Genomic DNA, 72,089 nt, shown 5'->3' on the forward strand with positions numbered 1-72,089 from the left:
ATTTTATATCTGTTCTAAATGTACAATAATTTTCTTCTAGGTTTTCATACTCTTGTTAACAAAAGTGAAGAAAAAAAAAAAGTTAAACTAATAGAAATAGTTCCAATGAATTTTTGACGTCTATAGCCGTCAATCAATGGCAGCGAATGAGTTAGAATAATATCATGGAAAACTCATTTCAGTAATTCCAGTAAAAAATGAAACTCATAAATGAACCACAGAGTGAAATGTAATCATTTCTACCACCAATATCGCTTACTGCCAAAGAAAACTCACTCATTTTACCTTCAAGAATTCTTTACAGTAGCTACATAAGGTACAATCAAAATGTGGCAGCATGGTTGTTAGCGCCCTAGTCGAGAGACCCCGGGATCTTCTCCAACACACTTGAGGCTCATTAGCAAGCCCTGCATAAGCCTGATAACGATCCTGTTCATTGAAACAGGTGCGTTGGAGCAGGGATCCATCCAAAACTTGCAAGACTCCAGACCTCGAGGACCGAGTTTGGACACCACTGGTCTACATGATCACTGTGTCCAAATGTAGTCATTTTCATTTTCTCTCTCTCACAAATGAATACTGGTAAGTCCTTGCCTTGTCTGTTATTTTAACAAACTATTAACCAATCTAAAGTGTTGCAAATATGTTTTATTATCGGACACTTAAACTGTCATTTAACTTTACTTTAGACATTGAGTCGCCTGAAGATTAAAAGTTTCTATATTTTTTTTAGACAATAATGAGTGAGTGACCATACATTTATTTGACTGAGCCAATTTATTAGAAATTGCTAGAAGGAATACTTTGTTGCAGGAGGAAGCCTGTCAACCATGGACAGAGATACATTTGTGTTCTGATTCATTTCTGCCCATTTCATTGCCATGACAAAGGGGTGGGCAGGATGACGATATTAAATCATGTGACGAAATGCATGGCTCGTGATCTGCCATTTCTGTGGAATCGTCTGATCGCGACGAAGGACAGCGATGTACCTGCTGCCCCCCTCAGTCACTGTCTCTGGAGTGCATGACCTATGACAGCCAATCAGTAGTCAACTGTAGCGCGCGCACACTACGCCCCCACCCTGCGTGAAGCATGGTGGAGGAGGCTAAAAGCGTTTTTGTTCCAAAGAGAAATTCATCGTCCATAATATGGAACTGTTTTGGCTTCACGCCGGATGACAAAGAACCAGGCGTAAATCATATGCAAAGTGTGCAAGTAGCGCTTGAAGACAAGTCACGGCAACTCTACGAACTTGTTCAGCCACCTGAAACGGCTGCATGACACACTACAATGAGAGCCAAATGGTGAAGACAAAAACTCCAAAGCAGAGACAACAGCTCATGCATGCATGCGCCTCCAAAACAGCAGCCTGTCACAGAAGCGTTCACCAAAATTACGCTGTATGACATTGCAGCCGCGTTAGGGGCGGTCAAGTCGTAAATTGTCCACCCCCCCCAACAAAGCCATTCCTTGCATGTACGCAGATTGCAGAAAAAATAGTGGTGTCGTGATTGGTTTGGCATGGCAGGTCTTTGTTTTTCTCCTGGAGGGTGTGGCTAGCAGCTGATGGGACACACCTGGGCTCAATTAGTTCATCAACCTTCTCAATAAGAAGCCTGGTCTGTACTCAGGATGGTGCCAGAGAATTCCATCTCATCTCATAAATATTCCACTGTTACTAGTGTTGCATTATGCCTGATGTACCCACAAAGTTTTTGTAACCTGTTATTCGCTACAGTTTTTGTCGTGAAGCCAGCCAGCCCTCTCACTGCCTGATTGCCTGCCTCCTGGGTCTTTTTTTTTTCTTTCTTACCAGACCTCAGCAAATAAACTGTTACTCATTTTTTACCACTTGTTGCTATCTATGCATTCTGGGGTCCAATCCAGGCAACCCGTAACAAGCGACCTTGGGTCCAGCCATAAGTCATATTGTAGCGTTTGTGAAATGATCAGGCTAAACACGCCAACGTGCAAAACTTAGCACAAAAATTGTGTTGCATTCATGGCCCATCCAGACCATGGGAAACTACAGAACTCGCCACCCACCCACAATAGTTGCTACAAAATTGTGATCTTTACTTATACTTGCAGTTGCAGCAGTTGTTTCAGCTTTGTTTACGTGCTGCTTTTTTTTTTATTAACCACAACTCACAGCCAAATTGTGTGCAACTTTGATGAGACTACTTGAAAACAGAAATGTGACTTTTGTTATTGTTTTACTCCGGTGTTTTGCGGTTTTATAATTAATATTTTTCTTTACAAAAGGTGATCATTTTCACAAATAAGTGCATTTATTCAATACATCTCTTATTTCATGTTTAATTAAATTTCTTATTGATGAAATATTGTGATAAAATCGAAATTGTGACTTTTGTAATTAAAAAAACGTGATAATCTATTATTGCAAGATCGCCCAACCCTATCATGACTCCTTTTTTTTTTTTTTTATTGCATCACTCACAGCCTTTAGAGACCTTGCGAAACCGATTTTGCGGAAGGTGATGTAACCACAGTCGGTAACCTTTGAGTACTAAAGCCTTTTCTTTTGTGCTTGGTGGACTGCAGACTGAGGGCCGCTGCCAATGGTGATGAGAATGTCCATATGATTCTAATCAATGACAGCGTAATAAATTAAAAAAATTTTAGCAATTGAATATGATTTTGGGGAGGTGTTGTGTTGATGTTGGTGTGTAAAAGTACATAACATACAATACCAACTTGACCACGGTAATTTGGGAATGGTGTTTTTTTTTTTTTTTCTGTTTAGGTTTAGTTTTTAGCCGTTTATCTTTTAGTCATTGCTCACCTGTACTTGTACTTCCGTGGATTGCGTCTGCGGTCTCGACTGTTGTGGTAGTGGGGACAAGCGTATCCCTGTCTGCATAATCTGGGTGGCTTGGTGCACTGCTCCGTTTTGTAGTTTGCTAAGACAAAGTTGGTGTCTGAGAAAAAAGAAAAGAAGTGAAAAAGCATGACAATCTCATCTTCTCACGTTCTCATCAAAGAGCATTTCCAAGATAACAGTGCTTGAAATGAACTGGCGTCTTTCACCTTGCCACCTAGGGTCCTCCGCCAGGGTCTTCTCGATCATGGCTTGGCTGGCTAACACGCCGGGCTGCAGGTCGGGAATACCTTCGCCGGAGCCCAGCTGCCCGTTTTGGAGCGCCTCTTGTGCTTGGATTTCTCTGTTGTCACATTTCATTATTATTTTTACATGATTACGCCTGATTTAAGACACTATGAACACCCATCTGCTTAAAAATAATGAGCTGAGAATTTGTTTTTATTTTGACCCTCTCCTGTTTAAGAAATGCGATTGCCCAAATGTGAAATACACCTCTTTGTGCACATAAGTGCCACAACCTACAAGTGTACATTTTGTTTAGAGAATCTCCTAAATATATCAAGCCAGACATTTTTGTTATGCGTTCTAATATACAAGTAATACAAATCACAACGTAATCTGAATTATGCATGAATGACATTGACTCAACTTAATATTCATTGTTTACATGTCAGCTTCCACACAATAGGAGGATCCTGTGTGACGTATTGTTTATGTTTGGCGCGTTGCATCACGGGAAACCGTGTGGCAAGAAACAACGTGTTTTACATGGAGTTCGATGGTTTTGCACATTTGGAGGAGGATAAAGAGAAGCAGATGGTTCATTCTTGTTGTGCCATCAATTGTACGGCCCGTCGGGGGCCTGATAAATTTTTTATTTTTTTTTAATTGCTTTCCCGAAAGGGGCCGCGAAAAATTAAAGAAATGGCTGCGAGCCGGGAGGGTAGAACTTGACGCTCAAAGCCTGGATTCCGACTGATGTGGACGGGTTTGTGAGGCTCACTTTATTGCCAGTAAGTACTTGTGACTATATATTTGTTATTTAAAGAAATAATAAATCGAGTTTGTGCATCATAAAATCCGCTGAGTCATATTGTTTTGGGGTCTTATTCAGGTGTTCCAAAGCGTGATTGACAACCACCCTGACTTGTTCCTTGTCTTTAATGGGCTATACTGCTGGATTTCACTTTCCTTTCTTTTCTTTGATCCTTCCTCGGGTCTCCTGACAACCTCACAACTCTAGCTGGATTCTGAAGTATTCGGTTTAGGTGAACGGTATGGGATTTTTAATAGGTTTTAGGTGAACTAATGAGTACACACTCACACGCACGCACACATGTACACGCACACACACACAAAATAAAAATTAATTAAAATTTTTTTTTTAAAAAAGAGAGCAATGATGATGACATGTCAAATCGGTAAAATTACCAAATGAACGATACTGAGCTCTACCGGAAAAAAAAGAAAAAAAGGGAAAAAAAAGAAAAAGAAATGGGCTATCCTGGATCGGTAAATGAGAAGGCTAACGAAAAAGCCATCCAGCGTTACGAACGGAGGATCAAAAGGCAACGAGTATCAGAATTGTGTTTGTGTGCCTAGTTTTTCACTTGAGTGTCCACATATTGTTTATCTTATCCGAATAAATATTGCATTCTGCATCTGTGTTTTGATACCTGCCGACCTCACTTGTGTACGCAGTAGCTATAGTTGTTAAGTCCTATCCTGACAACACATTAAAGGTGCTACAATGCTAGTATGTATATAGTATATAGTAATGCTACGTAACATGAACGCCTGTTTGTCCAAGACTGGATTTGAAAAGAAGAATTGTGTAAGCTGTGATATTTAGTTGTTAACTAGAGACCAGATGCCATTGGAATTCTCACTTTACAAGACAAATGTCACAGTACTAAAGAACACTGCAATGAAAAATAATTACCCAGCTTTGCACAGGACTTTGTATTAAAGAAAAGTAAATGTCCCCAAAGCAGATGTGTGGCCAGGAAACAGGTGAGTTGGACCAAATGTTGTCATTATCCCACGTCTCATATGGGCCTTCAATAGTTTCAGTTTTGTTGCCAATACATACATTAAGCTTCTCCGTAAACCTCCTCCGCACTTCGGCCAATAAAGTGCTTAACTAGCGGCGATTTCACTCGCTAACTTTTTTCGTATGGCCGTGTTTTCTGCCACTCAACCATCGCGCATGCGCTAAAAAAATGTCAACAAAGGATCATTTTTATGGTGTTGATTCCGCAAACAGTAAGAGCTATCTTGATTTTTATGACATGATTTTTTCCTTGCAATTATGTGTTTGTAAACAAAGTGAATCTTTAAAGCTAAACCAGTGGATTAAACCTAGTAAAGCAAAACAATTCTTATGTCATTGCAAAATTGTATAGAATAATTTTAGATACCGATATTTATAAATAAAATAAAGAATAATAGTTGCAAAGTAAACAATTCAAAACAATTATATAAAACGTCAATAGGATTAATTAAAAAAGTATTTTTAAAAAAAAAAGTTTAAAAACAACTTTTTTTTCAATTCAAAAGGCAACACAATTATTCAATAGTCAAAAAATAAATAGATAAAAAGCACAAAGAAAAAAAATCAAGTCTAAAAAGGTCAAATTACTGTAAGTATAAGAGAATACTCTACTATACTAAAACTAAACTAAATGATTTGAAAGTCTACATAAAAATAATTTTGAAAAGTAAAACCAATTATTTAAAAGACACAAAGAATAATATATAATATTAAAAATTAAAGTTTAAAAAAAAAAAAAACACAAAAATATGCTGAAAAAAATATAAACTTACACATTATGCTTAAGTCTAAAATGTTAACTCTAAAAAGTATTAAAAAGTTGTAAAGAACTAAAAAGTTATTTTCTGGGTTTGACATCACCTGATATCATAGACGGGGGGTCTGAGATCGTGTGGGCCGTGGGCAAATGCACAGTGGAGGCCGTTCTTCACGCAGTGCCCCCGGGCGTCCGTCTCGTGGATGCACGTGCCTGTCTTGTAATAACGGAGGTGGTATTTGCGCTCTGTGTCGCCCGTGGTCCGGTGCAAATAAGGACAACTGACAGAGGTGGGGACAAAACATGTTTTTTTCTCAGACAAAATGATGAAAAGGAAAAAAAAAAGAAGAGCAAAATGCAACAAAAAAAATGTAGTTCACTGTCAGGCCAAATTACAAATATATTGCATTATTAACTTCTTGCGAGCACCGACTTCACCATCTAACTCGAGTAGCAACAGTTGCTATGGCAACAGGTAAGGTCATATAAAAATAGCTCCCAGTGATGGCATGAGCTTGCTTTCCCCCCAATTGGGTTTTCCAAACAAATAGACTGTACACATTAAGTTTCACCTGCGATTGGCTGGCAACCGGTTCAGGGTGTACCCCGCCTACTGCCCGAAGCCAGCTGGGATAGGCTCCAGCACCCCCCGCGACCCTTGTGAGGACAAGCGGTTAAGAAAATGGATGGATGGACATTAAGTTTCACTCCTGCATTAAATCACTGGTGAACAAATTACTTAATGGATGGCTGCGTGAATGAATGATTGCGGACAAAGGTGTGAGCAAAAGGTTAAGAAATTATACCATTGTCAAATAATGGGGGGAAATTACAAACTCTTGTTCCACTGATAACCAAAAAGGAAAGTTTGTGGCAGAATGCTGGATGGGTGGTTTACAAGACATATTTACAATAGCTACCAACTACTTAATTGTGGCATTTAAGAAAAAACTATGAATGTTAAGTTTATGTTAAAATTTATTTAGAATCAGTATACGTTATTGTTGACTGAACATTTTGCACAGGAATTATTTTTTAATAAATGAAACCTTTAAATAAATGTTTGTTTGTTTGTTTTAAGATTAAAACAGATTAAAATTGTGATTAAAAAATGTCTGTAAAAATCCGAGATTTTATTTTTGGTCATATCGCCCAGCCCTAGTTTGCACCATAGAATGCCTTGCTGACCCAGAGTACCCACCACCACGCACCATTAAAGCAAATCCTGAAATTCTGACCAGGCGTATCCACGTAAACAAAGCTTCTCAGCAGCAACAGCATGTTTAAAGCATCGCCGGCATTCAAACGAGTGTCTCAAGTAACCCTCGACTTACTCGTCTCCATCAGGGCAGATGCCTGTGGTCTCGTCGTATTTGGTGCAATAGACGTCTGGGCTATAGTTGAAGGTGCCGTCCCTCCGACGGATGGGTCTCCGCCGCCTCTGGTTGAGAAAGTGCCAGTGGAAGCACGTAAACGGTCTGTGCTGCGTACACTTGTGCTGCAGGAACAGCGGGCACTGCTCGGTCCTGAACTCCTTCAAGTAGCTGGAAGGGTAGAAACCACAAGCCAGGTAACGCAAGATTAACAAATTGACATGGAAAAAACAACAATGATCTCTAACCAGGGGTGGCTTGAGTTTTGTTCATCTATCTATGCCAGCGACATACAGTGACAGGAAGGTACGGCCCAGAAGGTACAAAAAAAATAAATAAATAAAATAAAAATAAAAAATAAAAAAATAAAAATAAAAATAAAAATAAAAAAACGTGTATCCACCGGTTGTTAATGCTAATTATACAACAAATGTTTCATGGCTTCCTACAACTGTATTCGCTTTTGTGTTCATTTATACAGGGCCACATTTTACGATGTGTAACTACATTTGTGAGTAAATTGTAGAGATGTCACAATCCGATCACGTGATTGGAAATCGGATCCTATCAAGTGATTTTCAGCTGATCTGGTACCGGGCGAAAAAGACATTTACATATATAACAGTAATCGCTTTATTATTATTATTATTAATGTTGCTGATTGTCTACGATATTTACATTTAAAAATAAATGTGGGCTCTGCTGCATATCTAATCAAGCACTTTCTCATTAGGTCATCCACCAGGAGGCGAACGCATGATTGACGTGACGCGTCATTACGCTGCCCAAGTAACAAGTGAGCCCCCTGCAGTGGGAACCAGAAGTCTCTCGATGGATATTATATTATTTGTCAAGTACATTTATCAACAGAGTAGCCCTGGAACATTCTTGCACAGCTTATCTGTGAAATTCCAAAAATAAACCAGTAAATGGCAGTGTTGGGTAAAATGCCAGCACGTTGAGAGTCAGTTAAGTTAAGGCATCACATGTCACGATCGGGAGAAAAGATGGCACAATCCATGTAATACATAGTGAACATGTAAAAAAAGCCACTTTAAGTAAAAGTCAAGCCAAGGGGTGAGAGTAAGCGACACTCATGGCATGCTTCTTAGTTGTGTATCTGTAAATATATTATGGCCAGCAAAAAGACTCATTCTTTTTTTTTTCATCTGCCGGTGTCACAAGTGTCAAAGTTACTGTTCTGTTTGAAATGTTTGTCACAAAAAAACTTGATTTCTTCACTTTGTGGTCAGTAACTGGCATTTTTTGTGTGAAACCAACCCATATTCTACCTAAAGAACAGGAAAGGCTATAAACAAAGTTTTTGAAAGAGTCTAAATTATTTTTGGTAGGTTGTCATGCAACACAATATTCCCGTGTGTCTCAAAAGAGCATTCAAATAACATAAAAAGGAACTGTGCTTTGAAAACGGCTTTTAAAAAAAGAGAGATAGAGTTCAAGGCCATAAAGGCTTTAATGTCTTGAAGACATAATGAAAGAGTTTCTTGGACAAGGTATATTCAGTCATAGTCATATTTATTCGACACTTTTGTTTAGTGGTGTGCCGTGACCGTTTTCTAATGTAAAAGGCGTGTCTTGGCTCAGTTAATGTTTTGAAAGTCTGCTTTTTTAAAGTCAAGCCCTCGCTGTATTTTGGGTCACTGGCGCCAGCCCGCTATTCACGTAGAAGAGTGCGCGCGCATTCCAACGCAACCCTTGTGGGAATTCCTTGAGCGTACGTCAATTAAAGTACGTAGCGAGAAGAGGCAGAGCGAGGGGAACACAAAAATAAAGGCCAAGCTGTTGACAAGCAGACGTGCTAGCGGGTCCTGGCTAAACCACGATAAGCTGGCAAAGTTGACGGTGCGAGAAAGCACCTGGACGGGGCCTTTTTAAACTATCCCGCCATGGGCCGCCATGTCAATAAACATTAAAGAGCTGTCGTCTCAAGCCTGTTTTTTCGGGGGCAGTCACAAAGCCCTGAGAAAAACACTCGTAAACGCACGCACACAAGCAAAGAGTTGGAACAAAGCGACAACGACGCACACGTCCTGCGAGTCGCACAGCACACACGCGCGCCGTGCAGTAATGTACTCACGTATAGTGGGTAGGTTTCTCGGTTTGAGCAGACGCATTGGCTGCCGTTTTCGAAACCGACGGCATTTTCAGTCAAAACATTCAAGTGCGCATGCGCGTTGATCTGTTGCTCCACCATGGCGCATGCACTTCCCCAACGTAGCGCGCTACCCAGTGGTGAGCGGAAGCTAGACATCCGCTGCAAACGCTGCCAAAGAAAATCTACACATTTTCATCCCTCCATTTTCTTAACATCTTATTCCTCACAAGGATCGTATGAAGCCACAACACTGACAATAAGATTTAGTATTGGAAAAAAAATCATTGTGGAAAAAGCTGCATTGACATTGAAACAAGTATTGGAATTGTAAAAAGTTGTATTGAAAAATAAAATACAGACATTAAAAAAACAACACTATTTTCTTTAGGCATATTTTTTGTATTATGATGTCTTTTGTTTTTCGAGGGTCACAAGTTTTCAGTTTCAACTCTGGTTTTCAGTTTCAATTTATTGGCAGTGTTTTAACGCGGGGGCGGGGTTAAGGGCGGGGCTTTGAACGCGAGAACGCCTTCCAGCTTTTCAGGAAAGGAGAGCGGCGAGCGCGTCGTCTGTTGGCTAAAGGCAATACTCATGGATACAAGTTCACCAGGAACTCCTAAACCGCCTGTAAATCTATGTTGTTGTTTTTTACATATAACCTCGTGGCGTCAGTGTTAATGTTTCTGTAGTAAACCAGTTAGCACGTTAGCTAAATTAGCATGACATGATGCATAAAGTAATTTCAAACATGGTGGTTTTAACACCACAAGTAATATATAACCACATATAACCTTGTGGCTTACAGGCGGTTTAGGAGTGCCTGGTGAACTTGTAACCATGAGTATTGCCTTTAGCCAACAGAGGGCGCGCTCTCCTCTCTCCTCTCCTGAAAAGCTGGAAGGCGTTCTCGCGCTCAAAGCCCCCCCCCCCCCGCCCCACGTTAAAACACTGCCAATAAATTGAAACTGAAAACCTGAGACACTCGAGAGAGAAAAAAATGTTAAAAATCTGTTAAAAAATAAATAAATAAAAGACTACAAGAATACAAAACAATTGGGCGATCCACTTAAAATTCCATACTTTGTCTTCTCTGCTCTAAAATACACCAACATGTAACAACTTTTTGCATGTAAAATTACAATGTTTCTTCTCACTATATTACAAGATCAAAAACTTATATATAAGCTATATATAAGACTTCCTGTAATAGCCAAACTTCATTCTCATAAATGTAAAACTTTACCCTTGTATGTGAGTGTGTGTATATATAAGATCATAAAATTAAGATTTTTTCCTCATTAAATGTAAACTTGTCATAAAAATTATAAATAATCAACATTTTTTTCTTGTAATGTTACAGCTCTCATTATATTACAAGTTTAGCAACGTCATTATTTTGATGTTCTTCTGTTCTTCTCACCATAATACAATGGTATTATGGCTTATTATGGCATGACTTAAAACTACAATTTCTTTCAAATTATCCATTTTTTTCTCAATATGACAACTTGGTGTAAACTGATATGACAATTTCATCCTCATACCATAACGACTGAAACTAGGATTTTTTTTGTCCTGTATGACTTCCTTAACTTAATATTACTCTTTTTCTTGTAGTATTCGAATTGTATTTTTCCTAATATTCTGTTTGTTTGTTTTATTACTTTATTCCTGCAATGATGACTTTATTCTTGTGCTTGATTTCTTGTAATATTGCAAATCTATAATATTGCAACCTTGTACTTTCAACTTTTTTTCATAATAATTTTTAAAAAACAAAAATAATTGTGACTTTTTAATTTACACAACTGACACCTTTGTACTACATCTGTATTCTTCTAAAATTAGGAGTTGTTTGTCATAGAATTAAAAGACCAAAACATGCTTTATTCAGTCATCAACTGAACATCAGCGTGTAGATTTTACTTTCTCCCCCCAACTCGTAATAAAATTACCTTGACATCATTACACGGTTTCATGGTCTTATTTTTCTTTTTCCCTCCCCTCATAAGGGATTTCAATTTACAAATGCAATTATACTTTGAATCCATTATTCAGCCGCTGAGGTGCACCAAGTGCCCTGCCTTGTAATTATGCATCAGGCCGCCACTAGGCTCGTGTAATTGCTTTGGCATGCCCTCGACCCCTTACACAAACACACACATGACAAATTGTCCGGTAATGTTCTTACGTAAGCGGAAAAAGTCTTCCTTTTGTAATTTGCTCATTCTTTCTGCATGTAAATTATTAAACAGTAATGTCAAGTAGCCACACGATGCTCACGTTTCATGTTGCTTTATTTTTGGGTCCTGTTTAGCTGCATTTTCATGAACAATGGTTGAATGCCTTTTTATTCTCTGTGTGTTCTTTTAATTATTCTGCTTTTTGGATGGGCAATGGGGGAGTTTGAAATACTCCCTCCTCGTTGTTTAGATTAGGATATTTATTGAAAATTCAGCCGAACAGAACACGATTTGTGAGGGGAAAGACAGAGAGAAAAGAGAACAGTACAGAAAGAAACGCCCAAAAAACAAAACGGGCAGAATTACAGTCAATTTCTAACATTACATGGAGTCATGTTTCTATATGTGGAAGCTACCTAGGCCTACACACTGTGAGGACGAGATGCAACCAGTACAAAGTGGACCATTGGTGCTCTCTGGCCACCACCATGTCATGGAGAAGATTTGATAAACGTGATTCTGTGGTATTTTCACCAGATTGCCATTTCCACAGTCAAAAATTATTTCACAACAGTGGAATAATTCACTCTTGTAGAGATCATTACTTTCACACAAACACGCAACTACGCAGAAAAGTCGTTATCATTGGAAGTCAGAGTTTCCTGAAATAAAATGCACATTCATACCAATCTTGCCCGACACACTCATAATAAAATCAGGAACAAATCGAAGCACAAAGCAATTTTTCGGAATTGTGAAGAAATAAGTAATTGTTGAGGCATTGTGCTTGTTAGATGTGATTTGAATAAATGAGCCCTAAGTCGGCAGTATATATAAAATGGCGTGGCCGGTCAATGATAATTGATCACTCAGCTTGGCTGTTAGCTTGCAAATCAGTGCATGAGCTATAAGTAGAAGATGAGAAAATACACAAAAGCAACAAAATGGTGAATTGAAAGGTAAAATATAGTAAGTTAAGATCAGAAAAATGTTTTTTTACTTAGATGTGATCCTGCTTGGATTATGAGTTGGGCAAGATTCTGTGTATGTGTGCATTTTATTTCATGAAACGCTGACTGTGGATGGTGTGAAAAACAATGCCTTCTCGGCCATGCAGACTGTGTTGGCAAGGCAGGATACACAAGCAAACGTGTCACTTTATGGTCACCCCACTGTAAAAGTTCTGCTTCCGTGTGTATCTTTGCTGTGCTGAAGGATTTAGGATATCACGAGAGAGGCCAGTGCCCCCCCCCCCCCAGCAACTATAACTCGTTTGCATGTCATCGGACAATGAGGATGGGTGCATTGGCCTAACATTCAAATAGGGGAAACGTAGGTAACAATGCACATCTTTTTAGTCCGATTTGAGCCTTTTTTCACCATGTGCTCCAATGTCAACTATTATGTAACTCAGTGATGTGCGGTCAAGTTAGGCAAGGTAGAAACTGCCTACCCCAGGCTGGAATGAAAGTAGAAACCGTTTGCCTTTTTCTATTTATTTAAATAATTTATTTCATTTCAGAAAGCCTACACTACCCATAAATTCAAAAGTGACAACATTTGGTGATTTTCATACCTCAATTAAAAATGACTCGTTACTTCATCTGGCTTGCAGGCAAAAATGCTGTAAATAGTATCCTGCTGAAGGCACACCGACCGCTACTGTGCTTTTCCCAGCCCTGTCTGCGTAGCGATGTGTGTTTGCGCATGCGTACTCAGTTTCCCAGTAGAAAAGTCCTTTACGCAAATAGGCAGATCGCTACGCAGGTTTTTTACGTCGCTGTATTATTCCTATACAAACGTACTTTCGCACAGTGCATTCGTGAATTCAAAACACAGCGGTAAGATGATGTAACTCTGAAAAATATAAAACTATTTTCACGCCTTTCTTTTGATAGAAAACACCACCTTTTGTGGATTTGCTTCGATTAACTGGCTGTTTCATTTTACATGGTGTTTAGCATTGCTACGGCTAGCTTGATTTTGTGAGCATTTAGGCTGTTTTACAGGGAGATATTCACTTTATTACATTTTTTCCGGGCGTCCGAGCGGGTTTGAAATTGTCCGTTTTTCGTTGTGCGGCAAATGGGAGGCAGAGTGCACTGCAACGTTTAATGTGGCTGGCAGATCGTGCGCTGGCTGTGACGGTGGCCCAGAACTTTAGCTTTGTGGCAAATGTTGAGCTGCCGCAACGCTCGAAGTAAAAAATAAAATAAAATAAAAAGTGAGTAATGTTTTTTTCGTTTAATTTTCTACCCATACAGAGGAGGCATATGTTAAAATAATTTGACTGTATGACATCTTGTATCTGAGTATCAAGTATCTCGAGGTCAGGCTGAGCGTCCTCTTTTTTTGGAAATGAAAATATGGTCACCCGTTGTACACTCGCCTACCGACACACAAATTTGTAATTGGTGTGTGTTCTTAATTGCCTTGCATAAATACATTATTAATGACTGTTTAATTGAATTAAAAAGGCTGGGGGCTCGCCCAAGTGTCCTCCCAGGCCTGTCATGTGGTCTTTACGCATCGTTTTGGTCCTCTGTCATTTCGAGTTGCTATAATGCCATGTCACTGTGACATCACTGACCACTGACTCAATGTTGAACCTTCCCCCAAAAGTCTCAGCTGGACACAGCGTCTTGAAGCATCATTAGTGCGTGTGTATTCCCATGTTGAACATACATTGCTGTGCTTACTGGCTGTCAACTCGTAGCTACTAGTGAAGATGTTACAGCCACTTAAAAATCACCATTATGTGTTCAATATGCAGTACTGAGAGCTGAATGTCTTTCATGCACTGTAAAGACGCAAACATTACGTAGCAGGAGAATCAACGTCATCTTTTTTGTTTGTTTGTTTTGTTTTTGGTAGCCCTCTTAATGAAAACGGGTAAAAACAGTATCCCTCTATGTTACTTTCCCAGGGCTTCTAGACCGCTTACAGCTGCAACAACAGTTTTGTGGTTTGTACACAAACATTCATCTCAGGATGCTCCTCATACAAATGTGTGCACTGACTGCAGTCCGGCATTGCTATCATTTAATGCCATACAGGATAAACAGTATTCATTTTTTTTAAAGATTTCATAATGCTTCAAAATGGCGAAAAAGTGCAAAAGTTGTCTTTATTTCTAAAACTAAAACAAAAGACAAAACCATTCCCTCTTCTCAAAGTAATTATTCTAAGCATTCTAAACATGACATGCATTATTTCTATATACAGGGATGTGATTTGACCAAAGTGAAATTATCTGAAAATTTAGCCGGGGGTCTGGGGGCCGCTGGCACCCAGCTAGGTCCAGGGCAGTGCCCTGGTGGGGGGACAAGGGCCCGGAGCTCATGGGTTTTCCGTGTTTTTAAGTACTTTCAATGCACTCACATGACAAAGAAATAGACAAAACAACAGCATCAATTTTCAATGTATATTGAACTATCCCATATAAAATGGCAGTTTTAGTCAACTCAAAATCAGTCACATTCAAAAACATTGGACTGCCTTTGCTTTTAAAAACTATCACTGAGAATATCATCATATCTAACTAATGTGATTACTAAGTTAACACATAAATAATGTTGAAGAGTTCAAATTTCATGAACAAATAATTGTATCATGACCAAATGAAAAGTAACTCATATTAGAGCATACCACAAATGTCTTTGTTATAGCAGAAGATGTTATCTGTCGGAGTCATGTGCATACACAATGAAATACAAAAAAAAATAAAAAAATAAAAAATAAAATAGGATTTTTTTTTTTGGGGGGAGATAAAAAAAGCGGAATTCCGCGAATTAGCGGAAAAATCACATCCCTGTATATATATAGTTTGTGTCTTAATGGTCTTTTCTTAAGGGCTCAAGGGCCACATTTGGTTTTTAGCATGGGCAGATGGGCCAGGTGAACTGTTGAAATATATTATCTTGAAAATTGTATTGGTTCAATAATTGCCCAATCACTTAATAGAACATTTTTGTCTGCATATTCATTTTTTTCTTATTCTACCCATATTAGTCATTTCATTATCTACAATATATAAATTATATACTGTGATAAATGAATTGATAAATTTTTATATTTTAACAGGACTCGTTGTACGGGTTGTTTGTGGCCCGCGGACCATAACTTTTCCACACTCACACTGCTGAACTTGAATAGCGTTAGTTGGATTACAATTACTTTAAAGACACACGGAACATATCAAATGCTTTTGTTTATGTCCCCTTTGAACAGAGCCAGTGGGTCAACATCAAAAGCAAGATAATGCAGGAAAAAAAAAAAGATGCGTGACCGATTTCAGTGAATATTTTTTTTGCAGCGTTTAGGCAAGAGAAAATTTTGGTGTGGATCCAAGACATTTCTATGTCTCATGGTGGGAAATGCCACAGAAAGCCACAGGAGACGATGGAAAAAACCCCAAACTCGGATAAATGTGAGAGTTGCCTGAGGGAGGACATCCGGCATAAAGTGAAAATCTCTGCAAAATTGCCACATCAGAGACGTAACAAAAGGCCCGACATTTTTGGGATTTGGTGGCATTTGATGTGACGTAACAAATATCTGACGGACGGCGTACATTGCTTGCAACACTACAGGCGGGAAAAGTGGAGGGCATTACACAGGTGTTGTCCCGCTTCTGTTACGGCTCCGATTATTACCTCTGTAGGCAGTAAATTGCTTGGTTGATGTTGTCTGATCTTCATTCTGTTTTACACACAGTGCAAAAGCGGTTCGGGCAATGCAATCCTTTTGGCCTTGGCAGCCAGGTGTCTTTGTTATGGATTTCTCTAGGCAGGAAACTGCTGGGTCAATATCACCCCCCTCCCATTTGTGCTAAAGGCGCTTAAGACAAGCAAATCATGCAAGGAAAAAGTACAATTCCACTGGCGTCACCAAGAGGCCCAAGCCATAAAATACAAACAGCTTCGGCTTTGGAGGAGGTCTCTGAGTGCTCGTCCCACCTTTTTTTTGTATTTGACGTCCCGCTGAAGGTGTTTAAAAGGGGCTTAAGGAAATAAATTAAACCATCCATCCATTTTCTATTCTGTTTATCCACATTAGGAACATAGTTGAGGTGGATCCTATCTCAAAAGACTTTGGCTGTGGCCTGGACTGGTCACCAGTTAATTTCAGGGCATTTATAGACAAACAAGCATTCACGCTCACATTCACACCTTTCAACGATATAGTCTTGAAATTTGCTTTTAGAAGGAAGCTGCAGTACTGGGCAAAAACCAACACAAGCATGAGGAGAACATGCAAACGCCAATCTGGAAGGCCAGAGCCCAGATTTGAACCTTGAACCTCAGACATGTAAAGCAGATGTGCCAACTATCAGACCACTGTGTTGCCGCCAAGCAAATCATGTCAAGAAAAGCTGGAGTCTTTGTGGCTCCTCTGAATGCTAGAATGATTAGACAGGCATAGGAAAGCAGTAATCCCTCCCTCCATCACAGGATCCGGGTTCATGGTAACGCTATTTTTTTGCGCATTATTTTGATCTGCCCCCTGCTTATTTTGGGTGTTATTTCCACTGTTGGCCACTAGATGGTGGCACGCTATTTTTTTTTTCCACACTGAATTTGAAAGAAGAATGGAAAATAGGGAGTGTTTCAGCTCAGCCTAGTTTTTGCTTATTTAATCCTGCTTTTTACGCCTACAGAAAGCAAAGGCCGTAGGTTCTTGTTATAATATACGTCTTTGGACATGCTTGCTGGGGTGGTCTGGAACGTAACCCCTGCAAAGGAGGGGGGATTACTCTTGTGGAAATATGTACAAGGTCTATCTTTGGGGTTTTTGTTCATAAAGTGAGCAGGTGACTGAATGTATGAGGCATAAATCGGAATTACTGTTTCACACTCTGTGTCCTTACACCTCTGACACCTCAGTCCTGACCGGAGGTCCCAAATGGAGACCGACGGCCGACCAGCTGGCCTTCTGCTTGACAAAGAGCTTCAACTTGTCCCGGAAGGTCTCCCCCAGAAAGCTGTAGATGATGGGGTTGAGGCAGCTGTTGGAGAAGGCGGCCAGGTTGACGATGTGGCCCGCCAGCGGGTAGTCGTGCCACAGCGTGGCGGTGGTCCTGCGGGCCGGGTCGGCGGTGCCCTGTAGCAGCTGGATGCTGATGAAGACGTTCTCGGGCAGCCAGCAGATGAAGAAGACCAGCACCACCACCACGATCATGCGCAGCGCCTTCTGCCGCCTTGGCCACAGGCCGCGGTGCTTCTGCGCCCGCATGAGGATCCGGACAATCAGGGAGTAGCACAGGCCGATGACGGAGAAGGGCACCAGGAAGCCGATGGTCACCTCCAGCCACTGGATCTCAAAGACGTTGGCGAAGCAGAAGTGGAGCTCGCCGCGATGCTGCGTCTGCACGATGGTGAAGGGCAGAAGCGTGGCCAGGATGGACGCCATCCAGATGAGGCCGCAGCTGAGCTTGGCGTGCCGCATGGTCCTCAGTGGGCTGCAGCCCACCGAGCCGGCCAGCGCCACGTAGCGGTCGAAGCTCATCCACGTGAGGAAGAAGATGCTGCTGTACATGTTGACCTGCAGGAAGAGCGACATGAAGGTGCACAGCACGGCGTAGTCGTAGTACTTCTCGTTCAGGTTGAACACCTCGATGAGCGAGTCGGCCACCAGGATCAGGTCGGCCACCGCCAGGTTGACAAAGTACAGGTCGGGGATGGTCATCTTCTCGCGGTGGTTCAGGTTGACCACCAGGATCAGGATGTTGCCGATGAATCCGATGGGGAAGAGGAGGATGGTGTAGAGGCAGGACAGGAAGAGACCGATGGTGTAAGACTCCTCCGAGGTCTCGGTGGAGTTGAACTCGTCGGAAGCGTTGACCGTGACGTTAACGTAAATCCACACCAGGGAGGTGGTCTGCACTTCCATAGTGGCTGCAGGGGGGGCGTTTCGCATCACCTGACACCGCTACATGGTTGGAGCCCGTCAGCTGGACGGGCCCGATCATCGATCCCCACGGAGGAAAACCAGCGCTTTAGGGATCGGACTCCAGACGCAACATACAAGCGCCTCCATGCCACCTTTGGCCTGAGCACACCTTAGATTCGAGTCGATGCGTCACAGGCCGCCGCGTTCCCCCCGCTGCTCCATCTTTATTCAGCGGACCTCGGCTGGAGACAACGCCGATGTGACACCTGAGCTAAGGAGGGAAGAGAAGATTAGAACAAACTCAATGCAAAAGGGAATTTGTTACCAAGGAAAAAGCAAAACAAAACGGTTTTAAGTTCAGTTCAATTCTTGACCCAAAGATTTTCCATGTTAAGTAGCAAATCTGTTGTTTTCGTTTTGTCCTAACGGCAGGACAGACAAATAAGTGCCTTCATTAAAATTCAAGCTTCAGGCTTAAGCAGATGCATTGAAAGTCCTCCTTTAAAATCCTTTTGGCCAATTCCGCCTGCCGGGTCGTCCATATGGCCGACTGAAAACATCGATTCACATTTGGGGCTGTTATCCCACGATTATTAAATACACTGTACACTATGGCACAATATATATAATTACATCACTGTTTTTTTTTAATTATGCGCTTTAACGTCAATTGCCTTTGGTTGTCAGATGATCCCCAGAGAAAGAAATCCTGATATCTGTTTGGCCAACATGACCTTTAACAAACATTCCCAGCCCACAGGCTTTTCTCTGCACCAGAGGAAACTGCAAAATTAATGCATATTTATTAGGAATATTGACTTGCTACGCGCAGTGTCCTGCATGCACAAAATAATTAGATACATTCACGTTTAAAAGGTAAAATGATGCTTTTAGGCTAAACTGTAGTGACATAACACTTCCGTATTATTCCTGATTGAGAGTGTCATCATGTGTACACGTTCAAGTAAATGTATGATAAAGTGACTTTTTATTGCTGACATGATTCTTTGCACCATAATATGCTAAATTAACAAGCAGCGGCATTTTAATGTAATTTTTTAATGGAAATTAATGCGAAATGTGTAAAAAAAATAATAATAATTTAATCAGATAATGGATGCATATTCAATAATGCTAGCTCCTGTTTGTGCAAGATTGTCTGACAAAACAGCTACAAAACAATAGACAAATATTACATAACATTGATGAACGCATTAAAAAAGTACAGTAGGGTCATAACAATAACAATACATACTAATGATAATGACCTAAATACCACCCCCCTAAAAAAATATAGACATATTTTCTGAACTTCTTTACATGACAAAATAAATAGGAGGTGAAATGAAACTTTTATATATATATACCATGGGTGGCATTTCCATGCAAAGGGCCTTCGAAGTTCCTCCAAAATAACAAAAAAAAAAAAATATGAATTATTCCACTTACTTGTCCCCAAATTTGTCTCTCCTTATCCTGTGCACAAGTCAGACAAGTGGAGATTATCAAATCCCATGTCCGTGATCCTCTGCTGCACCACCTGCTGTGTGCCCCCCACCCCCTTTTCGGGGAGGAGAGGAGGCGGGCCGGAGAAGATGTCACTTGGACTTTTGACATGACCACTCATCTTAAATAAATTGGCTGTTTTTAAACAGCGACATCATCACTATTTAACTAAGATACACTTTTACAGATTTTTTCTATGCATATAATTTGCTGATATGACCTCATTTGTGTATGAAGTCATTGCCAGTTGCCTCTATTTACAGTATGATGTTCACTGTACAGTAGATAAGGATCTTAATAATGTGAATATAATGAAATATAATCAGGCACCTGTCTACATCAATGAGGTAGCATAGACCAGACCTTTGCCGCTGGGAAAATTAATGCAGACTGAATCAGAATAATACAATTGGGATAAAATATAATTATTGTTAGAAGCAATTTTCAAGAACAAAAACATGCAAGTTAAGTATTGTTGAAGACTAAACTTTATCCTTACAAAAACACATCCAGCCTTTGATGTTTGGGAAAATCCATTAGTGTGTATTGCTGAAGATGCTAATTCATCCTCAAGGTTCAGGAAATTGCATGCATTTGATTCGTTAAAGACTAAATTGTCTTTACTGTTTCCGAGAACAAACGTGTAAGTATTGTTGATAAATAAACCAACTTGATGTCAACAAAAACAGGTTTGTTTCATTGCAAATGACACAACATAAAAAAAACAACCCATTACACTACATTAGAAAAAGTAATTGCAGTAGGGGGAGAAAAAAAAAAACGCCGATTGATGACCCCTACCCCCGAGGGCAGAAAGACCAAAGTGAAGGTGTAAAAGTGGGAAGTCTTTAAATTTATGAAAACATGATAATTTCGGAAATGAAAAAAAAAAATTGAAACGGAAATTTGGCGACTTGGTTTGTTGAAGGTAAAATTGACTTTTGCGTTATCAAAAATGCATTAACTGCTACTTTTGTTGAAGACTTAATTGTCTTTGATGTTCGTTATTAAAAATGCATTAACTGCTACTTTTGTTGAAGACTTAATTGTCTTTTGATGTTCGTTATTAAAAATGCATTAACTGATACTTTTGTTGATGACTAGATTGTCTTTGATATTCATGAAAAATATGCCAATTGGTTTGTTGATTATATTTTTGGACATTTACACTACTTTTGTTAAGACTAAACTGTCTTTACAAGAAAATAAGGTATTTTTGTTTTTTAATTACGCATCTGATGTTTATGAAAATGTGTACATTAGGTTTGTTAAAGGCTAAATTGCCATTGATTTTTACGCAAACGAATATGCTACTTTTGTTGAAAACCAACTGTTGATGTTGACAAAAACATCCTAGTTTTGGAGAAGATTGCTACGGAAACCACAAGAAAAAATAAATATCTGAAAAAGCAGTTGAAAACCCCGGATTAATCTGTAATGTCTTTGATGCTGTGGAAACATGCTTGTTTCGTTAAAGGATAACAAAAGTGTATCCAATTGGTTTATTAATGACTTAATTTCATGTTAATGAAAACATATACACGATATGCAACTTCAATGAATGACTACATCATCTTTGCTGTTTACGAAATGTGTATACTTGGCTTATTGAATGCAAAAGTGTTTTGTTTATGAAAACATGCTAGTTCCATTGACAATAAGATGAAACCGCATTTAAAATGGTTCATCTAAATTTCCTCTCATGTTTTACGGAAAGCCATACAAAGCTTCTTTTGTTCAAGAAGAAACAACTGATGTTTTTTACAAAAACACGTACATTAGGTTAACTAAAGACTATGTCTTTGATGTTTATTAAAAATACATATCACTGACGTACCTCTAAAATGGCCACTTTTCAACCGTTAACATTGCATCATCAAAGAGAGCAAGCCATTTTCAACATTTTAGATTATTTGTAAAAAAAAATAACACCCACACGTAGATTGACCAATAGTATGTCGATTTATGAAAAAAATATGCTGAAATTGTGACTTTGAATGTCAGTGATGTAAATGCTGTAAGCAAGTTTCACAGCAGACAAATCGTTGTTGACATGTGCTAAAACATAACGCCTTTCTGCCTCAATGAGGTGGACGCCGGCCAGAAACTTTGTGCCTGGGCAAACTGAATCAAGCTAATAAATATAGAATACAATCAAATTATTTTTATAGGCAACACTTACCAGACACAACTATAAAATCATCATTTCCATCTGCGTGGTTCTTATCAGAGCACTTGCTGCTGACGAAAACAAGGCAGATTCATGGCCTAAACTGTGAGAGCGCACAAGCAAAATACATCCAGAGATACAGTAAATACAAAAGAGGGCCTGTTTCAAATTAAGTTGGGGCTCTTAATCAATGATAGTGTACATTGCGCAATGACTGTAAAGATTTTCTGTGGCCTAATTAGCCTTCAGGAACATGCAAAAACGGAATGAGCTAATATCTAATTTAGTGCCTTGCCTGTGTTTGGGTGATTGACGACGAGTGACTGTTGCAGTGCTTCGGGCACTGGGGGTGGGAGTGTGGGTGGGGGTCGGGGTGGCACACTGAAGACTGCACTTCCGAATGGAAGCCACGAGGGGGCCTTCTAGCATAAACAGTGTTTGATTGTGGTTGGAGCACGCTTGTTACAGTAAAATATATATATATATAAATGAATAACAATAATAATAAATAAATACAGTTCCGCTATGGTACAACCTTATTTCAAAACAGATAAACATAATGAGTACTTACTTTATGCACATGTGATTTCTTGGTTTTATATATTAAAATATTTGCAAAAATTACTAAAACGCTATACTTTTTTTCTGTTAAATGTTGGAATAAGTATGTAACAATAAAATGTGGAAAAAGTGAAGCACTGAATATTTTCACTGTAGTCACAGCTCTACTGTACATAAAGATTACAATACAGTAGAGTACAGGTGTACTTAATAAATTGTACAGTGACTTCAATCTGGCTGTAATAACCTTCAAAGTGACAGTTGATGGTGAGTAGTGGGGTTCAGGGGTGTGTGGTAATGACAGTGGGAGGTCTACACGAGAGAGGGTCCAACCAGCCTCATCTGCCTCCACTTAAGCGTCTGGAAACAAACGATGACATCTTAACATCTCCAAGAGCCGCAAACCACACACACAAAGCGCCAATCTCTTAACTGCATTTTTTAGGGGGCGTCTCCTTGGCAACGAGGGAAATCAACAAAGGAAGATTGACAAGGGTGAGGAAGGTTATGTTTTCTTCTCTTAATGAGAAGTGATGCAAGGGATATCTGGCATCAAAGACAAACAACTAATTCGTCACCACAATTTTCAGTCTTTGTTTATGAAAACACATCCGCTAGTTTCGTTAAGGACTCTAATTGTCTTAAGTGCTTATGAAAACAGGTAAAGTAGGTTTGTCAAAGAATGAATCATACGCTAAATCATTTTTAAATACATAAAATTATCTATTTTACAGAAACATTAGGCTTAAAACTAAGCCATTTATTTAATGTATCTGAAAAAGCATACATTAGTTTTGTCGAAGACTAAATCATCCGAAATGTTTTCGAAAACACATACAGTACAGGCTACTGAACTGGTACTGTTAAGACTAAAATACTTTTGTTTGTTTTTTACTCAAACACATCGATATATTCATTAAAGAGTATATTGCCTCAAATGTTTACAAAGTTTCTTTTTCCTTTTTGGGTGTTTTTTAGATCAGGGGAAGTAACTAACATTTGTCAACCATTGGTTTGTGAAGACCTTTAATGCTTTTCTGGGACTAAGGGTTATATAAAATAAACCTGACAAATTGATGATTCTAAATCAACTTTGATCATTCCCCAAAAAATTTTATGACATGTACATTTAGCGCTATAAAGACTACATTATCTTTGACATTGACAAAACAAAACAAAACCCAACATGAGTTTTTTTGATGAAATTGTCTTGATCTGAATGAAAATACGTGCTAGTTTAGCTGAAGACACAAAATTGTTCTTACGTTAATAGAAGACTGTGACTCTTGACCTCAGGTAAAATAATCCAGGGCGACTCAAACACTTAAAAGGGCTTTGTAAACTCTACTTGCCGGCCAAACCAAACACGTAAAACCAGGGGCCAAAAGTTCCAACTAGGTGGTCCCACACTCTGTCCATGTGTGTGTGTGTGCCTTTGCGACTTTTTAGCCCGTCAAGAAGCTTCTTAATGAGGGAAAAACAACAAGAAAAACAAGTCTAGCATGTTAAATGTCATTGTAACCTTTTCCCCGGCTGAGGCTTGTTAAGACCATTTTCTAGTTTCAGAACTCGGTGAAATTTGAGAGGAAACATGTCTTTGTTGTACCACTTCATTTGTGGAGAGGTACATGCAAAATTCAGATGGAACACGATAGAACTGTAAAAGTCGATAAACAATATCCCTCATCAATATGTAATCAGAGCAGAATAATGGTCAAAACTGAGACACAGAAATGCACTCAGGTCTGTGATAGAATCAGTCATCCAGTATATCGACGGCCTCTCGCTCCAAATATGAAAGGATTAGCTCAGTTTGGCTGGCTGTATGGTTGCTAGGCAACAGCTCAGTCCAGGTTAGATACGAGGCTTGACCCTCGCGCCAATTTCATACTGTGTCATTATGTTGAATATTCTTAACTGCAAAAACCACAACAACAAAGGTATTGTTAAATTTTGTAATATAGTCTCAGGAGAGAGCATTGTGAATTTGATGGCGTTGTGCAAGTGTACCTATGGAAGTGACTGAGTTAAACAAGGGGGCTCATGGTTAGTTTGTGGTTTATTCAGTCTTTGACTCAGTTGACAGTAGATTACTTAGAGAATCTAGATACACTCTGGCAAAAAAACACACAAAAAACTGCACATGTTGAACGAGCACCCTACAGTACAGTATATCTCTCGTTTACAATATATACACAATCATTTTGCATCATATTCACTCATGCACAAAGGGGGGGGGGGGGGGTAAGTGTACTCATTTGGACCCTATGAGGTTTTGCTGTTGAACGTTAGAACATTGCATCTGAATATAACTGAGAACACTTGGAGGCTGTTAAAGCTGGAAAAAAAATGGTAGTCTTGATCACAAAAGCTGCCAGAATTCCAAATGATGGTATACATTTGTCCAACAGGTGGCGCTGGGGTGACACGGTGAGGGGGCAGGGAAAAATGTCTTCCACTCCAAAGAATTAATTCAGACAGCAGTTTGTTTGTCAAGGCGTTACCTTGATCAATTAACATTACATATCATATGCTATGGCAGAATTGGGGGGGGGGGGGGGGTGTCATGTTGAAATAAATGGCCCACAGTCAACATATACAGTATACTGTACTGTATGAACAGCCACCATGGACTTTGAGCAGCTAATGATTAACTGATGGGACGTGTGTGTGTCTTTTATACGGGCCGTCGCTCCTCGTAAGAGTTTCTAAAAGGGATGTGATGCCGGTTGAGTGAATAAAAACAAGTAGAACCTCCCAAAGTTGAACACTCACAAAAAGCGCGTCTTGCCTTTTTTTGTGTTATAATGAAACCAGCAAAGAAAGTTGCCAGTGATGGCAAAAAGTGCAACAATAACTAAATTTCTTGATGTTTTGGTTAAAAACCGCCTCCAATTTCAATTCATTAAATACTGCCATCTTTGATGTTTAGAAAACAAAAACCACACTGCTTTTGTTGTATCCAAAAACATGTTCAGTAGGTTTTGAGTTGACTCAAATTGCCCACAATGGAGTTTTTTTTTTAACCATCCAAACTAGGGATGCATGCCAAGACTTTACGACACATCTGTACTCTTAAAACAACTCCGATACAAAGACACCTGATACCAGCCTGTCATGTACTATATTATTCTTTCCTCTCTGAGTATGTGGTGTCCAGTTTGGCAGACAGCAAAGTTTTTCAACGAGTAAATACGTATTAGGTTAAAGACGGGCTAATGATTAGCATTTGCAATATAAAAATATCTGAACACTATACTCAGGCATATATTCTTTCTATAGTGTGAAAAATGGGTTAAATTACTGCAGCTTTGCATCTTTGTCATAGTGGCTCAGGGTGTAGAAACGGTCGTCCCGTAACCGGAAGGTCCTTGTGTCCTTGGGCAAGACACTTCACACACATTGCCTCCAGCGCTAATCACACTAGAGTATGGAAGGTGCGAATGTTTGGTGGTGGTCAGGAGGGCTGTAGGCGCACACTGGCAGCCACGCTTCCGTCAGCCTGCCCCAGGGCAGCTGTGGCTAACTTAAGTCGTTTACCGCCACCACAGTGTGAATGTGTGAGTGCACGAATAATACATAGACTGTGAAGCGTCTTTAATGTTAACTCTTTCACTGCCACTGACGTTTAACGACGTCAAGTAAAAACCTACGGAGGGCTGCCAATGACGTCAAAAGACGTCATCCAAATTTTTTATTTTTGAAACGGGTGCTGGCAAGCCTTCAGCATCTGTTGTGAAAGTTTCAAGGAGGTCTGTTGTGCCTAATGACTATTTTTGGCCCCTTGAGGGCAGCGATGACTCTCTTTTGACAAGATCGGGTGGGCGTCAGTAGAGGCGGAGCTAGAGCGTCGAGCAGGAGATCAGAATGGAAAACAAAGGAAAAATGGCGACCGGTTGCGAGGAGCTCACGCCCGAGCCGTTTTTTTCAAAGACCAAAAGCATCGACCAACGCTAAAAGAGCACATTGATGACGACGATGATCATCATCGATGATGATGATGATGGTGAAGCTTGACGGCGAAATTGGAAGCGCTGACGCGGCGGCTATGATGGTGTCATAACGCGGAGCACAACCGAGCACGCACAACCGAGCACGCACAACCGAGCACGCACAGGCGGACGTTCGATCGGACGACGGAGAGTGCCCCGAGTCCAATGCATATTCATCGGAGGAGTGTGTACAGTCTGCTACTTGCTATTTATTCCCCGGAAAAAAAGGCGGTCAAGAAAGTGTAACGTTTGCACGCAAAACAGACAAGCGAAAGTGAAACTATAATCTGTTGTGCGAGTCCTGCAGCGTCTCCTTGCACGCAGGAGAGCGTTATAAAAAGAAATATATTGTATTTGAAACATAATTGTAAGTAGTACCACAGTTGCACACATTTGTAAATAGTTTGCGAAATTGTTTTGTCAAATTGTTACACTGTTGAATGGAAATAAACGTATTTTGCAATCAAAAAACACTTTTTCATTGTTGGTGAAAGCGTTTTACAGAAGTAAAGCACTATTTAGGTGTTTGTGGCATCATTCATGGACAAAAAGAAGTGTACAATTCACTAGAGTGCATGAAATAACATCGTTTCACAAAAAGCTCTTTTTCTCCGCTTTTTGTTTCAAAACAGAGAATTTCGGTGAAAGTAACCATTTTCTATTGTTGATTACTGAAGAACGGAATAAGGTAGAAACAAACTTTTTCTGATGAAAGATGAGAGTCCAATCTTTCATTTGGTAGTATGTGTGTTTCCATAGTCCAAACACAACATTTTCTGTGGACCTTGAAAGATCAGTCAAAATGCTTAAATCGGCTGGCACTGGCGACAACCTGTTTCTGAAAACGTCTGGCAGTGAAAGAGTTAAGTGTCCAAAAAAACCTAATGCATTATTATTATCATCAAAATCGGCATGTGCTATCTAACAGAAGCAGTACAACAGACACAGCACATAGACTTCCAGGTTAAGTGGAATAGGATTATTTTGCAAAGTGTTATATTTGAGTGAAATTTATGCCATATTCAATTACTTTTGTGTTCTTTTTTTTTTTTTTGTAACTCATTCAATGCCTAAATGTAGTTGACAAGTATACTTGTCAATTGCTTTTTTTTTTTTTTTTTACTACGGGGCCAGATAGGGTAGAATCTGATTATGCTCCACTGTAAATGTCAAACTCAGAAACAACTTTACTGATGCACAATCACCAGTAGATGACACCATAGCCCCATTTTAAATGAAATAAACACAGTTTGAGAGTTCATGGAAGTAATGGCTGCATTATCTGAAACCTACGGTACTCAGTAGAGGAGAGTACTCAAATGTAAATACACTGTTGGTATCAGTGCATCCCTATTCCAAAGAGTTACGGAAGTTACGTCACGTGGCCGTCAAATTCGGTCTTTGGAGGATGCAGGCCGCACATTTGAAAACAACCTCTGATATTTTGATGTCACACGTATCTTCGGTTCATTTAAGACATTTAATTGTTTACAAAAAAACGTGTATGTTGTTCAAAGATTTAATTGTTTTGCAAAAGCACATACATAAACGTTTCCTGGTTGTTAGCTTCAACGAATGGAAGGAAAATTTAAAACATTTGTACAATTTTCAAACTTGGAAGTTAAGTTGTGCTTGACTTTGGAGGTTCTGCCAAATTCTGTACATGCAATATAAAAATAAAAAGTGCTCAACCAAAAACAAAAACAAAAAAAACAAATCAGCAACTCTATGCTTTTGTGAAATAGCAGCCCCGGGAGCAAATGTTACCAGATAAAATGCTGAGGTGCTTGCGCTGGAGACAAATGATTGGTCTCTCTTTAATGATTTGTTGATGATGTAAAGCGGTTCTGTCTGGAAGCCCGAACGGCAATGAGGGTATTTAAACGTGGTAGGTTTGGTATTTAGAAGTGAAGGCATTTTTCCATTTTGAAAAATCCGAATACCATCCTTATATGTAACCCAATTCTAATCTAAGGTAACAATGAAATGATCCAAAACACTGCCATTTTTGGGCATTTAAATAATTTTTGGCATTGCAGAAAAAGATCACTGGAACAAGCGTTAGAAAGAGTTGCAATATGTATATTACCATGCATTTTCTATAGTGCCTATGCTGACTACAAACTTGACCTCCATTGTGCCAATTACATATATATAATTTTGATTTCCCATTCATGACCATCCTTTTTCAGCGTCATTTTTCTAAATAACTTTCTTGTTTTCACAACATTCAATGGCAAGAGGCTCCGAGGGCGTTAACGCATTTGAAGGCTTTACAAAGGTAGTAGAGCAGCCTACACGTATACAGTACATCATTTTCAACAATGCCAACATTGAGTTCCAATGTCAAAACTTAATGGCAGTCTTCTGGCACCATAACAATGGAATTCTGGCAGCAGAACAAAAATAGCATCCAAGAAGAGACCTAAGTTTGAGTTAATTTAAAGGCCGAGCAGCTTGTCTTTTGTGATTCATAGTGCTTTGTGAACATGCTGTAGTTAGCTAATGTTCTCTTTGCACAATGACTTCATTTCATAGTCCCATATGTTGTACTCCAAGCTGTCACTCAGGGGAGATACGCCATATTGAAGAGCTTTGTGAATGTACAGTGACATTCGTATGTTCATCACATTGCCAGGATGTCAGGCCACTGCAATGGTGAGGAGCTAAGAGCTGATGATGCAGCCAAAGTGACTTAGTGGAGAGCTTCCCTTGGTCACACACACATACACACACACACACAAAATGGCAGCACTTAGTGGTTTCTTGGATCCGACGGCTCGCGCTCCGGAAGATGACAGGAAATTCCAGTTTGTTATGTCGCGCTTAAACACAGTCCAAAGCGGAGAGGGCATGGCGACGGCGAGATACTGGCTCTGGAGGGACATGGGAGGGGGGAGATAAGTGCTGGGGGGGGGGTATGGTGGGGAAGCTTCACGTGACCACTTGCTGCACTGTGGAGCGTTCGTGTGCACACGACTGGTCCCGGCAGCGCAGCCTGGCCATCAGCCGCCGCAGCTTGTTGGAGAAGTTCTTGTTCATCTGCCGGTACATGAGCGGCATGGCGAAGCTGCTGGAGAACGCCAGCAGCTTGGACACGCAGCGCAGGAAATAGTATGTGGGCAGGTAGCGTGAGCCGCCTATGTACACGGGCGCGCCGGCCACCGTATGCACCAGGAGTGTCACGTAGTACGGAGTCCACAGCGCAAACTGCACACACACGGAGGCCAGCAGCAGCCGGTGGATGGACGGGTCCAAGCGGGCCGAGTCCTGGTCCAGCGGCGTGGACTCCTTACGGATGCGCAAGATGAGCGCAAAGGCATATAGGACCGCCACGGCGGGCACCACGTAGCCGATGAACATCATGATGGCGTCGGCCGCCTCCTTGTTCTGCATCTTGGAGCACTCTACCATCTTGGTGGAGATGTGGTTGCACACGTAGAAGAGCAGCGAGGAGAAACTGGTGAGCACGGCACCACCCCAGATGAAGCCGCAAACGTGCTTGGTGTTGTACACGCTGGACATGTAGGTGCGCGGCAGGGCGCGCTCGATGTAGTAGTCCAGACTGAGCAGCGTAGTGGAGTACATGATGACCAGCGAGGAGATGTTGAAGAGGATGAGCAGTGTGATGTACACCTCGTTGGTGTACTCCCACGCGTGCCAGCGGGTGAAGGTGGAGCTGAGCAGCTCCACGGGCGCCACCGCGTTAAGCACCAGGCCCGCGATGGCCATGTTGACGAAGTAGACGTCGGGCATGGTCATGGATACCTTGTTGGAGAGGTTGACGGCAACAAGCAGCACATTGTAGCAGAGGCCCAGCGGGAAGCACACCAGCAGGTAGACCAGGGACAGCACGGACAGGATGAGGCCAAAATCCTGGCACAGGCGGAAGTCCACACTGGTTTCCGTCTCATTGTAAACCATGCAGATCCACATCGCTGGACCCTGGAGCAGGTCAGGCCGCGGGCGGACTGCAATCATAATCACAATTGTACAGAGTCAATAGTGTCCAGTGGTACAGTAACACCGATCACCAAAAATGTGCACATGATGTAGAGCAGCATTCGTAAAGTTTTTATACCAAGTAACCAATAGTCTAAAAATAATACTTACAATGGCCCAACATTAAAATACTGTGGCATAGTTGGGCTGTTAAAAAGTGTTAATCAAAAACAATGCTTGTGGTTGCCCACCAGGCTTATAAAGCATTGGGGGAAACCCTGGAGTTTATTTAAAAATATGTCACAAATATATTAAATAAAAATGGTACCGCCCAATTTTTTCAAAACAGTCCTTAAATATTACATGTATTGAACTTATGTTAAACATAACCAAATTGTTAGCGCAGTACAGGGAGTTTTTAAGTTATGGGCGCGGTTCCTACGCTGATGATGTAACCCGAATTTCGACTTAAGTGAGATTTCACCGTTAAAGTCAATATTTACATCAGAATACTTTGTGCAGTAATTAAAAAAACTAAGCATATTTGCGCCACCCGGAAGATGCCGGAACCAATATTTTTCATGTTTCCGCATGGACATTCATTGCTGACAGACGTGGAGCTAAACAAACACAGAAATGTGACGCGCCAGAAGGCGAGCCGACCTGCTCGGTGGACGCCCGTTGCTGCAGATAACAACAACACAACTTTAAAATAACTTTAAAATGGCCTGATTACTGTGGGAAATTAATGAAAAAGGAGGTCCTACGGACGAGGCACGGGTGTCGTCAAGTCGAAATGGCGTAGCTCGCATACGTCGTAACGCGAGGATTTCCTGTAATTCATATATGGTCCCCTAAAGAGCAACCACATACTACCAGTGGTTACCACACTTTGAGAAGCACCTGTAAATGATGGAAATATAATGAATAATAGTGTAATAAAGGCACACAAATTAGCAAAGTGTCACAATGAAATTACAAGGCAACTGTTTAAGAAATAAGTGGAGTGTGTGCTGGGGAAACCTGCATTATTAGAAACAGCACAAATATGAAGTTATTCATTTGCAGCACTATAAATAAAAAAAATAAAAATAAAAGGTCACTAAAGTTTCACTAAACTTTGGTCATCTGCATACCACATGATGAGGATTAACTCCGGCTGTGCCTGTTTGGCTTTTTGTTGTATTTTGCCAGGAATGATATACACAGGAGTCACATTCAAAACAGGATACTATTTAGGTTTCTTTTAGACGACAGCGTGGAAAGGTTTTAACCGTTTTAATTTACCTAACATGTTTCTGCAAACTGATGTGGCCTTCCTCAAATTAAAATCTTTCTTTGCTGTCATATACAAAGAAACCTAATTGATATCCTTTTAAGAAAGAAAATATGTACCTTGATGCACATTCCACAGTAAGCCTTAGCATACACATTGTTGCTTGTTATCAAGGGGAAAGTTGAACTGAACATTTTATTATTTTTACAGTAATTAACTTATTTTGACAGACTGGTACACAATTGTGATAAGGTAGAATTAAAAGTGGCCAACTTATTTAAACACCTGTATGCTAGTGCATTAGCCCAAATGTTAAATTGATTTGAAAACTACCTGCACCTCTCCAGTAAAGGTGCTCCAAGGGACAGATTACAAGGTGTCCTGTGTTTCCGAGTACCAATATATGACGTTTCCAAGTTACAAACGGCATACAATCTGGTATGTTTGACATGTGCAACCCCACGAGGGGCGGCATTTCAAAAATTGAACGAGAGTTGATTTCCTGTTGGCATCATTACACGTTATCATCATTGTTTATACGCATAATTTTCACCCCTTTTTGCAGAAACACATTTTCAAGGAATTTGCTAATAATGTAGAGAAAGTTTACAAATGTCAAGAAAGTATGAACCATTAGTTGTTCAGATATCTCTGTATTTTGGAGCACAACTAAAGGACGCTTGTTTTACAGTAGGTACAAAGTGACTGGGAGTGTAATGGTCACAAATGTTTCATGGTGATGTGTAGTGTAAGGAAATGTCAAAAGAAGGCTGAAAGAAGTGGAGTGCACATGATGTACATTAGGGGTGTTAGAAAAAATCGATTTGGCAATATATCGCGATATTACAGTGCGCAATTCTCAAATCGATTCGATATGCGGCCGAATCGATTTTGAAACATCAATTTTTTATGGAAATATTCAACAAAACGTGTTACTTAGGGTTAGGATTCACACATTAAGCATGGAAGAATGTTATATTAATGGAACATTAAGCCTTAATATTTTAATTTCAGTGCTGTTCAAACGTGAAACAGACTGCAACCTCTTTGTTGCAGTGACTCAGTTATAAGCCTGAATTTTCAGATAAATAAATTTTCATACAAATCTTACAGTGTACATGTACAAGTTTACTGATTAGTATTTTCTAAATTTGAGTTAAAAAAAAAAATCACAATAATGAATGTATAGATTCGCATCGGGATTAATCGGTATCGAATTGAATCGTGATCTATGAATCGTGATACGAATCGAATCGCAGGGTACTAGGCAATTTACGCCCCTTAATGTACATGGCATAAGAAGGCGCGCTCACTGCCAAACATTGTGTTTTTTCTATTTGATTGTTTTTAAATGTGGTCTAGAAGTGTCATTCATACAAATATTTACTGGAATTATGATTATGCTACTGATAGACTACGGCATGTTTCATTTTCACTTTGCTGAGGACAGACTGAACCTTGAGGCATTAAAAGTGCAATACACATTAACCGTAAAATATAAACTCAGACACAAACAAACCACTGCTAAATTTGGAGTAGCACTGTTAATTCCACTCTACTGCATCTATGAACATCTCCGGGCGCACGTCGGTCTAACACCAGCGAGCCACAGGAAATGAAGAAGGCCTTGTTCTGGTGGCGCCACACAAAACGGAATTGTTTGACGCCTCTGTGAGGTTCTTTTCCAACTCGCCGTCTGTCACACTGTCACGTGCATGCCTGCTGCTTTCCACATGGCCCATAACAATGGCATTTATGTCCTGCTTGCACAAGTCTAGTGCATTATGCTTTTGGTACCACAACAGTTCTGATGGCATATTCACTCCAGTGGGAGCGTATGAAGTACAAGTGCATGTAAAGAAATACATTGGTTTTATCAAGTGTAATGACTGGACATACAGCAGCATTCACATGTTGGATGTGCACGTTTTGGGGCATGGCCTAGTGAGTGGCATTAGAAACTGGAGTCGGGTTGGCCAGTGATAGTTCAGTGTGTAATCAATCATAAGTGTGGTTGACAGCAGCTTCTGTGTGAGTATGCTCCAAGTGTGCGTCACTGCTCTCCCAGTGTTGCCTAAAAAGCTGAAGGTGCATTGTGTGGCCCTCCAGGCCCATATGCGAAGGCATTACAGTCCTGTAATTGCGCAATTTTTATTTACTTCATTCGGGAGTGAGGTTTTCCTCAAGCTTTATTGCCCAAACAGTAAGAAAACAAACCCGCAACAAGCGCATTCGCACGCAAGCTGCCTTTGGCCACAACTCATGTCGAGTCAGTCAACACACTGACCTGCTAACAGGTTAGCCAGTTAGCAGCCAGCAAACTCTAGACTCAGATTTGCTGACACTCATGTTACTCACCAGGCCAGGCAGTCCCTTTGAAAGCCATAAACACTTAAGGTCAGAGATACTACAGTAGGATGCAAGGATAGCTACCCCAAGAGGACAAACTAATACATTCAGCCTAAATACACATTATTGTGTAAAAAAAAGTTATACATTTTCATCTGGTTATTCGATGAATTGATAAGTCAAGGTACCACACTGTATTCAGTGTCTGGATGCAGACATGAGAGTCAAGACTGCGAGGAATCCTGCATTGACAACATGGGCTGATATATTTGGGGAATTTTTGGCAACTTAGCGTGAAGTGCTTTGAATCTTCTTCTTGGCAGATGGCGACGATATATTGAGTGAAATGTGAAGCAGGCAGCGGCGAAGAAGTCACTCCAAGCGTCTGGGAGTTCAAGGCAAGGTCAAAGAAAATGACGGGGAGCGTCTGGGATCAGGCAGAGTTGTCGAAAGCGTTCACTTTTGTTTATTTTCACAGGGCTTAGTTTGGTCATTTGCAGATTTGGCAACCGTACAAAGACTACTTTCCTTGATGATGAGTAAATAAACTCGGAAGCAAAACATATGCTAATCTACAGGAAGGCGGCTTTGTTTTCAGAAGAATGGTTCGCAATTTCCAGTAAAAAGGGGAAACATTCGTCTTCCTTCACTTATGTAAGAGCCACTACTGAGGGTCTGTTTTGGCCTACGGGAGGCACAGACGTCAGTCCGTCTCCGCACTACTCCAGCTGGCTATAATGAGGCAGAGGCTGAGACTGGGAGTCAAAGCAGTTGGACTGGAAACAGGGTCAGCAGGAAGAGCGTCTCCAGTTACTCTCGACAAAAGTCTGATTTCACCCACAGCAGCGCCGCTCGGCCCACATGCGAACTTGCTGAAAGCTCACACAGCAATTAGCCTGCTGATAGTCCTCTCCCTGAAGCCTTTTTGAACCCAAACTGTGTTGTGTAATGTATCGTAAAGTTGATTAGGATGCATGTGTATGGTGTTGATTTCATTTACGATACTCCATATGGAGTAGACTCCCCTTTAACTCAATCAGATCACGAAGGGGAAATCGTCAATAGAATTAGCAAAACTTAAATAGGAAAAATACATTGAGAGGAAGCAAAAATAAATGTGTGACACCCTCAAAACTTGATTTGCTGCTGTCATGTCCGCCTGAGGCAAAATAGTACAGCAGGTTTTTATTCACTTGTCTCTGTCAGATAAATCTGTCGACAAAGTGTTTCAAAAGCTCATTCACACAGCTATTGCAATTTTGTACCGTAAGAGAATTAGGTGCATGGGAACGTCACCATGATAAAAAGACCAAAGGCTTAAAGTTAACACTCTCCTTACACACTGGGGGGAAGCTGGCAATCCACCTATATTTTGCCTCTGGTACATCAGAAGGTGGCAAATTCAACTGCACTGGAACCTTATACAAAGGGCAGTGAGCTGGGAAAAAAACAGTTTAAGTGGGGTACACACACACACACACACACACACACACACACACACACACAATGATGATGAGGCAGAATTTAAGTTAATCACTTTTCGTGCCGTCACAATACCAAAATTCTGACTTTAATTGATACTCTACATGTAAAATAGACATTGATACTAATATGGCAACAAGGATTATCATAGCAAAAACTTAAACCATTAGTAAAAGTGGTGGAATCATAGATGGGTTAACATGGAACTTCAAATTATTTTTAAACTTAACAAATTATCGGTATTTTATTCATTCAAAATAACATTATACAGGTATTTGTAAAAATGTACATACTCCCTGCAGAGAATATAAAAAAGACACAGCGGTCTAAGTACTGGTGAGTACCAGAACCAGGTATCGGGCCGTGCCTTTTTTCACTGTATCGACTATCGGTACTCGCAATGGCGGATGATTAGAAGAACAGAAAATTGCCTTTAATTTTATGCAATTTTAAGGAAAGATGCAATAATGGGATATGTACAGCATCTTTCTTTAAAATTATCTTCATTGTTTCCCGCCAGCACTTAAAGCAATACAATACGCCGTTTGTTTTCCATGTAAAGGAGGCAGTTGCATTGTGGAAATATCAGAAATGCTTGGATGTTCAGAATTGCCCATACATACATAGTCGAACTTACAGTAGTGGGGAAAAAAAGCTGGCAATTAAGTTCTTTTTTTTTTATATATATATACGGTCTTGTTCCGGTCTCGACTTCCAAAGCTCTTGGTCTTGTCTTGGTCTCAAGATTCTCTAGTCTCGTTAACGTCTTGGTCTCGGTTGGTGTTGTCTTGATTATGACACTACGCGTATCATAAAATGACATGGTGATTAACTAGCGGTTTCTTTGTGTCCTTAATTAACAATTGCAGCGTTTCCCACAGTGGTTATTATACTGTAGGCCGATGAAAAATGCCCATTCCATTTTCCGGCCAGTGGCCATTTTCCTCCTCAGGCGATAAACATTAGGGATGGCAGGATTTCGATTTCACTGTATATCAAAATCTATCAAAATTACGTCACAATCTCGAGGTGTAAAAAACAAACAAAAAAGAGCACATGACCGCACAGGTCACGCAGCATATTGACTACGTTGACATGCAGTCAATCTTCGGGTTGAGGTCACAATTCCGATTTCTGAAACATTTGAGATAACCTGTTTAAATGCGTGGCAGACAGTTACTCCTTCCTGTATACCAGTACATACATGGTCATTGTGCTGAATACGAATGCCCCGTTCGCAAACGCGTCGCACGGACAACGTAGTTAGTTACATAAAACAGACATCATTTCAGCATTGAACTTTCTACGTATAATAAAAATACATATTTATGTGACTCACCACGCTAAATAATGTCATTGGTTTCCATCTCACTCCAAAAGTGTGATTCTTTGCTGCGTCGTCATGTTTGTTTACATCTGCTCGAGTATTTTTGGTGGGTTGCGCGCCAGAAGCATAGACTTGTATACACGTATAGACACCGATACAAAAATACACACTGTGGAATTGTCGCCGTACAGACAGAAAATGACATGAAAACGCTGAGGATCAATCAGTGTATTCAAGCAAGGCACGTAACGAGTAGTACGGCACTGCACGGACAAGTAGTTCCTGTAATACAAAGACCAAGATTCCTTGCAAATTGAAATAAGCGAAGAAGAAAATAACACAAAGAAGATGATGCCGCATACAATTCGAACTAATTCCCAGGTCAAATTAGTTACTGTCGCTAGTTGTTAGTTATTGCCTCACTTGTATGCAGTCCATCTTTTGAAATGGTAAATGGACGGAACTTGTGTAACTTACTATACAATATTTAATGAATAAAACAAATGATTGTAGTAAACTAGACTAGCCAAAAAAATGGCATAGACCTCTGTGCTGTAAGAAAAAGCAACAAAAAAAAACGGAAAAAGAGAATCGAATAGTGACCCTTAAATCGAAAGTCAAATCGAATTGAGAATTTAGAGAATCATGCCACCCCTAATAAATATTAGTTGCCGCATGCCGCCATGCACCCTCTCTTCCCACAGCGACAATCAGCGAAAAGTAATGATGGCTGGATGCCAGTCGAACAACTGCCCCCCAACCAAAACAAACTGGGGCCAATTCGCTGCTAAAAGTTGGCAAGTTTGCTTAAAATTGACAAGGAGAAACTAACTGTAATTGTAGTAAGAAAACAATTAGCCTAGCTTCTTCTATTTCTTCTTATACCACTCTTTTTTTGTATTTTCCCCATCCTGCAATCTGTATGCTTCGCTACGTCTTCATCTTAACTCTGCTGCCATTCTATTCACCACACAATAAAAACCTAATTGAGAGTGCTTTTTTCATTTGCCATCCAAAACTGCAACAGACTCCACAATTTTAAATATTCTCCTGCATGTACCGTGAATTGTGTGTAGCAATAAACCATAATGAAGCATGTTTTAAAACAATCAAACAAACAATTGCTCCTACAATCTTGCATTTTGAAACAAAAAGCATACTCCATTCTCAAGCCTTGGCAATAACAACACGATGAAGACATCTTGCATTGGTTCTCCTCACACGTAAGTGCAGTCCAGCCCAGTCTGAAATTTTTGCACAACTTTGTGTCAGGAGTGGCGGAATGAAATATTTCCCAGATGGCGAGGGCCCCACCAAACACGATGTCGTAAGAGTGACCCCCATGTGCTCCGTGTGTTATAATGTGTGTGACATGTCGGGCCCCACGCCCCCAGTCATACAGTACATACTTACTGGAATTTACAGTGCCTTCTAAGAAATGACTGGATTGTGTCACATGACTGACTGCACGCAGTGGGGCAGAGCAACTACGCAAAAAAAAAAAAACATTAGGTGACTCATTCACAAATGTTGCGGCTCGGCAGCGGTGACAGCAGGCGAGGGAGGCTCTGTGACATCCAACACTCTTCAATCTTGGTGTATAATTTACAGCAAAACCACAAAGCTACATCTGAAAGACTTTTGAAAATCACAAAGCCATGTTTTTAAAAAGTCCCCAAAGCTCCTCAGACCCATTCCCTAAGCTTAATCATTTCTGGAAGAGTAATAAGGAGGCATCTCATTCAGGGCTAATGCTGCATCACGTGTTGCTGATTAAAATGAGTCACTTCTCAGGAAGTACAACTTGGTATCATTTTTTGTGATAACATTCCCTGACAACGTTTTCTCAGTTTACGTCAGTCCCGACATTTATGCGGTTTTGAGATGATAAAAGGCACATCATGGACATCAATGCCTTGATATGCTTTTATTTTGAAGTTGTTGCCAGCAACGTATCACGCCCTAACAACAACTTGATTTGTCGCTGACGTCAGCAAAACACCGTCGTCTTGAAATCAAGTTCAATCGATAAATACGGATGCTACAAAAAAAAGTTATACTTAAGTGCGCTGACATTGTGTAATTATTAGTGTTGTGCCGATACCGATACCAGTATCGGAAGGGGCCTTGATACTGTATTAAAACGCCAGCATTGGCAAGTACTAACAACGGGCTGTTACCATTTACCGATAATAGTATAGAAATGTGAACGCAGCGCATACTCACTGATGTTTGATCACAGGTGTTTGGTGCATGCATTTTTTGTTTCACAAAGGTTTTTAAGCAGTGCCTGGCCAAGATAGTAATGATTTTACACCCAAGTGAGTATGCAGTTTTTTATAATAAATAAAGCTAAAAATATATATATATATATATATATATATATATATATTTTTTTTTTTTTCAAACAGCGTAGTATCGTTACGGTATTGGCATCGGCCCATACGGCACAGCATATCGGAATCGGAAGCCAAAAAGTAGTATCGGAGCAACACTCATTTTGACTTGAGTACTGATTATCCCATCGATTATTCAGGTAAAAACTGGTTTTGCAACTGAGGGGCAGGTAGAATTTCTGTCCCCTTGAGGCCACCAAACTCATGTTCTACTGTAGTATCTGTGACTTGAGTGAATATGGCATGAAAAGGAAAGGCCTAGCTTGGTGAGTGACATGTGCGTGCGTCAACAAATGTGATTGTCAGCTGGCTGCTGTGGCCAATGGTAAAATCAATCGGCAAACTTTGGCTAAGTGGCCCATGATTTTGGCTGATGTTTGAAGGGCCATAATCGGCTGATTTTTCAGGTGGATTTTGAATGCAATAAATGGGAACCTCAAAAAACATGGCCCTCGTGTAGTCGACCAATGATCCCCAGAACTCCTTATACCTGTGGTTTAGCTGTTAAACAATAAATATTGATTTAGCTACCACCTAAGCATGATAAATATAATAAGTTATAATTATCCGAGGGCTGGGCAATTTTGCCCAAAAATAAAATCTCAGATTTTTTAACAAAAAATTCGATTTGAGATTTTTTTCCTCGATTTTATCATATATATATATATATATATATATATATATATATATATATATATATATATATATATATATAACCATATTTCTTCTCTTGGAATCAATGTGCAAAACTTCTACCTTGAATCAAATAATTCTGGAAATGTAAATCTATGTGGTGAAAAAGTAGAAAAGTAAAACTTTTTTTGTCAACTTTGTTTTAAAAGCTAAACAGTGCTACTTGTGTCCCTCAATATGACACAAATTAATTTTACATACATTTATTTGCAATAAATACATTTTGGTTTTAATGTAGGAACCGAGGTCTGAGCTTGTCACCCCCTCCAACTGTCTGCTGATTTTACAAGTACAAGTACTGTTTTTAAATTGAGATGGCTGTTTTGCCATGACTGGCAAATTTCCTTTTAGCGTTATTTGATTGGCCAGTCCGCGGAGTAAGTCTTGGCCTGCCGTAAATCGGCTATTTTACCGTGATCAGTCCGCTTCACCAAGTTCACCCCTTCTATAGATCTCCTTTCTTTTTTCAATTTGTTTTGTCACTGAACATAGGCTGTTATCAGCATTACCAGCCCACTATACTACATTTCATAAAGATTTTATGTCGCAGACGATGCAGAGGCTGATAAGCGTCACGGGCACGGCAAGTGAAAGTAAGCTTGTCTTTCATACCGGGAAGTGCTTGGAAGGCGAGTCAGTCTTGACGAGATAGCGAAACAAAAGGGAAAAAAAAACATCCATGTTAAAAAAAAATTAACCGTCCACAACAAAACACTCGAATTAATTCAAAAAATCGAATTATTGCCCAGCCCTAAATTATCCTATCATGTCACCAAACTGCAGTCCCATTTCCCCGACAGCTTTCAAGTGACTTCTCTCTGGCGGCGCCAGGTTGGAACTGTCATGTCTGTCAACTGGAGTCAGAGTTCAGCGGTCAGCACAAAGCAGGCTTAAGCGCACTTAAGCCACGGCCTCTGCACGCCTCTGCACGCCTCACATCGCCTTTGGTCACGTGGCCGAAGTTGGCCTTAAATCTCAGGTGGCGTTTAATTTGCTGAGCGGGAAGGTTACAGCACAAGTATTTGGGCAAACTGCAGCTTTCACTTTCAATGGCAGTTGTGTGTTTATCATTACTGCATGCACTTTTTTTGGTTGTGTTATGCACAGTTTAAATTGTGTTACAGGGATGAAGTAACTAAACACAGTAAATATGCAACCTGCACGGTCTATTCTGCCATTGCAATGACATCTTTAATTTTTTTTCATTCATAGTGTAAAGCAGTGAAAGCTAATATTTTGAGCCTTTACGTCAGGGTTTGGCAGCTCGGCACCCAACCGGAGCCACTAACAGTGGAATCAACATACGCTTGATTAAAAAAAAGTAATCATAGAGACATGAAAGATGCATAGAATGATGACAAGAAAACAGCCTATTTGAGTCTAGAACTAAATACAGTGACTAAAATACATATTAGAAACAGCTCTGGTAGGGTGAAGATGATTAAGGAATACCTTAATAGTGTCAATCAAAACTAAGCATAATTATCTCTGGTCTCATTTTTGATTTTGTAACCACAGTGTATGTTAAAAACGTTTTTAACACCCAGACTTATAAATAGCCGCTCTTAATAATACAAAATGAACTGCACTATGTTTTATTTGTTGTTTTTATCTGCTGTAATGTATTTTTAAATGTCCGGGATATTATGTAATGTTTGAATGAGAGTTTTTTACAGCCGTGGTAAAAGGAACATTTATGTTTTTACTTGGAACAGACAATAAACTTATATATATATATATATATATATATACATATGTGGGTGAATATGTCACTATGTTACTGTCTACAGAACTTTTAAGGTAGCTTCATAAATGAAAACGCCTCAAACATACTTAGAGTTAGAAAATTCCCCGTCGTTCAAATAAAATGCGGTATTTTACGATTTTACGTTTTAACGTACACGGGACAAAAAACAAACAGGACATTGTGGTGACCTCCATCGCACTTGACGCCACAGATCAAATTGTGGCTAGGCTGTCACGGTTTAGTCAGCATTTTGAACCGTTCCCTACTCCTACTCCTCCTCCTACTACTACTACTACTTCTCGCGCTTAACACATTTTCAAACTGAAGAAATTCGCACGTTTTAGTGGGGGAGTAGAAGGGGGGGGGGTGTCTGTGGAGGCAAAAACATTTCACAAAGTGGAAAGGGGAAGAAAGGAAGGCAACTCACCAGAGACGTTTGAGACTTGGCTCTTGGTCGGAGCAACCTACGGAGGCATCGGGTCAGGATGTAGCATTTCTACAGACATTTCTCAATCGCTTCATTTGGCGGAGAAACGTCCCGAAAAACACACGTCTGGTCGGCTTCCAGCCTGCGTTCCTTAATTCCTTACAAAAGAAAAATAAACACTGTTTTACTCCATTCGTGGCGCTCGACTATCAACTTTTGGGACGAGGCTTGTTCTGAAAAAAGGGGGCCGTCCGCTCGAGACGCTACGAGCGCTACAATGTGTACACACGTGACCCTCCCCCATAGCCCGTCAGCCTCCCTCTGCCTCGCCCCCCTCCCTTCATCTCCGGTCGCGAGCCCCGGAGGACGTCCTCCGCTCTGATTGGTCAGTTGCTGGCAAGGAGGCGGGTCGTTATGAGGGCACAAAGGAAGAACCGAAGACACAAAACTCTCACACACATGTTTGTCTTTGTATCTTAGTGGGGAAATGTCATTGACATAATGCATTTCCTAACCCCTTACCCTAACCTTAACCATCACAACTAACCCTCCTTCTAGGCTCTTACCCAAAAGGTCGGTCACCACAATGGTAGTTAAACCAGTGGTGGTGGTGGGCGGTGTGTATAGGCCCAATGTCGCAAAAACACAGGCACAAATACAAGCTTTCGTGTATTCAGTGATAATCAGGGCATAGTAGAACAATTTGGGAACAACACAAGTAGAGTGAGTGGAGTGGACCCCCATATTGACCATTTGCACCGACATCACGTGACTGCCCTATGACGGACGGCGGAAGAATTGTTGAATGGAAGTGAACATGACCCGGAGCAACTTAGTGACTTAGCGATTGTTATTTCACAAATTAAAAGTTATTATTGCCCATCAAGCCATGGAATCTATTACTTTAACCGAAGATTGCCTGTCAGTCGAAGTTGCACATTTAGTCGGGACTCATAGAGCGCGATATTTACTTTAGTTGGAGATCACTAATTTGAAAACAGTCCCTTACCTTCTGTTGCATGCTGTTTTTACAGAGTTAATCAAATCGCCGACTTTGCCGGAATTCACAGCGCACGACCTATATCATTATGTAGTCAATGCCGTCTCTTCTCCTTACACCGGGGCTGATTTAAATGCGTGTCGCGGGCGGTCTCTGGGACGAGTTGCTATGTTCACAATATACCTCGTAATGCAAAGGTAAAACTTGTTTATCATGCTAACTGACTTATTTTTACATAGTCCGTTCTATATTGAAACGCTGTGATGATGTTATGTTACTATGTTTACTAGCATGGAACAAATGACTATCGTAGTGGCAAGATATGCAGTCATTTCATGAATATGACTCCGGTTCCAGAGTGAAAAACTCCAAGCACAAAGACGAAATCCCCCATTGTTAAACAGTCAAATGCACTTAATAATTTTGAAGAAGATGCATTTGAAAACGACGCTGTGTGTTCGTGCAGTTGGAGTGGACGCTAACTATCTGGCTCGTTTATGTGATTTGAAACACGCAATTCGACACCTCTGTTACAATCTTTGTTAGAGTGTACAATGACTAGTAAAATGTATGAACATTTATTTACTAATTACAACATTTATCTACTAACCTCGCAAAAAATGATCGCTGCAAATCCGTGAATACTTTGTGGGCTGCCAGTCCTTTCAGTTGATTGCTGCTATCCATCGACGTCTTTTGTCTTCATTAGTAGATATGCGATGAAAAGCAACATTTGGTTTACTCCTTTGTCTGTCTGTACAACCGACCGCACAGCAAGATATGACCGTTTTAATTAGATGATCGATTAGATAAAGGACTTTACGCTGTACGTGATTCAATGGTTACAATACAGACAAGTGTCTCTTTTGTCGTCCAGCATCCCGGAGGGGGCGTTCCCATGAGGGCTGTGGCGTCACGTGCAAAAGGTCAATATTGGCAGTCAATTTTTTGGAGAGCCAATCACCGTTTTTAATGGGAAAAAAATGCTCTTTGGAGGCTTATCCTTGTTTTGTTTTTGTTTTTTTCTTCTACAAGAATTCACCATCAATTAGTTACAGCCACCCCCCCCCCCCAAAAAAAAAATCAACAACAACAACAACAGAATTTCATTGATTAACTCTTTCACTGCCAGACGTTTTCAGAAACGGGATGTCGCCAGTGCCAGCCGATTTAAGCATTTTGACTGATCTTTCAAGGTCCACAGAAAATGTTGTGTTTGGACTATGGAAACACACATACTACCAAATGAAAGATTGGACTCTCATCTTTCATCAGAAAAAGTTTGTTTCTACCTTATTCCGTTCTTCAGTAATCAACAATACAAAATGGTTACTTTCACCGAAATTCTCTGTTTTGAAACCAAAAACGGAGAAAAACAGTTTTTTGTGAAACGATGTTATTTCATGCACTCTAGTGAATTGTACACTTCTTTTTGTCCATGAATGATGCCACAAACACCTAAACAGTGCTTTACTTCTGTAAAACGCTTTCACCAACAATGAAAAAGTGTTTTTAGTTTGCAAAATACGTTTATTTCCATTCAACAGTGTAACAATTTGACAAAACAATTTCGCAAACTATTTACAAATGTGTGCAACTGTGGTACTATTTACAATTATGTGGATGTTTCAAATACAGCTTTTCTTTTTGTAACGCTCCCCTGCGTGCAAGGAGACGCCAGGACTCGTACAACAGTTTACTTTCACTTTCGCATTTGTCCGTTTCGCGTGCAAACGTTACACTTTCTTGACGGCCTTTTTTTCCGGGGAATAAATAGCAAGTAGCAGACTGTACCCACTCCTCCGATGAATATGCATTGGACTCGGGGCACTCTCCGTCGTCCGATTGAACGTCCGCCTGAACGTGCTCGGTTGTGCTCCGCGTTTATGACGTCGTCATAGCCGCCGCGTGAACGCTTCCAACTTCGCCGTCAAGCTCGGAGTCACCATCATCATCATCGATGATGATCATCGTCGTCATCAATGTGCTCTTTTAGCGTTGGTCGATACCTTTCATCTTGTAAGTGTAGAGCTGCTAGCAAACGGGGCGCCATTCTCCGTGTGCTCCTCCTCGGCCATCTAGCTCTCCCCCCCACGTCTCCTACTGCCGCGTCAATGCTTTCCAACCACGGAGTCATCATCATCATCGATGATGATCTTCGTCGTCATCAATGTGCTCTTTATCGTTGGTCGATGCTTTTTGAATTTGAAAAAAACGTCTCGGGCGTGAGCTGCCGCAACCGGTCGCCATTTTTCCTTTGTCTAACATTCTCATCTCCTGCTCGATGCTCTAGCTCCGCCTCTACTGACGCCCACCCGATCTTGTCAAAAGAGAGTCATCGCTGCCCTCTAGGGGCCAAAAATAGTCATTAGGCTCAAAAAACCTGATTGAAATTTTCACCACATCTCTGGAAGGCTTGCCTGCACCCGTTTCAAAAAAAAAATAAAATAAAAAATTGGATGACGTCTTTAGACGTCATTGGCAGCGCTCCGTAGGTTTTTACTTGACGTCTTTAAACGTCAGTGGCAGTGAAAGAGTTAAATGTTTTTTATAGACTAATAGCACTGCATTGCACTACACAATAAATGACATTGTAAAGAAATAAACAAGCTACTGTATGTTTTCCAAAGCCACCGGGGTCAGGGTCAGCGCCACACTTGGCATCTGTTCAACTCATAAAATATCTAATTCACACTTAAACAACAGTCACTGAGAAATGCGAAACATTGTAGTCATATTTACAATGGTGGTGAATGGAGTGCTGAAAATGTTTACGTAATTTTACACCTTAATGCTTGCAAGCCTTGTTTAAACGTCTTTCAGCCTTAAGTGACAAAACGACAGGTGCACTTTGTGCCATTTTTAACTGTCCTAATGGAGTTTATAGGCAAAAAAAAACACTGCAAAGCTCAAGAAGACGGAAGTGTACACTTGTAAACCTCCGTTTCACTCTTCCCAATTTCCAGACATACAAGAAAGATCCTAACGGACGTAAAAGAGGCTGAAATAGAAAATTTCTTGAACACATTTATTTGGTCAATATCCTGAAACCGAGGGAACAGACGGAAGAATCACAAAGCTTGCTAGCGGACGTACGTATAACGGAGCTAATGGAGTGACGGTCATTTAAGAACCTGCTTCCAGCCTCAATTAACCCCTTCAGTGAAGAAAGATCCTACCCGTCTCTTGATCGCGTCAAAGGTAAAGTGCACACATTCAGCCAAATATTAAGCACTTAAATAAGCTTAACTGTAGTGTCCCGACAGAGGGCTAACGACACGCTATGCATGTTTAAAAAAAGATTTTAAAAAACATTAACTTTCCAACAGTTGAAATAATCCAAATCAGCGTTTGCCCCGTTAGACTCCATTAGTTTTCAATAAAAAGTTGTAAGATCATCATGATCCCTCGGTTGTAACAGCAAATTTGTCATCATTCGCAACCTATTTGTTTTAAAGTTGGAGGAGGCTTATGTTGTAATTCGACAATCTTCTTATCCGGAGGATGAAATGTATCTGTATTTTGTGTAGGCGTGGGTTTCGGGTAAGCTCGCGTGACGCTCACCGCAAGGCAGCCAGGTGTTTATCCCATTGAACGGTGATTAAACATACATTGCACAGTAATCTCTGTGGCGCTGTGTCATCAGTTTGTGAGTTAAGAGTAGACAATATTGAATAATCAACATTCCTAGCTGTCATTCATAATTGCAAAATACACTGTTATCAGTGCAGTTTATTGGAAAACTAATTAGGATAAGTAGCATATAAAAAGGATGGAAGGTGTCAGTAGGGTGGGGGCCTTTAGGACCCAGATGCGGGAAGGCAGAGCAAGGAGGCAGAGGTGCAGTCCAAAAAAGAGGTTTTAATTTATAATCAAAAAGCTAACTTCAAAGTGCAAAATAAACGGAACTAACAAAACATGAAGCTAAACATGGCAAAACAACTTAGGCAAAACTAACAGCATGACATGGATCCTGATAAGGCAAAAAAGGTCAGTGTGACGTGGCGAATGACTTACAACAGTGGCAACAATGAACCGACCCAGACAGGAGGGGAGACAACCGACTAAATACACCAACACTAATGACATAACAAGACACACCTGGCTGAGGGCACTGATTGGATGACACATGAGGGTAATGGGGAAAGGTGGACACAATCAGGGATCAGGGTTGACAAAGACACCAAACAAGGAAGGGCAAGTGACCTGAAACGAGAGGAGTCAGACTTTTCACAATAAAACAGGAAATGGCAAGACAAGGGGAAAAGACAAGGAAAACAGAAGCTAAACATGACAGGGAGTAAACAAGACTGAAAATAAACATGACAGAAGGATGAATATGTTTATCCTTATTGTAACCGTACAGAATAATTATTCCCTACTCAAAACATTTCGGCCGCACAACTTGGGTCCTTGATGCTTGATTGGCCCAAGAAGTGGGAGGTTTAAAGTCAAGTCAATCTCTGAATACTAATTCGAAAAGAAAGTATAAAAACATATGCAATAACTTATGTGGCAACTGCCACTGTCAAACGAAGAGCATGTATGCCCAACGTAATTGTCTTGGATCTTTAATCAAGGGTAAGAATAATAAAGTTTTATACTGGCAGTTAATCTCCAAATTTAAACACTATAGAGCATGCATTTTATCTGCCAAAGGGAACAATAGTGGCAAGTGACAAAAATCACACTTTAGCCGCAATCAAGCACTAAAATCTGTCCCTATTCTCGGACGGCTAACCAGCACATCAAGGTGTTTGTCTGCACACGTCAGGTGTTTGCGTAATTACTTTGGCACCAGATGGTCACGTACACGTAAAGTGAGTCTAATGAGTAGACTGACGTATTCGTGGCCACACTGCACTTGTCTTGTCGCCGGATTAACATCTCATTCTTCAAGTCATTTCCAGTAGAAAGTCGCACAATGTTGCCAACAAGATCGGCAGATGTCCATCGTTGTGACTTGTGATTTTTGATAACAAGGACAGCATAAATTCATGAACTATAAGACGAAGGAGTGTAACACATCACTCTGCTTTGTACTGTATGCACCACACATGCCTTTAAGCTCAGAGGCCGGGGGAGTGCGCATTAAGCTCATTAAGTCTGCGATGGAGATTATGGTGTGTTGAGGGACCCGACACCAATGCCCAGTGCCTGGCCTTGGGACATGTCAGATTCTGCTAAACAGTTGTTATTGACTGAGTCTGACCACCAGAAATAGTTGCCGCTACACAGGGATGTGAATGTGACCAAAACAATTGCTGTTAGTGTTCTTCTTCACGTCACAAAATAGCAGGTTGTCCTCTCTCATTCAAATAAGCCACTGCTCACCCCACCCCCTCGACTGCGGGGTGTGTTAAAGCCCAATATTTGATAGTTGGTTGGCTAACAACGGTTGTTTTCATTGTATGTCCCCTTTGGCGTCAACATAGGCATCAGGAAAATGTTCTTTGGATAAATCAAGTAAGTTAAATTTTTAGACAAGGTTTTGCTATAGATGCCAGATATCACATGAACAAGCACATGAACAAAAACAAGCTATATACTGTATAAAGAAAACCTTTCAGCTTTTTTTGGGGGGGGGTTCAGCAAAATGTTTCCCTTGAGGTAAAAATGTATTTGTGGTCAGCATATGCACTGCTGATTGTGTGTCTTGTGATCTTAATGTGAAATAAAGACTAAAGTCAGTGATATATACTGTATAAAGGATGTTGTAGCAAAAGCACAAAAAAGGCTCTGCAGCCTAGAATAATTAGCAATTGCACAATCTTATGTTTACTTATCTTTTTGTTTCTCTTATGTTTTGGAAAGAGTTTTGATTATGAATTTTAATATTCCCCTTCCATCTGTCTCATTTCATCATTCCTCCCAAAAACATCCATTAAACTCTATGCTTCTCTCGAGGGACACAATGAATATTTACGAGTAAAGACCAACAACCTTTCTCTGTTTTCCGTTGAATGAGCAGTATGAGGTTACATATATAAAAAACAAACAAAAAAAACAAATTCAAAGTAATGAGTGATAATTTCTGCAATTTTCCAAAACAAAGTCGAAGCACTTTGAAGAGAGTTAATTAATAAAAGGTTATAAAACTTTTCCATGACTTCAGGGAACTTCAAAATGGAATCAAGTCAATTTCCAGGAGACTGACCTTTGATCCTTGCCCTGCTTGAACCTTCATTTGCTCAAAGAGGGTATGATTTCGGTCATGAAACTTCACCACCAGCTCATAATTGTCATGACAATGAGAGAAAAGTGAAAAGCCATTTGGACCAAAGAATGCACACATAACGAAAATTAGGTGGAATTTGAACATCTTTGGAACACTTTCGAAAACTACTTCAAAAAAGGGCTGATTGCCAGATGCAAGACTGTGGGATGATCCTGTGGTGTGGTGTTGACAGTAGTTTTTCCTCGACAACCTGCTCGGGAAATGGGCGCGGGGGTTGGACGACATGCGCCGAATCCTATTTGTTGTTCATCATGGGGGAAGGGAGTTGGCGACATGCGGCAATTAATATTCATCGACGTGTTGGGGTGGAATCCACGATTGTGATGTGAAATAGTGGTTGACATTTTTCAGTTAGAACAGTAAGCAACCATTTGCCCATTTTTGTGGTCATGTGTGAGGTCGATGACATTTGAAAAAAAAGAAATCAGTCAAGATGCTAAAAATCAGTATGTGTGACACCTGTTTTACATATTTACAATTGATTGGCAATGTGGTATACCTCAGGGGTCTGATCGCTGAGCTGTAGGGTTTTCTTTGTTCATGTTGAATTTGAAAAGTGTCAATAAGAATATGTTTTCAAAAATCTCTTCTGATACAGTAGATATAACATCCTGAAACAATAAGACTTCAGTCAAGTAAAACCATACCACCATAAAATAAGGTCATTCTGGCCATTCTTTTGTCATTTTCAGTACATCTTATAGATGTATACTGTAAGCCTGTTGTGTATGTGGCTACAAAGAGAGGAACAGAATTCCTGGAATAAGTGAAGGGGACAAGATCAGCTGGTGGTGGGCGGATTCAAAAAGGAGATGCCATGCTTGCTGAGATGTACTATAGCTGCAAAACATGTACGCAGCAACATTATTTACTCCCAAGAAAATATTTTTAGTGTCATCTGACAGGAAACATCCCTTTACACAACGTAAAAGCTCTAGTCTTGGTCAGCTGTTTTCTTTGGCCAAAGCATGCCGAGTAGTCTGGGTCAGGGTCGGTTGGCAAATCCTCTTGTACCTAATCTATTTATGGGGTTATGACATATACGTTGTTGGAAAAGTACTGTATGGTATTTTCAGTAAAGAGTTTGCGGCCTTGAGGAATGCTGAGTGTGTAAACAACAGCAGAAGCCGTATGAGCAATTATTGTAACCACGTCTTGCAAAATAGTACATTCTTTCCACGCTGGAGAAATCTTTTTTTTTTCTTTCTTCAGATTTCCCCAAATATTTTCAATGGGATTTAGGTCAGGATGCATTGTTTCCATTTGTATGGGCTGCTGCTTGTGGGGCTTTGAGCCAAAGACCTTGCCCCCCCCCAACCCCCCCCCCCCCAAACGTTGTTTGCTGACACTGGGTAACGTGATTTTGCCTCCTGTGATTTCAGCATCCCTTTGATGCAAGAAAAGGCCTCCAGCCTCACAAACAGTTTCACAGCATGATAGCACGTCCATGTGTTCCTCCTCAAAGGCTGTTTGTTCCCTGCTACCCCGCACCCAAAAGTCGTGCATGGATGTTTGTGTCCTCGTGGGCTTCCATCAAGTGGTACTTTCCCCAACAAGTCTGACCCCAAATCCTCCCAGATAGACCCGTGAAGGATTTTTTTTAAATTACTTTGTGTATTATGTTTTCTACACTGAAAAGTATTGGTCTTTTAATCAGACTGAAAGTTGGTCACAATGTGTCAGCGTTCAGGCACATTTACACATCCCTTCATTTAAAGGGGAAGTCAGCCTTAAACATTTGACAATAATAAATTATATGTGACCTCACTAATCTAAACATGACATTCTGATTAATATTACATTTGTGGAATATGAGTTATGAAGCAAAATCCAGCTGTTTTTAATCTATCTCAAGGGGCGGCCATTTTGCCACTTGCTGTTGACTGAAGCTGATATAAGTAGAGTTTCGATCCAATTGTTTCGAATATTTAAAGCCAATTTACTAAAAATGTGCAAAACGGACATGCAACTCATGCCAGTTTCCATCTGTTCTTCTTTTGTGAATATTGAGAGGGGACTCCACCGCTGTAGGTGGCGGTATACACCATAGAGATGTGATCCACCAGTAATTTAAAAGTTGAAGAAGAAGAACAGGAAGCGACTGCGCCGTGTGATGACATCGTATGAGTTTGCGTTAATTCTTAATAAACTTTAGCGTTTCTTTGCTGTTTTCCATCTAAAATTGCATTAATATTCACTTCTTTAATTAATTCCAAAAATATTTCTGGATCGTCCCCCCCAAACATACCTTACTTTATCGTCCGCCATTGACTACAAACGTACGTATGACGAAATATCTGGTCAAAACATGGGACGTGGGACGCTTGTCAGTGTTTATTCGCAAAACCTGTTTCCATAGTAAAAATTCGCATTTTCCTTTTTTCGATATACTTCAAAATCCACCCCCTCGAAGCGTTAAAAAAAACAAAAAAACTTTTTTGCGCATTTTGGGCCTTCTTGAAAATTTGCATAAAAATGGGTGGATGGAAACCCCACTTTAGTTGCTCAGGGCTCAGGCATCGACCAATTACAGCTCACCTGTTTTCTGCAGCTAAGCTCTGATTGGTTGTTACCTGAGACCTGAGCAAATATGATGTCATTTTCACTCGACCACAGGTGGCAAAATGGCCGCCTTCGGATATTGATAAAAACTGTTGGATTTTGCTGCTTAACTCATGTTCCACTAACCAGAATACCATATTTAGACTAGTGGGGCACAGAACATATTATTGTCAAGATTAAAAAAAAATGGGGGGGGGGGGGGTTGACTTCCCCTCGTGTACTGGGGTTGTCCTATTTGACATGATGAAAGCATTGTCTTGTTAGATCAGCAGTGCCTGGCAGCATTGAAAACCAACCCAATTGACGTCCTTTGCATAGCCACGTGTATTCTCTACTGTTTCATGGTTACACAGAGATAAGCCTCTTGCCTCCCACCTCAGCCCCCCCAAGCCTGGTTGCAATGGACATGAACCAAAATGATTCCACCGCGTGGTTCCCCACTGCATGGGTGCCGTCCGGGTGCCGACGAGCAGAGCTAAGAGGGATTAGCGGGCTGTTGTGGTGGTTCGGCGAACAGTGGGAGGCTGTCCATACACAGCTGTGTGCTTGGTTCTTTCATAATGCTCTGGCCCCTGGCCCCCTGCTCCGTCTTTGGCTCGGACCCCTCCATCACCTTCCCCTCCCGCTAACCTCACAGTTCACAAAGCTGGCCGGCTGAAGACAGCAGGAAGCGGGGACGTTTCTTCTGCCGCAACACCCTGGAGCGCGGCTCCCCTCGAGAATGGGGTTGAAATGCGGAAAGACATCACGCATAACATATGATTATATAACATATCAAGCATGTCTGGTCTCGTTTTTCTTAACTGAGTTTTAACGACAATGATTTTGGTGATCTCACTACAAATTACATGTAGACTGTAAATCACGTTACGGTTGGTGAGTGTAAATAAATACATGACCTGTCTGGTCTTGTTTTTTTTTCTTTTCTTAAGTTTGTACGTAGACTTTCATTCTTAATTCCTAAATTAATGGATCCAACGAAATAGTAGAGGTGTACTTAATGTTACAGCTGTTAAGAGAGTATAAATACATGGTGTTAGATCCATCAGACCTGTCTAGTCTTGTTTTTTTTTCTGAAGTGTGTCTTTGTACGTGGCCTTCCATTCTTTTCACTGAATTTGATGGATGTCATCAGTAATGTACACTATTTCAGACCTGACTAGTCTTGTTTTTGTTTTTAAAGTCTTTATGTATGACCTATTTATTCACAGACTACACATTTTATGGCTCTAATTAGATAGTCAGGTGTACTTAACGTTATGGTTGCATATCAGACCCATCCAGTATTGTTTTTTTTCTTTCCCCAATTCAGCTTTTGTACTTGGCCTTTCAATTCTGTAGCGACAGTCAGGAGAAAAAGTGCAACCTTCCAAATGCCTCATTGCCCCACACCCCACCACCCGCAGCACACACATTGGACAGAGCGTCTCTCTTCCTGTGCTGTCTGTTTGATGTTGCGGGGAGGCCGCCCTCTAAAAAAAAGTGCTTGGCTGTCAGCGCACTGTGTTCTAGCGAACCCGCAGCAGCCTCTGTGTGTTTGTGTACGTACAGATCTGTGTATATGTCCTGCATTTGTATTGCAGCCTCCATATAAATGCTCTATCCGCTAAAACAAAAAAAGGACCTTGTTTAGTGTGGAAACAGAGGTGATCCGTGAAGGAGAGAGCTGCCAACAAAGCACCTCTAGTCAGCTGATGTTTTCCAGCTCCACCATTTTTTTTTTAGATTATTATTTTAAGTAAGCTCACGCGCTCGTCCAAGGAGGCCGGGTAGCGAAAAAGCTCATTACTTTTTCATGACATCTCTCGTCTTTAATCAACGTCAGAGAGTGGCTTTCCACAGAAAGTCACTCTCTCCTCTTACCCCAAGTCGGAGCTTTATCTCGTTAAAAGTCTTCTTGCTTGCACTGTATCAGATTAGCTGTGCTTCTGCTATCTCTATCTTCCGGGGGGGGGCAGCTTTCCAATCCCCTCTGACACCAGCCTCCTTTTGAATGGATGTGGATGTGAAACAAGAAGGAAAAACAATGACTATTTTCTGCACTGCTTGTTATGTGTTGGGGCACGATTGCTGAGGGAATAATGAAAGTAAGTTCATGCAGTGCACTGTACAGGTCTGACTGACTAGCGACTAGTTCAAGTCTATTGTTAACATAAGAGAATTACACATTGTGCAAAAAAATGCATATCTTAGCCTTCAAATCTGCTATCTTATTGCTAATGCGAGATTGGAAACGCGATAAACAAATCCTCTAACAAACAGCATAGCTACATGCCTAACCCTTTTAAGCAATGGATATTAGAACACAAACGGCGCAGCAACGCGGAATGTAGACGCGTATGCATATAGCAATACTCACAGGCATACATTCTTTATCTTGTGCAAAGAACGGCTACTTTTACTTCTGATGAGTTGTGACAACTGTCTCCATGTACAGTATGTCTATGTCTCTATATATGTCTGATACATGACCTCAGGGCACATCAAAGTGGGCAGCTATGAATTACCATTTAATTGAAGCAAGAACTGTTCTTTTTTTTATACACTGTTCAATTATGTCATCACTGAATATTTTTGTAGAGTGCCTCATTGTAGAGTTCCATTTAGACTCTAAAAAGAGAATTGTTGAACCAATTTAAGATTACAAATTGAATTGATGACCAACTTAAAAAATTGCTTCAAGTGTTAACACACGATTGAATTAAGTTAGTCCAAAGTGAATATATTAAGTTTAAGTAATTATGAGTTCATTAAACTTGATACATTCACCTGAATTGAGTTAATCCAAAGTGACTCCAATCCAAAGTATTAAGTTTAATGAACTCATAAGTACTTAAACTTAATATGCTCACTTTGGAGTAACTTAATTCAATTGTGTTACCACTTGAAGCAATTGTTTTTTAGAGTGGACATCATTAAAATACCCCTAACAATTTTTTTTGCTTTTTTTAAAAAATTTTTTAGAAGTCTGGTCTGGAACAGATTCAATCAATATAAAATCAAATATAAGTGTTTTGAGTTACAAGCATGATCATGGAAATTAAATCAAATTTAAACTCGTATCTAACGGCATCATATTAATATTATCAAATTTTTCCTCAACTTTGTTTCTTTTATTAACCTGTGACTGTAAAAATAAATACATTAAAACAAAACATTTTTACAAAACGCATTTTATTTTTTATCCCAACTGCTACTATTCAACCTTTGGCTACACTTTCCAGTCCAAGAAATTAATAAAATCTAGAATATATATATATATATATATATATATATATATATATATATATTAAAAAAAAAATATATATATATATATATATATATATACATATACACATATATGTCTCGTTTATGCATGAACGAAATCTTGAAATATTACTGAACACAATGCTTGTACAGTAAAGGTTTTAAAGTGATCATGGAACGGATTTATTTACTTTACATAATTTCTTTTGGGAAACAAAATCAACTTGGATGTCAAAGACTAGGTTATGACAGCGGTGATTAACATGTAGCCACAGAAAGGCTCAATTAATAATAAAAAAAAAAGCACAATGCAGGTCTTGTACAAAAACGTGTCCAAGGAAAACAGGACATGTCCCAGACAGCTCCTCAAATGCGTTACATTGTGCAGTTGTCCCAAATGTTGTGACTGATGGCTGAATGTCCTCAACAGAAGGGAAGTGCGACAAAGCCTTTGAACAAGAGAACAAAGAGCTCCTGGACTCCCGATGATGTGTGCGCCCAAGTTCTGCGTGTGCTGGGAAAGGCTGCAGGCCTCTCGAGTGTGGAGAATTGAATTATTGAACCTGCGCTTGTTCAAGGGAACAGAAGACAGCAGGGGGGAAATGTTAACGATCTTTATGGGCAATAAACAGGACATACATCTTCCACCCAGTGGAAGCCGGTGACCTCTGGGCGTCATTGAGTTGACAGTGAGGAATCTGAGCTTCTTCTTCTTTGGTTGACGTCAAGAAAAAAATGCCATTAGAGGCTCGGAAGAAGAAGGATGAAAAAGCACAGAACAGTCCTCCGGTGTCATGTCTTCATCTTGTTTTTCCTTCCAGGAAACAGAGTGGCTCTGCATTGTCTCATTGTGTTTAAAGCTCCTGAAGCAAACGTAAACCCGCGTACTGAACATCTCAAAGGTCACAAAATGAGGTAGAGGAATAGTGATCAAGCCCCCCCCAAAAAACTGTCAGTAATTTACACCCTTTCCAAAATATATTAATAATTCAAACCTTAAAAATACCACAAACACTAAACTATAATTTCAAACTGATCTTTTCTCTTTCTTTCTTTTCTTCTTCTGATAGAGCTCAGTATTGTTTATTCGGTAATCTTACCGATTCGACATGTCATCATCATTGCTCTCTCTCAAATTTTTTTTTGTATGTGCGTGAGTATGTGCGTATGCGGGTGTGTGTGTGCATATGTGTGTGCGTGTGAGTGTGTGCTCATGAATTCACCTAAAACCTATTAAAAATCCTAATACCGTTCACCTAGACCGAATACTTCAGAATCCCGCTAGAGTCGTGAAGTTGTCAGGAGACCCGAGGAAGGATCAAAGAAAAGAAAGAAAAGTGAAATCCACTACCCACTGGGTTACCAACCAGAATCTTTCACCAACCCCAGAAACATCTAAATTCCAACAAATTAGGGAGACCTCAAGAGACCAAAGGAAAGACTAAAGAAAGGAAGGAAGGAAGGACAGATGAAGCAGAGTGAGATCCACAGACACCAGTCTCCACCGATTCACCGACCAGGGGAAGAAGCAGATTGTGTTTGAATTTGTGTTTGAAAGCCCTGCATACATGCACATACAGGGAAGACTTCAACCTAGACCAGAGGTGGGCAAACTTGTTCATCGAGGGCCGGAGTCCTGTAGGTTTTGGAGGTTTCCCTTTTCCAAAACAAGCTGATTCCAATCAACAGGATTGTTATCAGGGTTATGCAGAGCTTGCTGATGAGCTGATCATATATCAGCTGTGTTGGAGAAGGGCAACATGCAAAACCTGCAGGACTCCGGACCTCGAGGACCGAGTGTGCCCACCCGTGACCTAGACTAAACTTACAGTAGCTCCTCCCATACATAACAAAACTTTTCGCTCTGTTGTATGTATGCCTTTAACACCATTTGTTATTTTTGTAAAAACATAAAATAAATAAAATAGGGCTTTGACGCCAGCTTGTGGCATCTTTAAAACTCAATTGAACTTTCTTAATGGAGCACTTTAAAAACAACCGTCTTAACTTGAAAGATTAATTACAAGGCAGAAATGTAATCATTATTTTAAAAAATAAATAAATACATTTTAAACATTTACTAGATAGTCACATCAGGTATGGTGTGGTCCCACACTCCCCCAAATTCAACAAAAAGCCAAGAAAAAGAAAAACATGAGTTGCATGGATGCTCTTATTTGTTGTTGTTTTTTACAATGTGAAAAGCCCCTGCAGTTGTTAGCTAATAAGTAGGAACCCACCCACCAACCAGTCTGTTGTGTGCTTTTGCTTTAACTCTAGTGCCTCCGTTTGCCAGAAAGCTTTAACCCCCCCCCTTTGCGTCAGATAACAGCACATCTGATATGGCTTATCTACTCTATTCTCTGAAAAGTCTTTACGGTAACAAACACACACAAAAAACGGCTCAATTGCAGTGTGAAAAGTTTAAACTCTACTGATTTTGTGCCATAATGGTGAACATTTTAAAATACTAGATCTGGTATATAACACTTTGTGTGACTAAGTATGACTTTTAAAATGACTCGCGCAGAAGGTTAGCTAAGCTTAGGAAAGCGGTACGCTGTAAAAATAAGAAATAAAGCCTTGACCCCCCCCCCCCACACCAAAAATAGCGTTCCCACTGCACACTTTTGTAAATAGACATGACATCTGCAGTCAACCTTTGAAATTGCCGAATCATTATTACTAAACCAGTTTTCTTCACGCTAAGTTAGTTAACTGACATTTGCTTAGTCAAAATCTCATGAAGATGTTTTTCGACGAAACAAATGACTCCTAAATTATTAATGTTGACAATATCTCAATAAAATTAAACTCAGACGTGACCAAAAAAGGATTTAGTTGCGTTACATATGCGGCCCACATGTACGGTGATCAAAACCTTGCTCTTTTTTGTTGTGGCTGCGGTCCATGTTGTCGACGTGCCACCAAATCTGGCTAAGAACCGCACTTTCTCTGAGATTTATCTTTCCACACCCTTGCGGTGCACCCAATGCTTACCAGAGAGGCAAATCCAGATGCAAAACCACACAACGGGACCACATGTTTCACATACAAGGCAACACACGGATCCGTTGAAGCCCAAATCCCGTTGTGTGGAATTTGTCAAGGACTGTACCTTAAATGCATTAACATGGTTACATTTAGTTGAGACAGATGGTTGTCCTGACTGACCACACAACCAATGGAAAAGTGAGACAGTGGGGAAAAAACACAAGTGAAAGCAGGCAGCTGATTGGCCAAGGGACAACAGGGAGTGACAAAATATGAAGGCTTGGTAGGGAAACCAAATGAAATAAAATAACATACAATTTGAATATTAAACAATAAAGAAATAAAACAGCAACTTATCTCTCTCTCTCTCTCTCTCTCTCTCTCTCTATCTCTCTCTCTCACACAAAATCATTCTTGTCAGTTTATTCAATCCACTAAAATTATAGTTGAGTTTGTCGAAGTCTTGAAAATTTGCTCAAAATGGCTGCTACAAACAAAAATGGCTGACTTCCTGTTTAATTTGGTGCATGCATGCTTGTGACTTTTCCATGTGCTCTGTTTTGCTAAGCATGTTCACCCAATTTTGTGTCTATTAGTAAAACTGATATCAGGTTGTTGTTTTTTTTTTCAACTTTAGGAGGGCTGCTACTGAGTGATGGACCCTTAAAATACATCTATTTCCACCAATGGCCAAAACGTGTGACCTTTTGGGCACATTGAGGCCACCAAATAATAAACACAGCGATTTCAGATCATTTTCATTCATATCTTTCTTGCTTCATTTGCAGCCCTTCAACACTCATTCTATTGCAGTTATGTTTGTTGACATTAACAATAAGTCACACTTAATTGGCTCATTTTATCATTTCCATCTGGTCTCTCTAAACCCCTCTATACCCATATGCACCCCCTTCTGCATGCTCTCCTGTCCTCCACCACCTGTTTCCTGCCTCGTGATCATCATTCAGGGTTTCTGTTCAGTTTTGGATATGTTCAACGTAGCCCTTTTTAACACAGGTTGGGATGATGCACAAACAAAAGAACTGGTGTGCACTTTTCAGAGTCGTCGAGTCAGCATGCATGCAGAGGTGTGCCTCCCACTCGGGCTCCACTGTGTGAGCCTTTCAGCAACCCCCTTTCTGGGCCCCTTTTTGCCCTCTGTCCAAAAAAAACCTCCTGCTTTCTATTGTTCTTGTGCTCTCTCTTATCAGCTGTGCAGGCTCCAGCCTTCCTCACCACAAACATCTTTCTGCTTTGCTCCCTGGAAATGAAAGCTTCAAAGCGAAAAGGCTAAATGACGACTTCATTTTCTCCACCCATTTAGTGGACTTTGTGCAATAAACACTCTCCCAACTCGATCCCAAAACTCTCGCAGTAGTGCCTCCTGGTAAGTTACTAGAGTTTACAGTACACCAGTTTCACTGATCAACATAAAATTGTGTGGACAAGTCTACCATAAAAAGGAGACAAAAACGTTTCAAGGAGCCATGCCTGATATCAGGAAGTAAGCCATCTTGGCTTGACACAGTAATTTCACATTCAGTACTGCAGCCTGAAGAGTTAGAAAAAAAAAAAGATTTCTTAACACATGACTGATTGCCATAAAATATGATGGACATGTCAATCATAACAGCACACACGCAAAATTCTCAAGGGCTCATGCCCGAAATTGAAAAGGAAATTAGCAATTTTGTTTTTAATAAGTCATTTTTCACTCAGTACTCAGGCACCTGGAAAGTTAGCTAAAAAAAAATTAAACCTGGACACCAGTTTCACTGATCGACACAGAATTGGGTGGACATGTCTGTCACAATAGGACGTCAAAAAGAGTCAAAATGCCTGAAATTGAAGAGGAAGTTGGCTGTTTTGTTTGAAATCAGAACTTTATAAAAGGGAAAGACTGTAAAAACAGATATGGCCGTAATTACACTTCATAAAACCAGTTAATTTCTTTACATTCTTTTATTTATTATGTTTTTTCAGAATTGTTTTATTTAACCACTCAGCGGGGTTGGAACGGATTCATGGCATTTCAATAATTAATTTCATTGGGGAAAATTGAATTACAAGCTTGGCCACAGAGGTTAGCAAAGTCAACTTTTAAGTCAAGGTAACACTAAAGATGTCAACGTTATTTCAACATATATGTGTTTTTTTTTTTTTTTTTTTACATCTTGAGTTGCTCAAAAATCATCTCCCATGACCAAAGCTGAGTTTGAAAAAGCAGGCTTTAGCATTTCTGTCCAAGAAAGACTGAATCAATGAGAACGAGCTTTGCTTGGCCTTGGGGGATCACATAAGTGTTAAGTCCAGGGAGTACGTATGAACTCCTGCCGAGGTGTTCTCGGGCCTTTCTCGCACAGGGAAGCTTTTGTTTTCTCACCATATTGTCGGCCCTCAGTCAAGAACGATGCTGTTTATTATCCCCTCGTTGCCAAATTAATCAAAAAGAGCAATGATTGGATCGGAGCCTATAGCTACAGCGTTTCCCATCCGATGTATATCACGACGAGACAAGAACAACAGACCACCCGTGTGACACAGGAGGACAACTGTGTTTACTTTTGCGTAATCTCACAGTTTGATGTCAAGAGATTTGGCATAGTGAGGCTCTGTAATAAAAGCAGGATGATTATCTCCACTGGGCCATGCAGGAAGAAAAGCTATCATTATATGTATATGCAACCTCCCCCAGGGGCATGAATGCTATCTGTAAACCTGCTGAAAGCAGATCATGGCGGTTTGTGGCGCAATTAGAAGGAACGAGTGCTTCATCCTAAAGTGTTAATTAGGAATGAGTTAATCATTTTTTTTCCAAGTGTGAATTTGTCACGGCTTGAGAAGGGCGGACCCAGATGCAGTGAGGAAGGCGAGCCACGGCAGGGATGCGGATAACTTTGATTTAATGTGGCGATAAACGCAAACACAAAATCACGCACACAGGCGGACAAAAATAAACACAAACTCACGCGCACAGGCGGATAGCAAACAAACTCAAAATCACGCACAGTGGCGGCAAAAAAGTAAGTCATGGGCAGCAGGAGAAAACTTGTAAGACGAGTACAGTCGGGTCAAGAGAGCGGCGTCTCGGGGTAATCACCCGACACTCCTTGCTGTGTTCATCAGGCCTTTATTGAGGTCTGATTGCATGATGGGCAGCAGGTGTGTATGGTGGGCGGAGCCCACCAGCTGACCCAAATCATGACAGTACCCCCCCCTTAACGACGCCCCTAGGCGGACCACCCGGCGCCGATGGGTGTGCTAAATGGAAATCCCGAACGAGGGACTGGTCCAATATCCAGGAGCGGGGAACCCACTGGCGGTCCTCGGGTCCGTACCCCTCCCAATCGACCAGATACTGAAACCCTCTGCCCCGCTTTCGAGAGTCCAGAATGTCCCTTACTGTGTACACCGGCTGCCCCCCCACGACCCGGGGAGGCGGCGGGGGCGCGGTCGGCGGGCACAAGGGGCTGGCAGAGACAGGCTTAAGCAGGGACGTGTGGAACACTGGGTGTACCTTGAGAGTAGGGGGCAGGTTGAGCCGGACCGCTACCGGGTTGACCATAGCGTTGACCTCAAACGGGCCGATGAACCGCGGCCCCAGCTTCCTTGAACTCCCCGCCAACTGTAGGTCCCTAGTTGAGAGCCACACCTTCTGACCCGGTCGGTAGAGCGGTGCCGGAACCCGGTGCCTGTCCGCGAGCCGCTTGTTGCGGTCCGAGGTGCGGCACAGGGCCTTCCTAGTGTCTTGCCAAACCCTGCGAGCCCGGCGGAGGTGGGTCTGGACTGAGGGAATGGCAACACCGCCCTCCTGGGAAGGAAACAAGGGGGGTTGATAGCCACAGGCCGCGTTGAACGGGGACAGGCCTGTGGCCGAGCACTCGAGAGTGTTGTGGGCGTATTCGACCCAAGGGAGGTGGGACGCCCACGAGGAAGGGTGCTGATGGCACACACATCGAAGCGCTGCCTCCAAATCCTGGTTGGCACGCTCCGTCTGCCCATTGGATTGGGGGTGGTAGCCCGACGACAGGCTAGCCGTAGCCCCCAAGGACTTGCAAAAGGCCTTCCAAACCCGGGACACGAACTGGGGCCCCCTGTCGGAGACGAGGTCCACTGGAATCCCGTGGATCCTGAAAACGTCTTTTATCAGGATATCCGCCGTTTGTAGCGAGGTGGGCAATTTGGGCAGGGCGATAAAGTGGGCCATCTTTGAAAACCGGTCCACCACCGTCAGGATTACCGACCGCCCGTTGGAAGTAGGTAGTCCGGTAATGAAATCCAGGGCCACATGCGACCAGGGACGGTGGGGAATGGGCAGGGGTCGGAGCTGGCCGGATGGCTTCAGGCGGGAGGACTTATTACGGGCACACACCGTGCAGGACGTGACATAGTCCTGGACGTCCTTGCGCAGCCCAGGCCACCAAAATCTCTGTGCTACCAAGGACAGCGTGCGACCCACCCCAGGGTGACATGCTACCTTCGACGCATGCCCCCACTGCAGCACTTCCTGCCGAAGGTGTGTGGGCACGAACAACTTGTCTTCAGGGCACGCGACCGGGGTCTGCGTGTCGTCCGCTGCATCCGCCACCTTCCGCTCCACTTCCCACCGGAGGGCTCCCAATACTCTGTCCTCCGGGACAATGGTTTCGGGTGGAGACCCCTCGGCGGCTGGACTGTGTATTCGGGACAAGGCGTCCGGCTTGGTGTTCCGGGCTCCTGGTCGGTAGGTGATGGTGTAATTAAATCTGGTTAGGAACAGGGCCCAGCGTGCCTGGCGGGGATTCAGCCTTCGGGCGGACCGGAGGTACGCCAAGTTTTTGTGGTCAGAAAAGATCTGGAAAGGTTCCGCCGCGCCCTCCAGCCAGTGCCGCCACTCCTGCAACGCAAGGATAACGGCCAGCAGCTCCCGGTTGCCCACGTCGTAGTTGCGCTCAGCCTGGTTGAGCCGGCGCGAGAAGAAGGCGCATGGGTGTAGCCTCTGATCCTCCGGTGACCGTTGGGATAACACTGCCCCCACTCCTGTCTCTGAAGCGTCGACCTCGACGATAAAGGGAAGAGTCTCATCGGGGTGTGTCAACACCGGGGAACGCGAAAATAATACTTTTAAATTGACGAATGCGGCCTCTGCCTGTTGGGTCCAAACAAACGGAATTTTGGTGGATGTCAGTCTTGTTAGTGGTTCCGCTTTTAAGCTGTAGTTGCGAATGAATCGACGGTAGAAGTTTGCGAATCCAAGGAACCTCTGTAGGTGTTTCCTGGATGTGGGAGTGGGCCACTCTACCACGGCCTGGATCTTCGCTGGGTCGGCTCTCAATCGACCCTTCTCCACAATGTAGCCGAGGAATTGGACTGAACTGGCGTGAAACTCACATTTTTCGGCTTTTACATACAGCCGGTTTTCCAGCAGTCGTTCCAGGACCAGCCGAACATGTTGTCGATGTTCGGTTTGATTTCTTGAAAAAATCAAAATGTCGTCCAGGTAAACAAAACAAAAATGATTGAGCATGTCGCGCAGGACGTCATTAATGAATCCCTGGAACACGGCGGGAGCGTTTGAGAGGCCAAACGGCATCACCAAGTACTCAAAATGCCCAATTGGTGTTTTAAATGCTGTCTTCCACTCATCGCCCTCCCTTATCCTCACTAGATGGTAGGCACTGCGAAGGTCCAGTTTGGTGAATACCGTGGCTGAATGTAAGGGAGCAAACGCTGAGTCCATTAGCGGCAACGGATATTTGTTTTTGATAGTTATGTCGTTCAGACCACGGAAATCGATGCACGGGCGTAGGGTCTTGTCTTTCTTTTCCACGAAGAAGAACCCCGCCCCTAGCGGTGACTTGGAAGGCCGAATCAGTCCGGCCGCCAGGGACGTGGTGAGGTACTCCGTGAGGGCTTGACGTTCCGGCTTGGCGATCTGATATAGGCGTGTACCAGGCAGCGGTGCCCCAGGAACCAGTTCTATTGCGCAGTCGTAAGGTCGATGTGGAGGGAGAGACATGGCCCGGTCCTTGCTAAACACCTCCCGCAAGTCGTGGTATTCTGCCGGTACCTCATCCAGGTTAATCTCCTCTAACGTGGCTTTGGCTGGGCCACGGTGATCATCCACTGCTGACTGCAGGCAATGCGAGTGACAGAAAACACTCCATCTCTCCACCCTGGGAATGCCCCAGTTAATGTCCGGGTTATGCCTGGCCAGCCAAGTCAGGCCCAGGACCACTGGGGCCGACCGGGACGGCATAATGAGGAACTGAACTGTTTCCACGTGGTTCCCCGATAGACGCATCTGTAGGCTCTCCGTTCGGTGTGAAATCACACCCAGGGTGCGCCCGTCGAGGTCGCGCATCTCCTTGGCTCTCTTGAGTTCAACCACCGGGCATTTCAGGATGTCCACCATCCTCGGGTCAATAATGCATTCATCCGACCCTGAATCCACCAGAGCCGTCATCCTAGCGTTTACCCCCCCCCCATGTCATCTCTCCTGAGACTAGTAGTCTCCTTGGGTTACGTTGGAATGGGATGGTTGGGGCTGGAACAGGTGCGACGTGCCTGTGTCTCTCAGGCCGCCTCCCACACTTGGCCGCTAGGTGTCTCCACCGGTCCGTGTGCTCCGTTGCCGAGAGCCGCTCTCCTCCCAGCTGCAAAGGCTCCGCGCCATCTCTGGCAGGCGCGCATCGCCATGAAGCGTTGGGAGGCGGGGCGTCGACGAAGCGCCCCGCGGACGTGGCCGACACCGGCTGAGCAGACGTCTCCGCTGCCTCCGGTCGTCGCTCCTCCTCCTCCCGTTCCCGCCGTCGCTCCCGCAACCGGTTATCCAACCGGATGGCCAAGCCGATGAGCTCCTCCAGCGTGGACGTCTCGTCCCGTGCCGCCAGCTCATCCTTAATCCGCGGGTTTAGTCCCTGCCGGAAAATTCCGCACAGCGCCGCGTCGCAGTAACCACTCTCGGCGGCCAAAACCCGGAAAGAGATGGAGAATTCCGCCACGGAGGAGCCGGCTTGCTGGAGGTCCAGTAAGCGGCTGCCTGCTTCTTTCCCTCTTACTGGGTGGTCGAAGACCTTACGGAATTCAGTCAGGAAGGCAGGAACTGAGGCTCGGAGCTCCGGGTTGGTTTTGCTGGCCGCCATCGCCCATAATGCTGCCTGGCCGGAAAGCAAGCTCATAATAAAAGCAACTCTGGAGCCGGCGTCCGGGAAGGTGTACGGCTGTTGGTCGAGGACCAGGCTACACTGATGAAGGAACTGGTCACACCCACCAATCTCGCCAGCGTAGCGGGGGGGATGCGGAATATTGGGTTCCTGGAAGACAAGATTGCCTGCTGATCGGGAAGTGGGGAAAACAGGAGACGCTCTGGCAGGTCGTGAGTCTTCCGCGGCCGTGGATTCCGGTCTCCGCTCCATCTTTAAGGTGAGCGATCCAATCTGTGCAGTTAGTGCCGACATCACCTCCTTTAGATCCTGGAAGTATTGCTCGTGCCGGTCGAGCAAGTGTCCATGGCTGGCCAGGACCTGGCGCGGGCTGCTGGGATCTGCGGGGTCCATAGTTGGTCGGGTGATTCTGTCACGGCTTGAGAAGGGCGGACCCAGATGCAGTGAGGAAGGCGAGCCACGGCAGGGATGCGGATAACTTTGATTTAATGTGGCGATAAACGCAAACACAAAATCACGCACACAGGCGGACAAAAATAAACACAAACTCACGCGCACAGGCGGATAGCAAACAAACTCAAAATCACGCACAGTGGCGGCAAAAAAGTAAGTCATGGGCAGCAGGAGAAAACTTGTAAGACGAGTACAGTCGGGTCAAGAGAGCGGCGTCTCGGGGTAATCACCCGACACTCCTTGCTGTGTTCATCAGGCCTTTATTGAGGTCTGATTGCATGATGGGCAGCAGGTGTGTATGGTGGGCGGAGCCCACCAGCTGACCCAAATCATGACAGAATTCTCCCATAAAAACTATTCATTCTAGAGCTGCCAAACACAATTCTCCAAAAGTCATTCAGTACCATCTGGCCACCTGGAAAGTTAGATCAATGTAGCCCCGACACCTGTTTCACCGATCGAGACAAAATTTGTCTGCGACAAGGCTAAAAAAAAAAAAAAAGGGCTCAACATAGTACATTCTAAAAGATTAGGGATGTTCGATTCCACTTTATTAGTACTTAAGTACTCACCGTTACCGATACCAAGTGCGAATACCATTTGTACTTAAAATTTCCTCCCCAAAAAACAATGACAGATAATTAAAAAAAACAAAAACTATAAATCTCAATTAGAGCAAATTTCCTTAAAATTGCTTGAAATTAATGGCAATTATATTTTTTCAATTTGCTCATAAAAGTCATTTTGCATAGAGCACATGAAAACAAAATGAATTTCAATAACAATAGATAAATAAAATGAAACAAATAATCCAGTGGCCAGGAAAGTCCCAATCAAAATATGTGGTTGGACAACTTCCTTTTAAGGAATACAGTGAAGTGCAAAGAATTCAATTCATGCAATAGGGCTTTGAGTAATTTAGTCATATCTACCATGTTAAGAATTCCTCAAGCTGTTTAGTGTGTTTGATGTTTAATTCTATCTTGTTTTGAAATCCATGCTTTTAATTTGGCTTTTAACTTCCTGTTTCACATTCTCTGTCCATAGCAGTGCAGTAGTCAATGATACACTATACAAAGATATGTCTGTACTTCAGAGCTAATTAAATTATGTGTTCTTACCGGAGCCCCCTGTGGCAATCAATAAATGCAAAATAACCATAGTTACCGGTACCGATACCGTGAAATGTGTCCTGGCATCGACCCAATAATGATACCCGGTATCGGTACTCGCCCATCCCTACAAAAGATACAACATCAAACCGATAGCATTTCGTTTTTGGCAATACATCATCATGAAATTAGGCTACATTTACATCTCCCTAGCAGCATCAAGACACATCACACAAAAAGCATACAAACATTCAAGCCTGCACACTTGACTTCCAGAGGGCGTGATTCCATTCACCAGAATGAAACCGTGCAAAAATAATAGTTCAATATGCTGCTTGTTTACTGTTTTTGGCCTCCACAAAGTAGGCACGCTGTGATCCAACCACATGCAAGGAGAGTTTCTTTCACAAGGTTCTGATTTAAATATATCATCTGCATCTAAAGGCTGTGTTTTAGACGAGTGAAGGAAAACACAGGCGTTTGATGAAATATCATGTGGCGGAGTTAAATGCCAGTTGGTGCGAGTGTTTCTGTGGCCAATCTTCATGTGCATGGAATACAAGTGGAGCTAGAAAGTGTGACTTGTTATTTTCATGGAATGGGATGGACAAGGTTGAAGTGGTGGAATCCAATCATTTAACTGATTAATTGCGTCTTGAAGCAATTGGGTCAAAATTGGAAGCACTACAGCAGTGCCTTGAGATACAAAATGAATTAGTTCCGTGACCACGTTCAGAACACTTGTATCTCAAATCATCTTTACCCTTTGAATTGAATGGAAATGACATTAGTCTGTTCAAGCCTCCCCAAAAAAATCCCCAAAAATGTTGTAATGTGTTTTTCACACTGTAATAGATTATTTTACACAAATATATATTCCCTAGTTGCCTGTGGCCAACCCCCCTCTCTACATGCCCCCGGTTTCAACCATTATGTTTCAGCAAGTTCCAAACAGAAATCCCTGTAAATCGCAATCCCGATGACTCAGTCTAAACGGAATCTGAACGTGCGTCATTGAATATTTGTCAGGCGTCGCCCATGCATGTGATCATATCAGCGAGCGCCGCACGTTTTTGTCACCGTTGTACCGGAGGCCCCCATTGGGCGGACACGGGACTGCCGGTCTACACGGCGCTGCCAAAAAGTAGGCAGGCATCTGGATTGAGTTTGGTCCCGTTGGGCCAGGCCTTCGGCAGATGGCGTTCGCCGAACAAGCGACATAATGCTGATTAGAAACAGACGGGTGGCTGGAGAAGGGCGCAATCTCACATTTCTACGGAGGCCTCATTTTTTCAATCAATCAGTGAGGTTGCACATTGTTGTGTAGTCAGATTTATTTGTTATGGGACTGCTGAGCGAAGCAAGCAGGCACATATTGTTATTCTGCCTAGGAAATGGGTTTATTATTTCAGCGATTTTTCCGCTAAAATGCGGCCCGTACTGTAGATCGCACCGGCACAAATGAGGTATCAAACGATGCGGTTCGATCTGACTCGCTGCGGCATTATTTTTCTAAGAATTCCGAGTTACCATGGCGACGCTATTCCCAAAAAACTCCCCAAAAAAGTCCCATTGAAATGAATGGGAAAAGGGAAGACAAAATCACACATCAAGCACCTTTTTCCAAGACACGCTGCGCGCGCATACGTTAGCCGATCGATATGACTTTTAGCTCATTTTGTAGCAATTTTTCTCATCTTTAGCTCAGTGTTTTTTAAGGAATGTAAGCTCTCCCCTCTGTGCGGGTTCAAAGACAGTGAGTGAAATAGGCTTCTAACACACTCTGTTGAGCAATTAGGCTTTGAGTGGCGGGAACCAAAAATATCTATTTCCAAAAGTTTCACTTCAACTCGTCACCATGGCCACAATCTTTGCTCACTAGACATCAAATTCTCACATTTTGTAGTGACAAGTCTCTTCTTTCAGACAAACTAACTTTTATTTGGCTAAGGTGTCATTTAGTATCTTTATTTTCACTTTAGGCGAGGAGAAGTCGGACTAACTCGCTTATCTTTTCCATGTTAATTTGGGCGACTTTTTCCTCTTCATTTTGGATAAATCATAAGTTTTCAACCTGCTCTCATTTGGTCATTTTTCATCCGATTAAAAAAATGATAACATGCTCGTGTTCCCCAAACCCTTGCCGTTCTAATTTCATTTCTTGAATCTGTATCTTGAACCGTTAAGTCGTGAGAGGCTTTTGTTCCAGCTGTGCGTCTCTCATACAATATCAATGGAATGTGGGTGCGTGACGTCTCCAAGTCAAATGTGTGTGCGTGAAAGTGCATTTTTCTTAAAGGGACAGTAAGATACTTTTAGTTTATGTTGATTATGGTTAACTTCCACATTTCTTGACCGATTCCAGTCGTTTGAATTTTAAACTGTTCAGCTCATTTACATTTTTTAAAATACATTTACAGGGACAGTGAGATACTTTTAGTTTATGTTGATTATGGTTAACTTCCACATTTCTTGACCGATTCCAGTCGTTTAAATTTTAAACTGTTCAGCTCATTTACATTTTTTTAAATACATTTTCAGGGACAGTGAGATACTTTTAGTTGATGTTGATTATGGTTAACTTCCACATTTCTTGACCGATTCCAGTCGTTTGAATTTTAAACTGTTCAGCTCATTTACAAGAGTCAGCAGTCCCATTCAAAATTTCCGCGGGAATTTTTCTAGTTCTTTATTCAATTTTATCATGTAAAATTATGACTTTGTTCACATTATTTGCAACATTCTACTCTCGTATTCTCACTTTTCCTTTTCTAAAATGGTTAGTATTTTCTTTGCAAAATTATGTTGTTTTTTTCATATTATTTAATATTTTCTCACAATTTTTTTTCCACACGCTCATATTTCATTAGCTAAAATTACATTTATCCCTCACGCCTATATACTGAAAAATAAATATTACTCTTAATATATATTTTTTCCCCCACAAAGTTCTGACTTTTTTTCTTGTGAATTACATTTTTTTGCCTCACAGTACTTTTAAATTTTTTTCTCTCACAATATTATATCTTCTTTTTTCACCCGGAATGTCACAACACCGGAGCTTACGGGGGCTATAGCCCCGTCAGAAAACTGTGTAGCCCCAGTTAAGACCCTCCAACTTTTATTTGATATTCTAAAATACATTAATAAATAATTTTCTCAGCCCCCCATGTATTGGTCAAACCCCCCTTTAGCTCTGTGAGAGAAAAAATCATGGAGCCGAGCCTGGTTCTCATTGAACTTTTTCTTGAAAAATTGCAGCTACCGGTATTTCATGTGGGGCTAGTTGTTTCACGGGTAAGTTGTCACATTGCAATTTTCTTCTCCACCAGAGGGCGCAATGAAAAAGTGGAATACTAGTTTTCTTCGTATAAACAGTCAGGGGTTGTGTACTATCTGAGAAGAGAACAGCACATTGTGAGCTGAGATGAGTGTCAGTTATGTGTTTTGCACAACGCAAAGTACAAATTTTCAACTTCATATATTTTGAAATAGGTGTCGTACATAGACAAATTCTATAAGCAAATCATGTGGACTCGTTTGAGGAGAGATTCAGGCATCTTGTCATGCCACAGTCACGGCTCTGTTTTAAGCTAACTTTAGACTAGAGGAAGTATTAGCTAACATTTTAATTTGGGGCAACTTGTCTCAGTCATTTTGGGGTTTGTTGTCACATGCAAAGAATGGTCCAATAAAAAATGCACCTCTGGCAACTCGGTTTTCGTATGCCAGAATTGTTCTTCAGATGATGAGTCTGGAGCGTGAGGAAATTAGTTTACCAGGTTATGTTTCATTGTTTAAAAATGGATTTTTCCAGTTGTTGGAACTACTGTATGCCCACGTCAGGACAGGTTTAAGTTTCATGATGATCCATCCGTCCATTAACTCAAATGCTTTATTTAAAAAAAAAATAAAAAATTCCAGTTTAAGAGAAGCAAAACAGCTATGACCAACATGCCAGCAGTTCCTAAAAACTTTAATGTATTTCGTAAAATTTTAAGTTAACCTTTGCTCAATGACTATAGTAAATTTTCATGATCAATGACAAACAATTTCTCTGGCTGTAAAAAAAAAAAAAAAATGGAGAAAAGGATAATTTTGTCCTTGTTTTATTAGTTGCAAAATCCAGTGTGACATCTTACCCCATATAGTGTGACAACTTACCCATTGGTGGGGTAACATGTCACATGTTCACTCCCTTTATTTGATGGGTTATAACTCTGCACTGACACAAAGTATGAAAATAACATGAATACAAAAAAATATACCTAAGACTTTGGTCTTTCATCTGGTATGCATTTTGTTTATATATGATGTATTGAATCCAAGAAATAGATAAAAGTATCAAAAGTGATACAACTAGCCCCGGTCTCCCCTACTATATTCTAACTCTATATTTCCCCCCGCACACCTTCCTTGCATTATCTTGTATTTTATTTAAAAAATAATAATAATCCAACTCTTTTCCAAAAGTATGGTTCGCTAATTAGCGCCCCAAGTTTATCATACAAAATTAGGTTTATACAAATACAAAATAGGTTTTTATTACATGAATGATAAAATGAATATTAAAATTACAAAAATGAAAATAGGCATTATTTAGCAAGATTATTAGAAGAATAAGGTTGTTATATTATGAGAAAAATGTGATACATTTACTGAAATAAAATGTTTTTAAAGATATTTGAAATATGAGAATAAACAAAACAAGTAATAGAATTATTATAAAAAGCGCAATTTTTTCCCCAAGTATAGTCTGGATTTTATGAGAATAAAATCATATTATGAGAATAATGTAATATAATTACAAAATAATAGACTTTTTTACACACAAAAAAAGATGTAATTTTTAAAGAAGGTGGTAGGTAGGTAGGAGGTAAAAGTATTACAAGAATAAAAGTTATATAAATGACCAAAAAGTTGTTGTTAAAATAGTGCCAAATATACAAGAATATTATTAAAATAAAAGTGTAATGTTACAAGAAAAATTTGTTGTATTTTCCCTTTTTTCTCTTGTGACAATTGGATTCTTGTAAAAGTTTCACAATTTTATAACCTTATATTTTACTAATTATGTCTCCCCATAAAATACAGTGTATTTAAAAAAAAACTCCTCTCTCAGTTTGATCCGATTTACCTCATAAATGGTCATATTTATGACTTTTAAAGGACCAATTACGACTTTATTGTTACAATACTTTGAATCCTCGGTGCAGCAGTCAACAATATCCGCTCTTGCCCACATGCCGT

The 72,089-nt window shown here is 41.2% G+C and overlaps 3 protein-coding genes across 5 annotated transcripts in view; all 3 read right to left on the reverse strand.

The window, feature by feature from the left end:
* unkl (unk like zinc finger) overlaps nucleotides 1–9,251 on the reverse strand; it is a 25,181-nt gene extending 15,930 nt beyond the window's left edge. For both annotated transcript variants that reach the window (XM_077556747.1, XM_077556746.1), the window contains exons 1-5: nucleotides 9,130–9,251; nucleotides 6,993–7,202; nucleotides 5,763–5,939; nucleotides 3,055–3,188; nucleotides 2,810–2,945 (exon numbers count right to left, since the gene is read on the reverse strand). In XM_077556747.1, coding sequence (XP_077412873.1) covers nucleotides 2,810–2,945; nucleotides 3,055–3,188; nucleotides 5,763–5,939; nucleotides 6,993–7,202; nucleotides 9,130–9,194 — 722 coding nt within the window. In that variant the 5' untranslated portion in view covers nucleotides 9,195–9,251. The remainder of the gene's footprint in view (nucleotides 1–2,809; nucleotides 2,946–3,054; nucleotides 3,189–5,762; nucleotides 5,940–6,992; nucleotides 7,203–9,129) is intronic.
* A 7,725-nt stretch (nucleotides 9,252–16,976) lies between these two features.
* On the reverse strand, nucleotides 16,977–21,985 carry gper1 (G protein-coupled estrogen receptor 1). Of its 2 annotated transcripts, none has more exons than XM_077558321.1 (2): nucleotides 21,910–21,985; nucleotides 16,977–18,492 (listed from the first exon to the last, which is right to left on the reverse strand). In XM_077558321.1, the coding sequence occupies exon 2, from the start codon at nucleotides 18,246–18,248 to the stop codon at nucleotides 17,196–17,198; it is 1,053 nt and encodes a 350-aa protein (XP_077414447.1). In that variant the 5' UTR covers nucleotides 18,249–18,492; nucleotides 21,910–21,985; the 3' UTR covers nucleotides 16,977–17,195. The 2 variants fall into 2 exon arrangements, with proteins under 2 accessions (XP_077414447.1, XP_077414446.1); XM_077558320.1 differs by lacking the exon at nucleotides 21,910–21,985 and adding an exon at nucleotides 19,671–19,710.
* Nucleotides 21,986–24,499: 2,514 nt separating this feature from the next.
* On the reverse strand, nucleotides 24,500–42,385 carry gpr146 (G protein-coupled receptor 146). The gene is made up of 2 exons (XM_077558684.1): nucleotides 42,090–42,385; nucleotides 24,500–30,421 (listed from the first exon to the last, which is right to left on the reverse strand). Exon 2 carries the CDS (start codon nucleotides 30,384–30,386, stop codon nucleotides 29,385–29,387), a length of 1,002 nt encoding a protein of 333 aa, XP_077414810.1. The 5' UTR covers nucleotides 30,387–30,421; nucleotides 42,090–42,385; the 3' UTR covers nucleotides 24,500–29,384.
* Nucleotides 42,386–72,089: the final 29,704 nt, after the last annotated feature.

This window comes from Vanacampus margaritifer, chromosome 2, assembly GCF_051991255.1.
Source record: "Vanacampus margaritifer isolate UIUO_Vmar chromosome 2, RoL_Vmar_1.0, whole genome shotgun sequence".
NCBI lineage: Eukaryota > Metazoa > Chordata > Actinopteri > Syngnathiformes > Syngnathidae > Vanacampus > Vanacampus margaritifer.

Coding starts and splice junctions, on each gene's coding strand:
- gper1 (XM_077558321.1), bottom strand. CDS start 18,248: ATGCGAAACGCCCCCCCTGCAGCCACTATGGAAGTGCAGACCACCTCC.
- gpr146 (XM_077558684.1), bottom strand. CDS start 30,386: ATGTGGATCTGCATGGTTTACAATGAGACGGAAACCAGTGTGGACTTC.